The 70,905-nt window shown below is 50.8% G+C and overlaps 1 long non-coding RNA gene across 2 annotated transcripts; it reads left to right on the top strand.

Moving 5' to 3' along the window:
- Positions 1-14,431: 14,431 nt before the first annotated feature.
- LOC143828858 (uncharacterized) lies at positions 14,432-48,832 on the top strand. Of its 2 annotated transcripts, none has more exons than XR_013227940.1 (5): positions 14,432-14,498; positions 38,084-38,188; positions 41,302-41,404; positions 48,315-48,468; positions 48,701-48,832. It is a non-coding gene; the product is annotated as an uncharacterized LOC143828858 (long non-coding RNA). The 2 variants fall into 2 exon arrangements; XR_013227939.1 differs by having other exon boundaries at positions 41,302-41,521.
- Positions 48,833-70,905: the final 22,073 nt, after the last annotated feature.

The following is a 70,905-nucleotide window of genomic DNA, read 5'->3' as shown; positions in this document are numbered from 1 at the left end:
CCTTTCCTCCAGGGGAACTGATCTCTGCAGTCCGGAGAGGAGCTATCATTCCAGGGGATCCCCAGGCCCCACCTGGAGGCTGGCATCCCTGAGTCCCCCCTCCCAAGCAGCCCTTTCCTCCAGGGGAACTGATCTCTGCAGTCTGGAGAGGAGTTGTCATTCCAGGGGATCCCCAGGCCCCACCTGGAGGCTGGCATCCCTGAGTCCCCCCTCCCAAGCAGCCCTTTTCTCCAGGGGAACTGATCTCTGCAGTCCGGAGAGGAGCTATCATTCCAGGGGATCCCCAGGCCCCACCTGGAGGCTGGCATCCCTGAGTCCCCCCTCCCAAGCAGCCCTTTCCTCCAGGGGAACTGATCTCTGCAGTCTGGAGAGGAGTTGTCATTCCAGGGGATCCCCAGGCCCCACCTGGAGGCTGGCATCCCTGAGTCCCCCCTCCCAAGCAGCCCTTTTCTCCAGGGGAACTGATCTCTGCAGTCTGGAGAGGAGCTATCATTCCAGGGGATCCCCATGCCCCACCTGGAGGCTGGCATCCCTGAGTCCCCCCTCCCAAGCAGCCCTTTTCTCCAGGGGAACTGATCTCTGCAGTCTGGAGAGGAGCTATCATTCCAGGGGATCCCCAGGCCCCACCTGGAGGCTGGCATCCCTGAGTCCCCCCTCCCAAGCAGCCCTTTCCTCCAGGGGAACTGATCTCTGCAGTCTGGAGAGGAGCTGTCATTCCAGGGGATCCCCAGGCCCCACCTGGAGGCTGGCATCCCTGAGTCCCCCCTCCCAAGCAGCCCTTTCCTCCAGGGGAACTGATCTCTGCAGTCTGGAGAGGAACTGTCATTCCAGGGGATCCCCATGCCCCACCTGGAGGCTGGCATCCCTGAGTCCCCCCTCCCAAGCAGCCCTTTCCTCCAGGGGAACTGATCTCTGCAGTCCGGAGATCCCCAGGCCCCACCTGGAGGCTGGCATCCCTCAGTCCCCCCTCCCAAGCAGCCCTTTCCTCCAGGGGAACTGATCTCTGCAGTCCGGAGAGGAGCTATCATTCCAGGGGATCCCCAGGCCCCACCTGGAGGCTGGCATCCCTGAGTCCCCCCTCCCAAGCAGCCCTTTCCTCCAGGGGAACTGATCTCTGCAGTCTGGAGAGGAGTTGTCATTCCAGGGGATCCCCAGGCCCCACCTGGAGGCTGGCATCCCTGAGTCCCCCCTCCCAAGCAGCCCTTTTCTCCAGGGGAACTGATCTCTGCAGTCCGGAGAGGAGCTATCATTCCAGGGGATCCCCAGGCCCCACCTGGAGGCTGGCATCCCTGAGTCCCCCCTCCCAAGCAGCCCTTTCCTCCAGGGGAACTGATCTCTGCAGTCTGGAGAGGAGTTGTCATTCCAGGGGATCCCCAGGCCCCACCTGGAGGCTGGCATCCCTGAGTCCCCCCTCCCAAGCAGCCCTTTTCTCCAGGGGAACTGATCTCTGCAGTCTGGAGAGGAGCTATCATTCCAGGGGATCCCCAGGCCCCACCTGGAGGCTGGCATCCCTGAGTCCCCCCTCCCAAGCAGCCCTTTTCTCCAGGGGAACTGATCTCTGCAGTCTGGAGAGGAGCTATCATTCCAGGGGATCCCCAGGCCCCACCTGGAGGCTGGCATCCCTGAGTCCCCCCTCCCAAGCAGCCCTTTCCTCCAGGGGAACTGATCTCTGCAGTCTGGAGAGGAGCTGTCATTCCAGGGGATCCCCAGGCCCCACCTGGAGGCTGGCATCCCTGAGTCCCCCCTCCCAAGCAGCCCTTTCCTCCAGGGGAACTGATCTCTGAAGTCTGGAGAGGAACTGTCATTCCAGGGGATCCCCAGGCCCCACCTGGAGGTTGGCATCCCTGAGTCCCCCCTCCCAAGCAGCCCTTTCCTCCAGGGGAACTGATCTCTGCAGTCTGGAGAGGAGCTGTCATTCCAGGGGATCCCCAGGCCCCACCTGGAGGCTGGCATCCCTGAGTCCCCCCTCCCAAGCAGCCCTTTCCTCCAGGGGAACTGATCTCTGTAGCCTGAAGAGGAACTGTCATTCCAGGGGATCCCCCCACCTGGAGGCTGGCCCTATTTATATATATACTAGCCAGAAAGCCCCTTGCAGCCAGGAATGCAACGGGCACTAGAAGTGGGCCCTTCAACAAAGCTCCAGCTGGCCAAACTTTGGGCCGCGCATGCAGCGGCAGGGACGGTCGTACCGGAGGGCGGGGGGTCCGAGGGCATCTGGGATAACCCCCCTGTGCCTAGCACAGACCCCACCCCCCATCCCTGGCCTGACAGGTGTCATGAACCCCGGTCCATGCCCCTTCGCTTGCCGCTCTTGCCCTGAGGCCTTCGGGCCAGGTATTGTAAAGCCATAAATCCTTTCCCAGTTCCTAGTCTCCTCTGCATTCCACTGAAGTTCCCAGCAGGGCCCTGTTATCTGTTTGGTCCCAACGACCTTGTTGGGCTCGTGGAGACGAAACAGAAATGTAACTGTTTGGATCAAAGCAGAGCCATCTGGCTCGGCTGGGAAACTTTGCACCTTTTGGTATCAGTCGCTCTCCTGCCTAAACCTCAGCCCCCCTCCCCTATGGGGTCACCTCTATAAGAATCACCTAATGTTTATTGTGCCTTTGTATCTGCCAAGACCTTTGCTCAATGGGTCTTGGCGTGCATCTGTATTTCATACCGTTTAAGAAAGATACTCTTTGGATTTTCACCTGTCTTGGAATCCTGGATGTCTCTTTATCATGGACTTTACTAACAGGACTTGGCCTAATCCCTGACTACAGCGTGGACATGTCAGGGCGCGGGCTTGGTTGGGCCGAGCAGCAGCTAGGCCAGCACGCCGCAGGTCCACCCCCCTTGGCGGCCATGCTGCGTCTGCTGGTGAGGCTGCTAGAGCACCACGCGGCCGCCTTGTGGGGGTGGGCACTCTATGGTCCGGCCTATCAGGGACAACAGTTTTTCCCAGATGTGCTCTCAGCCTTACAAAGGCGGCCATTCCCCAGCTCAGTATAGCGGATTCATGATACTGGCTGCTCTGTTTTCAATCTCTGGCATCCCTCATAATCCCTAGCATAGAATTTGCCCTTTGCACCAATGGCGCACACTGAGCCGACATATTTATTAAGCTGCGGAGCTGAACTCCAGGATCTCTTTTATGGTCAGTCGCTGGCATTTCAGGCCCCTCGACGAATTTCCTTTTCCGCTCAGTGAAATTAATGGCTCCCTCCCCCGTTACGTGTGTCTCAAGTGGCGTCAAACCCTAGCAGGCTCATGGGAACCCAAGAAGGGGGCTTTCAGGGCAAGTTAGCAGCAGAGTTGGTTGGCAGTTGTTTACCTTTATAGAGACTTCCTTGGTGGTCCCTCAACCAATACCTATTGTGACCTCAGCAACAGGATTTTGGGGATAGTGAGAAGCAGAGGTGGTTGGCCATGGCCTTCCTCTGCAGAGCCTTCCTTGGTGGTCTCCCATCCTAGAGTTATGATGACCCTGGTAAGGCACGTGAGAGGCAAAGGTGGTTGGCCATGGCCTTCCTCTGCAGAGCCTTCCTTGGTGGTCTCCCATCCTAGACTTATGATGACCCTGGTAAGGCAAGTGAGAGGCAAAAGTCATGGCCTTCCTCTGCAGAGCCTTCCTTGGTGGTGTCCCATCTGAGACTTATGGTGACCGAGCTAGGTGCTTTAGAGGCAAGTGAAAAGCAGAGGTGGTTGACCATTGCCTACTTCTGCAGAGCCTTCTTTGGTGGTCTCCCATACAAGATTTATGGCGACCCCAGCAAGGGGCTTTCAGAGTAAGTGAGGTTGGCCATGGCCTTCCTCTGCAGAGCCTTCCTTGGTGGCCTTCTATCCAAGGCTTATGGAAACCCCAGATAGCGGCTTTCAAGGCAAGTGAGTATCAGAGGTGGTTGGCCATTTGCCTTCATCTGAAGAGCTTTCCTTGGCGGCCTTCCACCCAAGGCTTATGGCGACCCCGGCAAGGGGCTTTCAAGGAAAGTGGGAAGCAGAGGTGGTTGGCCATGGCCTTCCTCTGCAGACCCTTCCTTGGTGGCCTTCCATCCAAGACTTAGGCTGACTCCAGAAGGGGCTTTCAAGGCAAGTGAGAATCAGAGGTGGTTGGCCATTTGCCTTCATCTGCAGAGCTTTCCTTGGTGGCCTTCCATCCAAGGCTTATGGTGACCCCAACAAGGGGCTTATAAGATAGGTGAAAAGCAAAGGTAGTTTTTTTGAAGTGAGGCCTCCAGATCTGCACACAGTACTCCAGGGGCGGTCTGACCAATGTTCAACGTCCAACACCCTTAACCACTCTGCCATCCCGGCTGCGCCCCCAACCACGACACTGCCCGGCTTTCCGGTTCTTTCCGTACCCTACGACGGTGCGCCGTTCCTTTTAAATATGTGGCTGTCCTGTATTTTTTCTGCATGGCTATAATTATATTAAACTGGCATTTAAATTGTGGGCATCCCCGGGGGGGGGGGGAGACCGCCGACGGGCACGGAAGGCGGCGTGTGAATTAAACGCCTCAAATTAAACCCCGTCTCTTCCTTGCACCAGCAGCAGACTAATGCCGGGCGGAAGGAGACACAACTTTGAGTCCCCGCTGAGCTCAGCCTCGGCTTGGCAAGCGACAAAAGAATAGAATATTGGAAGGCCATCGAAGATTGGGGAGGGGGGGAATTATAATAACGTATAGGCACTGCAGAATATAACAACAGGTCCTTGACGGCGTCCCCTTCAACAGCACCTCCTCATTTTTGGGCTTTGAAACTCTCGCCTCTCGTCTTGAGCGAGATTATGCTGTCTAGCCGGGCCTGCGAAAAAGGCATAGTTTGCAAACCCCTTCTTTTTTTTTCCCCCCTCCGTGAAATAAATCTAAAACGAAAACAAGGCGAGCAGTCGGCTAAACGCCTCCTTAAAGAATTACACGCAAAGAACCTTCCCCCCCCCGCCTCCCCCTTCCCGGTGACAAATACTTCCAAGGCAAACAAACTGAACAGAAATTAAAAAATCTCTGTGGGACATAAATATGCAATTACATTCACACAGGGAACATTTTATCAGGTAAACCATCCCACTTTGTTAATTGAAATGCTGCCGAACAGGGTTTCTCCCTCTTTCTCGTTCGAGCCCCCCCCCCCCTCCCGTTTTTTGACAAAAGGCCTCGAATCCCCATGTCCGTCCCCACACAAAAAACTCACACACAGTCAGACGCACAAACCCTCCTTCGGTGTCATTTCTCCAACAATACTTTCTCTGTTTTCTTTTGAAATCGTTTCTCTCCCCCCCCCCGCCCCCCTTCTCGCGTTTCCTTCATGCTGCAATTAAAAGATTTGAATTTAATTTTTCCCCCGTAACAACCCCAAATTAGGATGACGATGTGTTTGTTTGTGTTATGATCGCCCGGTAAATAGGCTCCCCCCCCTTTTCCCCCCTCAGTCCGTGTTTTGTCCCCCAGTTTGGCCGGTTGCAACCCCCCTCCCCAGTTTTCATTCCCTTCTGCCTTTTGGGGGGCTTTGGGTCGTATGCTGTGGTTTGCTGAGCTCATTGTGGCAGCTGCCACTGGAAGAAAGATCCTTCTCCTGATGTGGAAGGCCCCAAGTGCCGGAGACAGCTGCCATTGTGGGATGGAGTGGGAGTCTACATCCTGCTCTCCTTATGCCAGGCGGGCAGGTTGTTCCACCAATCCTGTAGGGATGCCAGCTTCCCAGTGGGACCTGAGGACACCCCAGAATTGCAGCTCATCTCCAGACTACTAAGATCAGTTCTCCAGGATAAAATGGCTGTTTTAGGAGAATAACTGTTTTTTTTTTTGTATCCCACTTTTCACTACCCGAAGCAGAAACAAAGTTGCTTACAATAACCGACCCTTCCTCTTCCCAAAACAGGTACCCCATGAGGCTGAGAGAGCTCTGGAAGAACTGATGTGTAAAACAGCTCTAACAGGACCATGACGAGCTCAAGGTCACCCAGCTGGATGTATAGAGAGGAGCGGGGAATCAAACCCGGTTTCCCAGATTAGAGCCCAGATTTCCAGATTAGAGCCGGCTTGGTGTAGTGGTTAGGAGTGTGGACTTCTAATCTGGCAAGCCGGGTTGGATTCTGCACTCCCCCACATGCAGCCATCTGGGTGACTTTGGGCTTGCCACGGCACTGATAAAACTGTTCTGACCGAGCAGTGATATCAGGGCTCTCTCAGCCTCACCCACCTCACAGGGTGTCTGTTGTGGGGAGAGGAAAGGGAACATGAATGTAAGCCGCTTTGAGACTCCTTCGGGTAGAGAAAAGGGGCATATAAGAACCAACTCTTCTTCTTCTTCTTCTTCTTCTTCTTCTTCTTCTTCTTCAGTAATCTCAGGGCTCTCTCAGCCTCCCCTCCCTCACAGGGTGTCTGTTGTGGGGAGAGGAAAGGGACTTGGATTTAGCAATCCTATCCTCCCATCCCCCACCTATGGTTAAGAGGGACCTGGAGCCAATCCGAATCCAATGCCACTGAGCAAGCACTGGGAGCATATGTGCTCCAAATTCATGACCATGAATTCCTCATCCCGTCTCCCTTTGACCTAGCCACCCCACCAAGCTGCCTCTGAGGGCAGCTCTGCACCAATTGGGAAATACCTGGAGATTTGGTGGGGCGGAGCCTGTGGGGGGCGGGGTTTGGAGAGGGGAGGGGCCTCGATGGATTATCAGGCTATGGCATTCCCCCTTCCAAAGCAGCCCTTTCTTTCAGTCATCCCCTGGAGATGCTGATGCTGATGATACTTGTTACTCCCCTCTCCCTGGAGGCTCAAGCCGAGCTATAACAATAAAAACCCCAATAAAAACCCCATCCATTAAAATCACAACAACAGAACATAATAAGCACAGTAAACCAAAATGCAGCAAAACATATAAACCTAAACTAACCCACCCCCAATACCCAAGTAACGGGGAGGGAGAATGAGGGGTCTTAGCTACTGTGAGCTACTATAATTAGTATAGCTGTTATCGTGTTCAGGTGTTATGGGGGGGGGGTGACCCTGATCTCCCTTGTCACCCGGCCTCAGCCAACGACCTGGCAGAAGCTCCCGCAGAGCCCACATGTCCTCTGAGAGCTCATTCCACCAGGTTGGAGCCAGGACCGAAAAGGCCCTGGCTCTGGTCGAGACCAGGTGCACCTCCATGGGGCCAGGGATGACCATTAGGTTAGGGCCCACAGAGCGTAATGCCCTGCGGGTGGCATAGGACAACAGGCAGTCCCCCAGATACGTTGGGCCCAGACCGCACAAGGCCTTAAAGGTCAAAAGACCTTGAACTGAATCCAGAAAATAACTGGCAACCAATGTAGGTGCCTCTGCACAGGCCCTCCATGATGCACCTGTTGAGGACTTGGGCTAAGCAGGACTTCCGGCTGGCAGAGCAGATAGAAAGTCACCCGAGTTTCTGCCTGGAATATTGGAGAGAGATAACCCTGCTTTGTTTGCCTCCTGCGGCAGCCATTTTGTGGCAGGCTTTGCCTCCTGTGGCAGCCATTTTGGGATTTAGCTCAGTGCCCCGGGGCAGAATTTGAAAGTCGGACCACATAGGTTAGGGAACCAGGTTTTCTCAGTTGGGGCCCCAACTAAAAAATCATGGCTTTCCAAATTGCACTCCAGAAGCCCATTTCTAAGGTCCGTTCAGAAACTATGACAGCTGACATGCGGTAGGGTCAGATTAGGATCTGGGAGACCCAGGTTCAAGTCCTGCTTTGTGGCATGGAAGGCTGTTGGGTGATTTGGGGCCGATTACACACTGCTTTTTACATTTTTGTTTAAGATCTGGAGAGTGGTGTAGTGGTTGGGGGTGGCAGCCTCTAATATAGAGAGCCAGGTTTGATTCCTCATTCCCCCAAGTGCAGCCAGCTGGGTGACCTTAGGCTAGTCACAGTTCTCTCAGGAGTCTCTCAGCCTCACCTTTCTCACATTGTGAGATTTCTCAAAATCACAAGATGTCATAGTCCCATTGTATACGGCACTGGTCAGACCACACCTGGAGTCCTGTGTGCAGTTCTGGAGGCCTCACTACAAGAAGGACGTAGATAAAATTGAAAGGGTACAGAGGAGAGCGACGAAGATGATCTGGGGCCAAGGGACCAAGCCCTATGAAGATAGGTTGAGGGACTTGGGAATGTTCAGCCTGGAGAAAAGGAGGTTGAGAGGGGACATGATAGCCCTCTTTAAGTATTTGAAAGGTTGTCACTTGGAGGAGGGCAGGATGCTGTTTCCGTTGGCTGCAGGGGAGAGGACATGCAGTAATGGGTTTAAACTACAAGTACAACGATATAGGCTAGATATCAGGAAAAAGTTTTTCACAGTCAGAGTAGTTCAGCAGTGGAATCGGCTGCCTAAGGAGGTGGTGAGCTCCCCCTCACTGGCAGTCTTCAAGCAAAAGCTGGACACACACTTTTCTTGGATGCTTTAGGATGCTTTGGGCTGATCCTGCGTAGAGCAGGGGGTTGGACTAGATGGCCTGTATGGCCCCTTCCAACTCTATGATTCTATGATTCTATGATTCTATGATTGTATCTGTTATGGGGAGAGGAAGGGAAGGTGAGTGTAAACCGGTTTGAGATACATGAGGCCTGCTATGTGATGTTGGGACAGTCATAGTTCTCTCAGAGCTCTCACAGTTCTCTCAGAGCTCTCTATCACACAGGGTGTCTGTTGTAGGGAGAGGAAGGGAAGGCGATGATGAGCTACTTTGAGATACATTCAGGTAGAGAAAAGTGGGTTATAAAAACCAACTCTTCTAATCTGGAGAACTGGGGCTGACTCCCCACTCCTCCACATGTAACCAGCTTGGTGACCTTAGCCATCCACAGTTCTCTCAGAGCTTCACAGTTCACTCTATCTAACAGGGAGCAGAAGGGAAGGCAATTGTAGGCTGCTTTAAGACACATGTGGCCTGCATGGTGACCTTGAACCAGTCACAGTTCTTGCAGAGCTCTCCTCAGCCCTCACCTATCTCACAGGTTGTCTGTTGTAGGGAGAGGAAGGGAAGGTGATTGATTGTAAGCCGCTTTGAGTCTCCTTCGGATAGCAAAAAGTGGGGCACAAAAAAAAACAATTCCTCTAAAAATCAAATTTAACCAGCACAAAGCTAGGGGCGTTGCGAAATATCGGACAGGGGCAGTTCATGTGGTTCCCTGAATCCGGAGCCAAGCATTTCCTGATGAGGCCTATCAGAAACGAGCAGCAAAAATAGGCTCCCAGCACGCTTTCGCTGTTGTCAGCGGCGCGCCTGACATTCCTTTTCGGCAAGTTTGCCGTAACTAAGCAAAAGGAGCCCGACACCGACAGAAGCTGCCCGACAGCCATGAGCTCGTGCTTTCCAGTGTCATTCAAACCATTCCCATGTCAATTACTCGGCGCATCAAATTACAGGACGGCTGGTGCAGAAAAACCTGGTTCATTTCAAGGTTAACCTCGTCAAAAGGAGCTGTCAGCGCTTGACGTCTTGTTTAGCGATAAACGCGGCGGGGAAGCCACGACTTTTGAACACCGTCTTCGGGTGAGCAAGCTCCTCTGCCGGCGCCGCATCTGGAACGGACACCTGCCTCGGGGTTGTCGGACAAGCGTCAGCTTGCTTGTCAAAGCCGGCACTCAAGCTTGTGAGGTCAAAACAGGGAGGCTGGCGGGCAGAAAAGACATCCGGGGAGGACGCAGGCAGGGGAGGAGAAGGAGGGAAGGAAGGACAGATGATGATTGATTTAAGGGGATTCGGGTTAGACCAAAGGGATGAATCCCATGAAGACTTGCCTAAGTTTAAACCTGGTTGGTCTTAGACTGGAGTAAGTCTGCACAGAATTGCACTGTTAGTGTCCAACCGTTTTTCTGTCCTCCTCACAAACACACTATGGGTATGAGGCTGATCTATATCACAGTAATCTTGAGATTAGGCTACTGTAATACAATGCCTGTGGGGCTGCCCTTGTAGACAATCTGAATTCCTCTGAGTTTGAAAAAAGGTGGTGCATTCATGAATTAGGACCCCTCCTTTCCAATGCATCATGGTGATCCCAAAACAGTTATAGGGCTTTGCTTATTTGTTTCTGGGATTAATTCAAAGTGCTGGTGCAAGTCCATGTCTGCCTCTTCCAGTGCGGTGTAGTGGTGAAGAGTGACAGAATATAACTGGAAGAATCTTGCTGGGTGACCATGGGTCACATACAGTTCTTTCAGAACTCTCTCAGCCCCACCTACTGCACATGGTGGGGGGAGAGGAAGGGAAGGCGATCGTAAGCTGCTTTGAGACCTCTTAGGGTATAAAAAACACCTATTTTTCTAATCTGGAGATCTGGGTTTGATTCCCCACTCCTTTGTCACATCAGGCCTGCTGGGTGACCTTGGGCCAGGAGGCTGGACTGGAGGGACCCCTGGTCTGACCCAGCAGGGCTCTCCTGATGTCCTTAGGAAGGCCTCGGCCTCTCTGCCCTGTTGCTGGCCCTCCAGAGGAACTGGCTGGCCCCTGTGTGAGACAGGAGGCTGGACTGGAGGGACTCCTGGTCTGACCCAGCAGGGCTCTCCTGATGTCCTTAGGAAGGCCTCGGCCTCTCTGCCCTGTTGCTGGCCCTCCAGAGGGACTGGCTGGCCCCTGTGTGAGACAGGAGGCTGGACTGGAGGGACCCCTGGTCTGACCCAGCAGGGCTCTCCTGATGTTCTTAGGAAGGCCTCGGCCTCTCTGCCCTATTGGCTCTATAGGCTGTCCTTGAGTGTTGCCCTGAACTTGTCACCTCGGTCCTGTGAATCCCAAGAGGGGCAACGTGACACAAACAGATAAGTTCTCAAAGCCAGAAGAACGCAAGTTTCCACTTTGTAGTCTGTTGAGGCATTCGATGCTGAACTCTCTGCAATCTCTCAACTGATTTAGGCTTAATCCAAACTGGCTCCGGTTACCACGAGAGTCCGCCCCCCTCCCCAGTCCCCAAAATCAAACAGCCAGGAAAGGAACATGGAGTCGAGAACTCTCCCGTCTCACATCCATCCCTGTGGCCCCGGAGGTTGCGAGCGAGCTTAGCAAGAAAAGTCAAGATGTTGAGGCACGGCTGATTATATCGTTCATTAAACATTAGGGAGAGGCCAATTACGCCGCTCGAGAGTGAGATGTTTTACGCCAAAATGACAAAAAGATACATGTAATCATCGAAATGCCAGTTTACAATCAGATAGGATGTGAAATAATCCCTTTAGCAAGCTTAAGCGTTTACATATTAATGGAAGGGAATTGGGGGGGGGGAAGGTGTCTGTCTGGAAGGGCTGCAACTCGAGGTCCTAATCAGAAATCGGCAGCTCTTCTGATCTTCTGGACAAAGAATTAGCTCCCTTCGTCAAAAAGAAAAAAAAATCTGCAGGAAAGACAGTTGTGGGAAATGCTTTTTAATCAGCCTATTTATAGTTCGCCCTGACATGGACAGCCTGGGCAAGTCTGATCTTGTCAGATCTCAGAAGCTAACTAGGGTCAGCCTTGGTCAATTCTTGGATGGGATACCACCAAGGGAATCCAATGGCGTTATGAAGAGGCAGGCAATGGCAAACAACTTCTGTTTATGACTTGTCTTGATCTAGATGGCCCAAGCTATTCTGATGTATTCAGATCTCAGAAGCTAAGCAAGGTCAGCCCTGGTCAGTCCTTGAATGGAAGTCCAGGGGCGCTCTGAAGAGGCAGGCAATGGCAATCCACATCTGTTTGTCTCTTGTCCGGAAAAACCTGATGGGGTCACTGTCAGTCCGCTGAGTCTGAAGAGCACAAAATTATTCTGGCCAGACATTGATGGTCTAGGCCAGGATTAGTCAACCTGTGGTCCTTCAGATGTCCATGGACTACAATTCCCATGAGCCCCTGCCAGCATTTGCTGGCAGGGGCTCATGGGAATTGTAGTCCATGGGCATCTGGAGGACCACAGGTTGACTACCCCTGGTCTAGGCTAACCCAATCTCACCAGAGCAGGGAAGCTAAGCAGGGTCAACCCTGCTTAGGATTGGGATGGGAGACGGCAAGCAAAGTCCAGCGTTGTTATGTAGAGGCAGACAATGGCAAAATCACCTCTGAATCTTTTGTCTTGAAAGCCCTATGGGGATGATTCTGCACTTACTTTGTTTTTTCCCGGTGTGGATCCTGCTGAATTCAGATTGATTTGAACTCGGGTCTTCCTCTATCCTCCTCCCTTGAAACAGAAAGTATTCCACACTTGATTGGGGAAGCTAAGAGTGGGGAGGGGAGCCAAGTGCAGCAGGAGTCTCTTTCTTTTCTTGAATGGGGGCGGGGAGAGGCCTGGAGACAGCAGAGGAGGCAGAATACATCTAAGAAGCAAATCACTGATGAGAGAAGTTAGGGCTTCTGGAGCACAGTCACTTAAAGGGAAGCCTTGCAACTGGGAACCAGGAAGTCTTTGAACTGATGCCCTGGCCAATCAGGGAAGACTGCTTTTCTCCGAGACACAGAGAAGGAAGTAAATTCACAAAAAGCAAAAATCTGCACACTTACTGATGCTATTTTTTTTCAAATATCAAGGGTTATATACACTTTGGGATAATGTGGGGGGAAAGTAGGGTCACTCCAGATCAATCATGCATGTTGCAGAGGGAAAATTTAAAGTGCCCAAAATCAAAATGGTAATCAAATTCATTGTAGACGGGAGGGATACATTCAATCTGGGACTGGGTAAAAAGCCCGATGCAAAATTCACCTGGGAGTTGCCAGAAGTCACCTGTGACTTGACAGCATTTTCCAGCACCACCACCATTATAGCTTGACCACACCCACGCCCACCCACTCACACATCCTGTTGATACAGGGGAAATGTTCCCTGGGTCAGTCTGGGTATGAGTAGTGTATCAATTTTGACCTCCTTCCTCACCCCTCTGGTTAGTGGGGATTGGGTGGGCAATTTTCCGCCAAGTTGGGCTTTTAATGTCTTTTTTTTGGGGGGGGGGTTAACAGGGTTTTATGAGACTTGTAACCCGCTATGAGCTGGTAAATGATAAATTACCTCCCAAACAACAACTTGGAGGTGGAAACCAGTGTGAAAGTTTCCAGGGAAGGACAATGACTGTGAATGCTTCTCCTGAGGTAAACACTATGTGTTAATGGTTCTTGATGACTCTTTGAGTACCTGATAGGAAAGCTATCCATTGGGAGAAAGGCGTTAAATATTGAATAATGAGGGCAGATGGGTGTGGGGCAAAGTAACTGAAAGCTGCTGTGATTAGTTGCTAGTTCTTAAGAGACCCATTGTCCTCAATTATGCATCTCCCTGGGCTGGGGGAAGAGGTCATCAGTAGGTCAAAAACTCTTTCACACACATTCTCAACGTGTCCAGACTTGTATCTGGAAACCTGTATCTGGCTGGTATCCATTTCTGGGTCCTGTTGGGTCAGGTAATGAATTACATTGAGTATTTGTGCCAATATTATAATAAGGGTGTTTTTAGTTTTCTATCTATAAACGGCCTCTCAAGGGGAATAGGGTATATTCCTGCTAATGCTATGCCTTCCTTTCCTCTCCTCCACCATCAGAATTGAGGAAGAATACATAAACAATGCAAAAGATACCTGTCCAGGAGAAATAACAAACATTATGCAGAGTTCTTCAGGCCAGGAGGCCCGTGGTTTGTCTGGAAAAGTAATACAGCACAGGTAAGCTAGTCTACGGTTGGCAACCTCCAGGTGGAGCCTAAATTCCTGGCTGCCCATGATATTGCACCTAATCCTCCTTAATTCTCAGCAAGGCTAGACTTCTAGACCTGTTATTTGCACAACTGGAGGAAAAACACAGGCTGACAGCTAGTGTTTTATAGTGGTTGGACCTCACTCTCAGCCTTTTGGCTGATAGCCAGCTTGGTGTAGTCATTAGAAGCACCAACTTCTAATCTGGTGTGAGGTTTCTTGGGATACCCTGGAGTAGCCAGTCCTGGCCCACCGACCTCACTACAACAAGAAGACTCCCACAAAGGTTTGGCATCACTCTGGAGCTTTAATGGAGCTTGTGTAGATATAACAGATGGTGCAGAAAGAGCCAAGTCAAGGTTCTCTATCATGCTCCCAGTTGACCTCTCCAAAGCTATCAGAGTCACTGGATATCTTCTGGGAATCAGTCCATTCCCAACTGCTGACTCTTGGATGCTTTGGGCTGATCCTGCGTTGAGCAGGGGGTTAGACTAGATGGCCTGCATGGCCCCTTCCAACTCTATGATTCTTCTGCCCTCCACGGCGCCAGCTGGTCTGGATTGGCAGAGGCCCAGAAGACTCACAAGACTCCTCTCTCAAATCTCTGTTGCTCTGCTTCTTCACTGCTCCTGTCTTTCTCAACCTTTTCCCACCACCTCCCTCTCTCACCTGCTTCCTTTTTATACCCTTTTCCTATCCTAACTCCTCCCCCTTCCTCAATCACCTGAAGTTACTTTAACCCCGCCCCTCCTAACAGCTACTCTTCCAGGCTTGAATCCAGTCTTGTGGTTCCTGGCTCCTATTGCTTCCTCAACGGCTTCTTCCTGCAAGAGTATCACAAGGTAAGTTCACAGTAGACTGGTCTCTGGGCTTTTTACTCCCCTTCGCTGTGTCTTCCCTCCTGGCATTTATCTCTTTCCCCTTCTGGGGTTTCTCCTGCTCTTGCATGCTCAGAACCTGTCCCCGCCCACTGCGTCAGCTCTTTGCTCTCAATCTCGTATAAGCTGCCTGTGGGTCCGTCCACAGTGTTGCCCGCCCGCCCTACAGGCTGCCATGGAGTCAGGACGGACCCCATGAGTGCAGCAGGGCTGTTCTCTTTTCCTTGGCCGAGCCCCCACATTTCCAACCCACTTGGGAGAGGGATTGTCCCACCTGGGAGAAGGCTCTGCGAGGGGCTGCTTGGGGGACGTCCTGACATCTGGAGAGCCTAGTTTGATTCCCCATTCCCTCACATGCATCCAGATGGGGGACCTTGGGCTCTCCCCAGCACTGATGAAATTGTTCTGACTGAGCAGAAATATCAGGGCTCTCTCAGCCTCACCCACCTCACAGGGTGTCTGTTGTGGGGAGAGGAAAGGGAAGGCGACTGTATTACTACTACTACTACTACTACTTCTACTATTACTTCTTCTACTTCTACTTCTGTAATCTCAGGGCTCTCTCAGCCTCACCTCCCTCACAGGGTGTCTGTTGTGGGGAGAGGAAAGGGAGGGCGACTGTACTTCTTCTTCTTCTACTACTACTTCTACTACTACTTCTACTTCTGTAATCTCAGGGCCCTCTCAGCCTCAATCCCTCTCACAGGGTGTCTGTTCTGGGGAGAGGAAAGGGAGGGCGACTGTACTTGTTCTTCTGCTTTGGGATTCTTTCAGGCAGAGAAAAGCGGCATATAAGAACCTCCTCCTCTTTCTTCTTGATGGACCAGCGCTCTGACCTGATGCAAGTCTCAGCCCAGGAGGCGATTTGGATGGTCTTCCCAGGTGGCTTTGGCTCAGGAGCTTCACTGAAAGGATGAGTGTTGGAGAGGGGCTGTGGCTCAGTGGCAGAGCCTCTGCTTGGCAAGGAGGAGAAGGAGAAGGAGAAGGAGAAGTTCTTATATGCCGCTTTTCCCTACCCGAAGGAGGCTCAAAGCGGCTTCCAGTCGCCTTCCCATTCCTCTCCCCACAACACACACCCTGTGGGGTGGGTGAGGCTGAGAGGTCCCTGGTTCAATCCCCAGCATCTCCAGTTAAAAGGACCAGGCAGAAGGGGATGGGACCTGGATAGACCAATGATCTGACTTAGTAGAAGCAACTTCCTGTCTTCATTTTTATCAGGGAGGGGCTGTGGCTCAGTGGCAGAGCCTCTGCTTGGCATGCAGAAGGTCCCAGGTTCAATCCCCGGCATCTCTACTGCAAAGGACCAGGCTGGAGGGGATGGGAAGACTGACCTTGACAGACCAATGAACTGACTTAGTATAAGCGGTCCAAATAGACAATCATAGAATCATTGTTGTTGTTATGTGCGAAGTCGTGTCCGACCCATCGCGACCCCATGGACAATGATCCTCCAGGCCTTCCTGTCCTCTACCATTCCCCGGAGTCCATTTAAGTTTGCACCTACTGCTTCAGTGACTCCATCCAGCCACCTCATTCTCTGTCGTCCCCTTCTTCTTTTGCCCTCGATCTCTCCCAGCATTAGGCTCTTCTCCAGGGAGTCCTTCCTTCTCATGAGGTGGCCAAAATATTTGAGTTTCATCTTCAGGATCTGGCCTTCTAAAGAGCAGTCAGGGCTGATCTCCTCTAGGACTGACTGGTTTGTTCGCCTTGCAGTCCAAGGGACTCGCAAGAGTCTTCTCCAGCACCAGAGTTCAAAAGCCTCAATTCTTTGACGCTCGGCCTTCCTTATGGTCCAACTTTCGCAGCCATACATTGCAACTGGGAAGACCATAGCCTTGACTAAACGCACTTTTGTTGGCAGGGTGATGTCTCTGCTTTTTAGGATGCTGTCTAGATTTGCCATAGCTTTCCTCCCCAGGAGCAAGCGTCTTTTAATTTCTTTGCTGCAGTCCCCATCTGCAGTGATCTTGGAGCCCAGGAAAATAAAATCTGTCACTATCTCCATTTCTTCCCCTTCTATTTGCCAGGAATTGAGAGGGCCGGATGCCATGATCTTTGTTTTCTTGATGTTGAGTTTCAAGCCAACTTTGGCACTCTCCTCCTTCACCCGCATCAACAGGCTCTTTAGTTCCTCTTCACTTTCTGCCATTAGAGTGGTATCATCTGCATATCTGAGGTTGTTGATATTTCTCCCTGCAATCTTGATCCCAATTTGTGACTCCTCTAATCCCGCATTTCTCATGATGTGCTCTGCATACAAGTTAAATAGGCAAGGCGACAGTATACAGCCTTGCCGAACTCCTTTCTCAATTTTGAACCAGTCAGTGATTCCATGTTCAGTTCTCACTGTTGCTTCTTGACCTGCATATAAATTTCTCAAGAGACAAATAAGATGCTCTGGTATTCCCATCTCTTTAAGAACTTGCCACAATTTGTTGTGCTCCACACAATCAAAGGCTTTAGCATAGTCAATGAAGCAGAAGTAGACGTTCTTCTGGTACTCCCTAGCTTTCTCCATGATCCAGCGTATGTTGGCAATTTGATCTCTAGTTCCTCTGCCTCTTCGAAATCCTGCCTGTACTTCTGGAAGTTCTCGGTCCACATATTGCTGGAGCCTAGCTTGTAGGATTTTGAGCATAACTTTGCTAGCATGAGAAATTAGTGCGATGGTGCGGTAGTTTGAACATTCTTTGGCATTGCCCTTCTTTGGGATTGGAATGTAAACTGACCTTTTCCAATCCTGTGGCCATTGTTGAGTTTTCCAAATTTGCTGGCATATTGAGTGTAGCACTTTTACTGCATCGTCCTTTAAGATTTTGAATAGTTCAACTGGAATGCTGTCACTACCACTAGCTTTATTGTTGCTCAGACTTCCTAAGGCCCATTTGACTTCACATTCCAGGATGTCTGGCTCCAGGTCAGTAACTACCCCATTGTGGTCATCAGGGATGTTAAGCTCGCTCTTGTATAGTTCTTCTGTATAATTTTGCCACCTTTGTTTGATCTCTTCTGCTTCTGTGAGGTCCCTACCATTTTGGTCCCTTATCATACCCATCTTTGCATGAAACGTTCTCTTCATATCTCCAATTTTCTTGAAAAGATCTCTGGTCCTCCCCATTCTATTGTTTTCTTCTATTTGTTTGCACTGTTCATTTAAGAAGGCATTCTTATCTCTTCTAGCTTTTCTCTGGAATTCTGCATTCAGTTGGGTGTATCTTTCTCTTTCTCCCTTGCCTTTCACTTCCCTTCTCTCCTTAGCTATTTGTAAAGCTTCCTCAGACAGCCATTTTGATTTCTTGCATTTCTTTTTCTTTGGGATGGTTTTAGTTGCTACCTCTTGTACAATGTTGCGAACCTCCGTCCATAGTTCTTCAGGCACTCTGTCTATCAGATCTAATTCCTTAAATCTATTTGTCACCTCCACTGTGTATTCATCAGGGATATGATTTAGTTCATACCTGAGTGGCCTAGTGCTTTTCCCTACTTTCTTCAATTTAAGCCTAAATTTTGCAACAAGAAGCTCATGATCTGAACCACAATCAGCTCCTGGTCTTGTTTTTATTGACTGGATAGAACTTTTCCATCTTTGGCTGCAGAGCACATAGTCAATCTGATTTCTGTGTTGACCGTCTGGTGATGTCCATGTGTAGAGTCGTCTCTTGGGTTGCTGGAAAAGAGTGTTTGCTATGACCATTGTATTCTCTTGACAAAATTCTACCAGCCTGTGCCCTGCTTCATTTTGTACTCCAAGGCCAAACTTGCCTGTTATCCCGGTTATCTTTTGGCTTCCTACTTTAGCATTCCAATCCCCCATGATGATAAGCACATCATTTTTGGGCGTTGCTTCTAGAAGGTGTTGTAGGGCTTCATAGAACTGATCAACTTCATCCTCTTCAGCAGCAGTGGTTGGGGCGTAGACCTGGATCACTGTGATGTTGAATGGTTTGCCTTGGATTCGAACTGAGATCATTCTGTCATTTTGGGGATTGTATCCCAAGACTGCTTTTCCTACTCTCTTATTGATTATGAATGCTACTCCATTTCTTCTGCGAGATTCTTGTCCACAGTAGTATACCTGATGGTCATCTGAATTAAATTCACCCATTCCTGTCCATTTCAGTTCACTGATTCCTAAAATGTCGATGTTCAGTCTTCTCATTTCTTGTTTAACCACGTCCAGCTTGCCTTGATTCATGGATCTGACGTTCCAGGTTCCTATGGAATAAAAATCTTTACAGCATCGGACTGTCTTTTCGCCACCAGTTACTTCCACAACTGAGCGTCCTTTCGGCTTTGGCCCAGCCGCTTCATTCATTCTGGCGCTACTCGTACTAGCCGTCTGCTCATCCCCAGTAGCATATTGGACACCTTCCGACCTGAGGGGCTCATCTTCCAGCGTCATATCGTTATGCCTATTGGAACTGTCCATAGAGTTTTCATGGCAAAAATACTGGAGTGGTTTGCCATTGCCTTCTCCAGTGGATCACCTTTTGTCAGAGCTCTCAGCTATGACCTGTCCGTCTTGGGTGGCCCTGCACGGCATAGCTCATAGCTTCACTGAACTACGCAAGCCCCCTTGCCACAACAAGGCAGCGATCCTTGAAGGGGGCATAGAATCATAGAATCATAGAATCATAGAGTTGGAAGGGGCCATACAGGCCATCTAGTCCAACCCCCTGCTCAACGCAGGATTAGCCCTAAGCATCCTAAAGCATCCAAGAAAAGTGTGTATCCAACCTTTGCTTGAAGACTTCCAGTGAGGGGGCACTCACCACCTCCTTAGGCAGCCTATTCCACTGCTGAACGACTCTGACTGAGAAAAACTTTTTCCTGATATCTAGCCTATATCGTTGTACTTGAAGTTTAAACCCATTACTGCGTGTCCTTTCCTCTGCAGCCAGCAGAAACAGCATCCTGCCCTCCTCCAAGTGACAACCTTTCAAATACTTAAAGAGGGCTATCATGTCCCCTCTCAACCTCCTTTTCTCCAGGCTGAACATTCCCAAGTCCCTCAACCTATCTTCATAGGGCTTGGTCCCTTGGCCCCAGATCATCTTCGTCGCTCTCCTCTGTACCCTTTCAATTTTATCGATGTCCTTCTTGAAGTGAGGCCTCCAGAACTGCACACAGTACTCCAGGTGTGGTCTGACCAGTGCCGTATACAATGGGACTATGACATCTTGTGATTTTGATGTGATGCCTCTGTTGATACAGCCCAAAATGGCATTTGCCTTTTTTACCGCTGCATCACACTGCCTGCTCATGTTTAGTTTACAATCCACAAGTACCCCAAGGTCTCGTTCACACACAGTGCTACCTAGAAGCGTATCCCCCATCCAGTAGGCATGCTTTTCATTTTTCTGACCCAGATGCAGAACTTTACACTTATCTTTATTAAATTGCATCTTGTTCTCATTTGCCCATTTTTCCATTGTGTTCAGATCTCGTTGAACTCTGTCTCTATCTTCCGGAGTATTTGCCAGTCCTCCCAATTTGGTGTCATCTGCAAACTTGATGAGTAGTCCCTCCACCCCCTCATCTAGATCATTAATAAATATGTTAAAAAGTACCGGGCCGAGCACCGAACCCTGAGGTACCCCGCTACTCACCTCTCTCCAGTCTGATGAAACACCATTGACAACAACTCTTTGAGTGCGGTTCTCTAACCAATTCCCTATCCACCTAACGATCTGAAAATCCAGATTGCAGTCCTTCAACTTATCCATCAGAACATCATGGGGAACCTTGTCAAAAGCTTTACTAAAATCCAAGTAAATGACATCAACCGAATTTCCCCGATCCAGCAAACCTGTTACTTGGTCAAAAAAGGAAACTAGGTTGGTCTGGCAGGACCTGTTGGAGACAAATCCATGCTGACTTCCTTGGATCACCAAATTGTCCTCCAGATGTTTGCAGATCGCTCCCTTTAATATCTGCTCCATTATCTTCCCCACAACAGAGGTCAGACTCACTGGTCTGTAGTTTCCCGGGTCATCCTTCCTCCCTTTTTTGAAGATCGGAATAACGTTTGCTCTTTTCCAGTCCTCCGGGACATCTCCAGTCCTTAAAGAGGTTCCGAAGATGATGGACAAGGGCTGTGCAAGTTCTCTGGAAAGTTCTTTGAGTACTCTCGGGTGCATTTCATCTGGACCAGGGGATTTGAACTCATCCAGTGCAGCTAAATGCCTCTCGACCACCTCTCTATCCATGTTAACCTGCCACCCAGACACTATCCTTTGGCTACAGCCATCTCTAGATGTGCCTAAACACTTAGACCTGTGGGAAAAAACAGATGTAAAATAGGCACTAAGCCTTTCTGCTTTCTCTGCATCTTTCGTTAGAGTTTGTCCATCCGCACCCAACAGCGGGCCTATTGCCTCCTTTACTTTACGTTTGCTCCTCACGTAACTGAAAAATCTTTTCTTGTTACAATGGGCTTCCCTGGCCAATCTTAGCTCACTCTCAGCTTTGGCCTTTCTGATGATTGATCTACAGTGCCTAGTAACCTGTAGGTACTCTTCTTTAGAGCTCTGTCCTTCCCTCCATTTCCTGAACATTTTCCTTTTCTTTCTTAGTTCCTCTTGAAGTTCTCTGTTCATCCAAATAGGCTTCTTAGAGCTCCTGCAGTGTTTTCGTCTTTCTGGAATAGTCATTGATTGAGCATGCAATAGCTCTTGTTTGAGTAGCGCCCACCCTTCACATGCTCCCTTCCCTTCCAGCATTCTCGTCCATGGTATGACACTCATCATGTCTCTGAGTTTATTAAAGTTTGCCCTACGAAAATCCAACATCCGCGTCTGGCTACAAGCTTCCTTGGCTCCCCATCTCAAAAGGAATTCTATGAGGACATGGTCACTTCCCCCTAGGGTCCCCACCTCCTTCACCTCATCCACCAACTCTTGCCTGTTGGTCAGTATTAAGTCCAGTATGGCTGAACCTCTTGTGGGTTCATCTACCATTTGATAAATGAAATTGTCAGCCAGGCAGGTCAGAAACTTGCATGACTGAGGACGCTTCGCAGAGTTTGTTTCCCAGCACACATCTGGGAAATTGAAGTCACCCATGATGACAAGGTCCTGCCGTTTGGATATTTTCTCAAGCTGCTCACAAAGTGCAGCATCCACATCCTCTCGTTGGTCAGGCGGTCGGTAGCAGACACCAACCACCACACTGTTTGTTTTCCCCTCGCTTATTTTCACCCAGATGCTTTCCACTGTAGATATGCTCTCCTTCACTAGAATTTCCTGACAGGTAAGCCCTTTTCTCACATACAGTGCCACTCCTCCACCTCTTCGATCTATTCTGTTTTTTCTGAACAGTTCATATCCATCCACCATTACATTCCAGTCATGAGAATCATTCCACCAAGTTTCTGTGATGCCTACTAGATCATACCTTTCCATCAGCATGAGAAGTTCCAGCTCTTCCTTTTTATTGCCCATGCTTCGGGCGTTAGTATAAAGACATCTGAATCCTTTTACTTTTGGTTCCCTATGAGCTGGCCTTGCCGGTTGGGCTGCCTCTGATAGTTTTCCTTCCATACACTCCCTATGTTGATCGTCTCCTTCCCCTAGTGGCTTTAGTTTAAAGCTCTCCTGATGAATCTCCCCAGGTTCCTGCCAAACACATTCTTCCCCAGTTTTGATAAGTGCAGTCCATCAGGTGCTAGTAGGCCTTCCTCAAGAAAGCCTATCCCATGGTCCCAGAAACCAAATCTCTCCTGCCGGCACCAACTACGCAGCCAGTGATTCACCTCCATTATCTTCCTCTCCCGACGCATTCCTCTTCCCTTGACAGGCAAGATTGAAGAGAATACCACTTGTGCCCCCATTTGCTTGAGCTTCCTCCCCAGATCTTGATAGTCTTTTTTAATAGGAGCGATGGTATTCAGGGACATGTCATTCGTTCCCACATGGACCATCACAAATGGGTAACGATCCGTAGATTTGAGGAGTTTGGGCAGCCTTTCTGAAACATCTTTAATTTTTGCCCCTGGCAAGCAACACACCTCTCGGGTTAGGGGGTCGGGCCCAGCCACGTGGCGATCCATTCCTCTTAGCAGGGAGTCTCCAATTACCAGTACTCTCCTTTTTTTTTTCTTCTCAACTCCATTTCCTTCTGTCCCCGTGGCCTCTTCCCTTTGTCTTAGAGTTTGTTTTGGGACCTCTTCCCTTGTTGACCCTTGCACCTCCTCTGCAAGGGCCTGAAATCTATTCTGGAGCTCCAAAGGCCCCGAGAACTGTCTCGCCCTTCGCCGTTCAGTCTTTTTCCGAACTGCCTGCAGAGGCTCCCTATTGTGGTCAATCTCCTTGTCCTCTTCAGGACTGGTTGTATTCTCTTTATTCTCTTTATTCCATGTTGCAGAGCTCTGGACTACGAACTCCTCCCCTTTCTTGCTTTGGGTCAGAGTAATAATTTTGTTTTCTAATCCCCTAATCTTTTCCTCCAAAAGTTTTACCAGCTTACACTTGGGGCAGCTGTAGTCCATCTTGTCTTCTGGGAGGAAGGCAATCATGTCACACTCACTGCAGATGATGGGATGAGTGTCCTGGAGGTCCATTGTAATGTCTAGGCAGTGCAAGTACTAGGGAAATATAATCTACTGATATAATCTACTGATTCTAATTGCTCGGCCAAGAACCCCAGGCTAAGAGCCACAGGCCAAGAGCCCTTTGTCTCTTGCCAAAGGCTCGCGCCTCTGGTGAGGAGTAGCCCTTTTTAATCCTCCCAACAATTACCCAGCAATCACCTCACCCAGGCAGAACAATAGCCTCACCTGGTCAGCAGCAACTCTCCCCAGTAGCTCTCTCCACGTGCTCTCAGTTGTCTGAGCTCTGCCTATGGTGAGGAGTAGCCCTTTTTAATCCTCCCAACAATTACCCAGCAATCACCTCACCCAGGCAGCACAATAGCCTCACCTGGTCAGCAGCAACTCTCCCCAGTAGCTCTCTCCACGTGCTCTCAGTTGTCTGAGCTCAATCCTGATTTGGATCTTTGATTTGGTATAAGTCATCTTGGTGTGTTTGCATGACCATCCTGTTTTATTCATTATTTATCATACAACATGTGTCATGTGGTCAGGAGCTCTGCAGATTCTCTGGCAGCCATGCAAGGGACGTTTGAAGGTGGTTTGCCATTGCCTGCCTCAGTGTCATGACTCCTGGTGCCCTTTGGAGGAACTCCCACTCAAATCCTTGGGGGTCTCCCATCCAAACACTGGCCGGGGTCAGCCCTGCTTAGCCCCCAAGATCTGACTGGGCTGGGCTATCCGGGCCAGGCCTACAAAACAACCCTCTCATTCTGACAAGGAAACACAAACTGACATTGGCGCTTGCCATCCGAGGTGACTTTCCGAACAGACCCCGTGACGACCCCTTCCTTTCTCCAATTGGCTGCTGGAAAGGTACCACCCCAGTAGGCATGCTTACTCCGTGCCGATGCCGGGCAACAGACCCATGCGGCGTTGTGTATGTGGGGGGGGGGAGTGTATTCCAGAGATAATATTGAGCGGAAGAAGCTGGCATCTGTTCTTGCGTCTGTGGAAACACCTGTTGAATGGAGGCTGGTTTGGGAAGAGCCGGGCGAAGAAAGACAGCTGTCTCGGAGCCAGCGGCAGCGGGAGACGCTACCAGGATGGTCTGGTGCCAGTCAGAGCCGTGCCAGCCTATTTGGCGCCGTGTCAAGTATCTGGGTTTCCACTCGGCGTGCCAGCTTGCAGTCGCCGGGAATTCTTGAGCGTTAGCCGTGCCGTCGACCCCCTTGCGACGGGTCCGTAATCCTTTCTGGGTCCACGCCGGCCTCCCGCCCTCTAACTCGCCCACACCCCAAAATAAAAGGTAAACGCCGTCGCGGCAAGCTGAATACCTTCGCTGCAAACTGTGTGAAGACTAAGCAACAGACGAAGGTTTTTGGCCGGGCCTTGTGAATCTGCTGGGCCCGTCTCCCTTCTGGAACGTTCTCCCTCCCTGCAAAGCAAACAACGGTTTTATCTCCGGCAAACACTGTGCTAACCTGCCTGTGTCTTCAGCCTGGGCCTCTCAAAAAGTTGGAAGCGGCAGAGCATTGGCTTGGAGAAGTCCTTTTTTGGGGGGGTGGGGGAATGGCACAGAGGTTGTTGGGAGGAGAAATGTTGAGTAAGTAGCAGGTTTCGGGAAGTTGGTGGTGCCCATGAACCAAAGAAAACTCCAGGAGATTGGGAGCACTTCCCTTGGTCTCCTGAGCGCTTCCGGGTCAAAGCTCAGACACGGAATATTCTGAAATCTTAAACATCTGTTTGGTTAGTGAGTTTTTTTTCTTTTCTTTTCTCGTCTTTTCTTTTTCTTTTTTTAGCCATCCTTTGAAACTCTGTGGCAGCGGTGGCCAAACGGCTCTCCAGATGTCAACCGACTACAATTCCCATAAGGCCTTGCCAGAACATGCTGGCAGGGGCTCATGGGAGGTGTAGTCCAGATATCCTCAACCTGTGGTCCTCCAGATGTTCATGGACTACAATTCCCATGAGCCCCTGCCAGCATCTGGAGGACCACAGGTTGAGGATCCCTGGTGTAGTCCATAAACATCTGAAGAGCCACAGTTTGGCTTTCCCTTGTTGTTGTTTTTGTTGTTGTTGTTAGGTACGAAGTCGTGTCCGACCCATCGCGACCCCATGGCCAATGATCCTCCAGGCCTTCCTGTCCTCCACCATTCCCCGGAGTCCATTTAAATTTGCACCGACTGCTTCAGTGACTCCATCCAGCCGCCTCGTTCTCTGTCGTCCCCTTCTTCTTTTGCCCTCGATCGCTCCCAGCATTAGGCTCTTCTCCAGGGAGTCCTTCCTTCTCATGAGGTGGCCAAAGTATTTGAGTTTCATCTTCAGGATCTGGCCTTCTATGGAGCAGGCAGGGCTGATCTCCTCTAGGACTGACCGGTTTGTTCGCCTTGCAGTCCAAGGGACTCGCAAGAGTCTTCTCCAGCACCAGAGTTCAAAAGCCTCAATTCTTTGACGCTCGGCCTTCCTTATGGTCCATTTTCCTAGAGATGCAAGAAAGGCCCTCGAGCCAGGCTCACACACAACCTCCTACACCCACCCACTCACAATCCGCCATTTCTGTCAGATGGCCATCTAGCCTCTGCTTAAAAACTTCCAAAGAAGGAGTCCATCCGAGAGCCAGTCTGGTGTAGTGGTTAGGAGTGTGGACTCCTAATCTGGCATGCCGGGTTCGATTCTGCACTCCTCCACATGCAACCAGCTGGGTGACCTTGGGCTCAACACAGCACTGATAAAACTGTTCTGACCGAGCAGGAATCTCAGGGCTCTCTCAGCCTCACCCACCCCACAGGGTGTCTGTTGTGGGGAGAGGAAAGGGAAGGTGACTGTAAGCCGCTTTGAGCCTCCTTCGGGTAGGGAAAAGCGGCATATAAGAACCAACTCTTCTTCTTCTTCAGTAATATCAGGGCTCTCTCAGCCACTCCTCCCTCACAGGGTGTCTGTCGTGGGGAGAGGAATGGGAAGGCGACTGTAAGCTACTTTGAGCCTCCTTCGGGTAGAGAAAAGCGGCATATAAGAACCAACTCTTCTTCTTCTTCTTGCCAACTGCCCAGATCCTGCTCTTCTCTCTCCCCCACGCTGGGCAGCAGAGGACAAAAGGAACGGTTCCCTATGTGAAGTTCAGAGAACAAGAAAGTTCGACTCTCCCCAGCTGGCTGGCTGTTGTGGCCCTTTGATTCCTGCATTGAGTTTTTCTCTTTAAAAGAAACAGGGGAAATGATTTCCATCGCTGCCCCCCCTCCCCCTGTACTCCACCGCCTTTGTAGCCGCATTTATAAGCTTTGCCGTCCACCCTTCCTTAGAAAGCGTTATGAGGATCAATATTTAGACAGAATAAGCCTTAATCACAACAGAGTTCTGCCTCATTAAAGAGGGATTCCCTTTGCTACCTTCCAAGGGGAAGGTGCGGGGCGGAGGGAGCAAACACTAGCCACCGGTTGCCGATTTGTGAGTCATCCCTGCTTCTTGGGGGTAAACAAGGAAAGATCCCCACCGCCCCCATCTTCTTCCAGAACAGGCTTTTCTTCAAGTTCACCCATGACTGCTTGCTAAAACGTGAAAGGGGGAAACAACAATACCCGGCTGAGATTAAGCAAAAACAGTAACCTCCGGGAAGAGATGGGCTTCAACTTCAGAGAGAAGGCAGATGCAGAGATCGTAGAAAGGTTTGGGGAGGACAGGCAAAATGACTACATGGGCCCACCCGTATTCAGAAGCACAGTGCCTTGGAATACCGGTTACTGGAGGAGGAAAACGTGGGTTTCCATCTCCCACTTGTAGGCTTTCCGGAGTAGGGCTACCAGACACCCACTGCTGGACTCCTGTCCCCTGCTAGCTGGTAGAAGGGGAAACTACCCCGAGAAAAGAGGGAAATGCAGCGAGGTGTCTACATCACTGCCCTATTTGACCAGGAAGTGACATCACTTTAAGGCTATGCGTGTCTTGGGGCCTACTTACCTGCGGGACTGCCTGCTTCCCTATGCCCCCCTGCAGGGCTCTTCGCTCTGCAGGAAGGAATCTGGTGGTCCTGGGGCCCTGGGAAGCGCACCTGGCCTTGACCGGAGCCAGGGCCTTTTTAGTCATGGCTTCTACCTGGTGGAATGAGCTCCCAGACGGGCCCTGAAGGAGCTCTCTGGGTTCCGCTGGGCCTGCAAGATGGAGCTCTTCCGCCAGGGGTGGGGTTGAGTCCGGGTGCGATGAGTACCGGCAGGGTTAGTCAACCTGTGGTCCTCCAGATGTCCATGGATTACAATTCCCATGAGCCCCTGCCAGGGCCTGGTGGCGGTGGGAAGGGGAGGAGCCCCAACCATATTCTGCAGGATGGCGCCCTTTCTGGGGTTTCTCAAAGCCTGAAGGATGTTTCAGGGGTTTCTCAATGGGGATAAAGGCTGACAAAGCCTGAGCTAGATCTGGGTTAGTCAACCTGTGGTCCTCCAGGTGTCAATGGATTGCAATTCCCATGAGCCCCTGCAGCGTTTGCTGGCAGGGGCTCATGGGAATTGTAGTCCATGGACATCTGGAGGACCACAGGTTGACTACCTTGATATTTCAGACCCCTTTCCCTCTGGTTTCTTAGGTTCGGTACAAGACCGACCTAGAACCATTTTTGGACCACTATTCCATCTCTGGTGGTCCCGGTCCATTTATGCAACTGCTTCTGAGGATGAGGGAATGTTTTTTTTTTCCCCCTGCTAGGCTGTAGAACATACTGCTGTCTTGTGTGAAATTGGAGTTTGGGGATTTTAAGGATCTTTTTATGTATTATTGTGTATTGGTGCTTTTACGCTTGCGGTTTTTATTATGATCTGTTTTTATTGCATGTATGGGTTGTGAACTGCCATGAGCCAGTGATGGGAGCAGTATACAAATCAAATAATAAATCAATGAATGGAGGATGCCATGTAGAGCAGTGGTAGTCAACCTGTGGTCTTCCAGGTGTCCATGGACTACAATCCCCAGGAACCCCTGCCAGCGTTTGCTGGCAGGGGCTCATGGGAATTGTAGTTCATGAACATCTGGAGGACCACAGGTTGACTACCCCTGATGTAGAGGGTGGAGCAGATTTCTTCTCTCTTGCTCCAGAGGGATGGACCAGAACCAATGGGATGAAATTAATGCCAAAGAAATTCCGTCTAAACCACCGGTCAGTTCCTCTGGAGGGCCAGCAACAGGGCAGAGAGGCCGAGGCCTTCCTAAGGACATCAGGAGAGCCCTGCTGGGTCAGACCAGGGGTCCCTCCAGTCCAGCCTCCTGTCTCACACAGGGGCCAGCCAGTTCCTCTGGAGGGCCAGCAACATGGCAGGGCGGCTGAGTCCTTCCTCTGATAAAAAAGTAGGTGGGGCAAGGTGGGGCTTTTGCCCAGCAAGGCTTCTGATTGGCCACTTGAGATCTGATTGGCTGTGCAGGTTTTAGAAATAGAACGTTGTTCGCTGTCACCAAAGCTCAAGGCTCTTCATTGTGTGACTAAACATAAGCTACAGCAGCCTTTGTATAGTTTGCGGTTGCCAACTTGGGAAAGAAAATTTCTGGGCATTCTGGGGGTGGAGCCTGGGAAGGGTGGGGTTTGTGGAGGAAGGAGGCCCCGGCAGTGTATAATGCTATAGAGAACTGACCCTCCAAAGCGGCGATACAATATGCCTGCTCTTGTGCTCTTAAACAACCATACAAAAAGAGGCGGAATTGTTGGGAGACGCAGTTGCCCATCTGCAGAAGGTCATCCCATTTGGGCCCCTGAATTTGGACTGTCTGAAATTTTTAATGTTCACGTCACATAACGCTCGATTGTCCCGTTTCCGTCCGGGGACCAAACCGACCGTTCCGCTTGCAGAGAATAAACTTGGGGTCCCCTGAGAAGGGAAAATGGATCTATGGGAATAAAGTTCCCTCATTTGGCTAATTACACTGATTTTATGAATATTGGGCCTTTTTAGCCGCTCTGAAACAGATGGAGTGGAAGGAATGGGGGAAGGGAGGGAGGGGGAGTCAACACACTCCCAGGAAAATCAAAAGGAGGAAATGCAAACTCACCGCGCGTGCAGATGAATACCTGCGACGATATGCCTTCTCCGGCATCCGACACGGCAGATTTCCCCTGGGAAATCTCTGTCAAGGGACTACAGGTTGTTCTGGCAGAACAGATCAGAACATCTCTTGTGTTGCACCCGATCCCCGTCCTAAAACAGAGCTCAGTCTGGTCCCAAACTGGAATCCATGAAATGAAAAATGGTGGGGGAAGTATTGACACAGAGGCCGAGATCGCCACGATAACCTTTATTAACGCAGCCAAGTTCTACTACAACCAGCAAGTACACTCCAAATAGGTCTTATGTAGCTTGTGCTCCCACCTAACGTTCCTTCATCCTCTCCTGTGCCTAATACATGACACTCCTCCCTCCTAGTCAACATACCTGGGCCATGTTTTTTCTCTAATTGTGGGGTGGACGGCGGAACTCGGATTCAGGCAATGATTTGAGCATAGAATCATAGAGTTGGAAGGGGCCATACAGGCCATCTAGTCCAACCCCCTGCTCTACGAGTTCCCGACCTGGCTGTCTGGCCTCTAGTCTGGAGGGGGACCACATTGCTTTCACTGGGCACTGCCTACCTGCCTTCCCCATCTGGCTGAGAGGGCCACAGGTCTGGGGCCACAGGGAGCGAGCTGGCAGGCACTATAACAACAGAGTCCAAGGCCTGCAGATTGATAGTCATTGGGTTCACGTCGCAGTGGAATTCTCTGCCATCTTGGGTGATGGCCCTGTAAGAGGAAGGACCTTGGTAATATGTCCTGGAAGCCAGCAAGGACTCAAAGCATAGTTCCGTAGAAACACGAGGTAGTTGGGGAGAAGACTCACTGATGGCCACCCCCGTGTCCTTACTAATAAGCCGCTTGTCCAAAAAGTCAGGTGCAACTGGTCAAGCAAATTCGTTAACCAGTAGCGCATGAGCAGTTTGGTAGTCAAGCGGCCTGTCGTGGTGCAAGGGGTGACGTGTTGCACCTGGAGGAAGCTTGTGAGGCGCTGATGCCCTTCGGCCCATATAATGCATGACCGTGATCTTTCGTAGTCCTAACCATTTGCTCTGCCTGCCCGTTAGAGGACAGGTGGAATGGGACAGATGTAATGTGTTGGATGAGCATGGAACTTCATGGATGTCAATTATGCCCCATTTCGCCTGGAGGAGCATTGTCCATGGAGTCGCAATGGGTCGGACACGACTTCGCAACTAACAAGAACAATATTGCACAGTATTTTACAGTATATTGCACCCACATTTGGCTGGCTGTTGAATTGATGGTATATTGCATAGTATAGAATGGTAGACTAATGTTGTCGGACAAGCGGAGAATTGGTTCCTTGGAACTCTGGTGCTAGAGACACTTTCTGCAAATTACATGGACAGCAAACGTCACAAAAAAGGAAATGCTAGTGCATAAAGCTTGATACGTCGCTGGGAGGTAAAACCATGGAATTCCGGCTAACTGTATCAACAGGGGCAGCACATCAAAATCACAAGATGTCCTAGTCCCATTGTATACGGCACTGGTCAGACCACACCTGGAGTACTGTGTGCAGTTCTGGAGGCCTCACTTCAAGAAGGACGTAGATAAAATGGAAAGGGTACAGAGGAGAGCGACGAGGATGATCTGGGGCCAAGGGACCAAGCCCTATGAAGAGAGGTTGAGGGACTTGGGAATGTTCAGCCTGGAGAAAAGGAGGTTGAGAGGGGACATGATAGCCCTCTTTAAGTATTTGAAAGGTTGTCACTTGGAGGAGGGCAGGATGCTGTTTCTGTTGGCTGCAGAGGAAAGGACACGCAGTAATGGGTTTAAACTACAAGTACAACGATATAGGCTAGATATCAGGAAAAAAATTTTCACTATCAGAGTAGTTCAGCAGTGGAATAGGCTGCCTAAGGAGATGGTGAGCTCCCCCTCATTGGCAGTCTTCAAGCAAAGGTTGGAGACACACTTTTCTTGGATGCTTTAGGATGCTTAGGGCTGATCCTGCGTTGAGTAGGGGGTTGGACTAGATGGCCTGTGTGGCCCCTTCCATGATTCTATGAATAAACATGGTGGCATTTGAGCCACAGGATCGCCAAGAGTTGGGCATGACCCAATGTCTAATGTCATCATCACCCTACAATGACCACACATGTCCAAGGCGACCAAAGAAACTCTGAAAGAAAACTGATGCAGAACTGTGCTGGATTCAGCCAAAAAAGATTAATATTCAGCTCACTCGAAAACTTCCCGTTGCCAGCAAACAAACTCGAGAGCGATCTTAACGTAATGCAAATCTGCTCCTCTGTTTGTAGGGGAACCGAAATTAAAATTGCTCTGTTCCAAAGATAGGTGAAGTACAGATATATGGAAATCAGTTGATTTCCAAAGGAAAAGAAAGTTATTCATGAATCTTAATGTTTCTGGGAAATAAGAAGGGTGTTTTTTTTAATTAGGATTAACAATATTATCTACTAAAAATGTGCCCAAGCATATAGTTCCACAGAAGGCCTGTAGCTACACCTAGAATGTCAAAATAAAACCTCTCTTTCCCCCTCCCCCAAGAAAGCAAGAAGCTTGGGTGATAACTAATTTAGATAATGCTAATTATTTTGCTTAGGACTTGTGGGGGATGGCTTTTGCGAAGAAGTTGATCAGGGACAAGTTTTCTGTTGAAAAGATCCCGTTTATTCTAAAGGTGTCCGGAGAACTTTCTTGTCTGTTCAACCTGTGGTCACAGCTGTATAAGGAAATTATATTTCCCGGAGAAAAGGAGCATCAAAGAGAGGGGATAAACATTAAAAAATAAAAACAGATTTATTACTGTCACTATGGAAGTTCTCTCTCTGTTGGTTTTCCAGGCTGATTTGGAGCTCCTAGTCCAGGATTCTCCAACGTAGTTCCCTTGAGTGCCCAAACTGCTTACTGGTGCTCACCAAGTTTTGTTCGAAAGTGGGTGAAGCAAACTGGACTCTTGTCCAATTAAATTTGGGATTACACATTTCATTCACTGCGCAGATATTTAAAAACATGGCATGGGCAACCCCTCCCATGGCACAACGATCTTCACTGTGTGATTGACGTTATGCCGAGGCAGCCATTTTGAACCTGGCTCCGCCTCCTGCAGCAGCCATTTTGTGGTTGCACCCATCACACACGATCGGAGGTCGATACTGAGGGTGCGTCCTGAAGTCAGGAAGGCAGGCAGGGAGAGGGGTGCCAGAGCTGGAGAATCGGGTCTGGGAAAGTGCTGGGATGGACTGCAGGATGAAAAAAGTGGACGATTCCAAAATTGTAACAAAGGAGAGACAGAATCTATCCAGTGGCTTAATCAAGTATATGAAGATAAAAAGTATCTTATGTCATTTATTTAGACTTTGACTCTGCCAAAACGGTCTCTAGATTCATTTGTTTTCCATTTTCAGTCTGGCTTTCGTCAGTGGCAATGAGTCCGTCCTTGTTAATGTTTGAATATAATGAGGCAAATGCTCTGGTATAATGGAGAGTCAAGGCTGTGAGCTCTTGGGATGGGCTACACTCAAGGGCCAGTTGCCCTTTAAATACAACTTTTGCAATGAGATGTCAGCAGAAACATGGGCCCTTATAGAACTCTCTATTAAGTTCTCAGAACCTCCACCTGAGCTCAGCCATCATCAGACCAGGGGTCCTTAGCTGAGCCCCTTCTAGCCTGACAGCGATCAGCCAGCCATGTAGTCTGCCAACACCTGTCCAACCAGTTCGCCTGCTACCCTGAAGAGCCCCCAGGGCTGGAGGTTGATGGTACCGCATGATCTGGCACCACCGGAGCACTGGTCATAGTGGGGGCATGACTGGGCTCCAGAAGCCCTGGTCCCAGAGGGTCCTGATCCCCCACTGGCTCCTTGAGTTCCAAGTCTGTTTCGTGCCCCGTTGATCCGGGAAGTGGGGTGGCCAGCTCTGGCTCCTCCCCTGAGTCCAATCGGGACAGCTGCACACTCTCAGGTGACAGAGTCACAGGCTGGGGCATGACACTCTGCACCCCAGTTGAAGAGGGATGTAGACAAGCTGGAGTGTGTCCAGAGGAGGGCCACAAAGATGATTCTATGGATCTAGTTCAGCAGTGGAAGGGGCTGCCTCAGGAGGTGGTGAGCTCCCCCTCACTGGCGGTCTTTAAGCAGGGGCTGGACAGATCCTTCTCCTAGATGCTTGAGGCTGACCCTGCACTGAGCAGGGGGTGGACTAGATGGCCTCCATGGACCCTTCCCACTCTAGGATTCTGGGAGTCTAGTTCAGCAGGGGAAGGGGCTGCCTAAGGAGGTGGGGAGCTCCCCCTCACTGGTGGTCTTCAAGCAGCGGCTGGACAGATCCTTCTCCTGGATGCTTGAGGCTGATCCTGCACTGAGCAGGAGGTGGGACTAGATGGCCTCTATGGTCCCTTCCAACTCTAGAATACTACAATTCTATCGATGGGCCTGTGGGGGGGATGCCTTCCCACTCTAGGATTCTACGATTCCATAACTGGGGCATCTCCAAGTGCCACCAGCAGGTTAGCATCTTTACAATTCACAAGGGATGCAAAATTTTGGGTGTCGATGCATGCCTTTTCATGTGAATAATCTGTTGTGTGAGCCGGTTACAAAAAATCAATAATTAAGTTTGTTTATTGCGAAGTAGAAAACGCAGTCAAAACCTCCAGCTTTCAGAATAAGTCCCCGTCCCCGTATGAATACAGCCCCCTTCATGAACGTGACTGAGACCCACAGAAAGGAAGGATTTTCCTGTCCAAAACAGCATCCTTTTCACCACCACGGAAGGTGAGCAAACACCAGAGCGGGTAGGAAGCTCGCCGCTTGGGCTAAAACCATTAGGCACCTTGAGAAAGACCGAGGGGACGGCTGTCCCCCGGAGGAGACACCTCCCGGCCACTAATCGGGTCGCGGCAGTGACTGATACAGGGGACAAATCAGGACCTTAAACTTTGGATCACACGAGTCACGTTCCGGGGAAAGGAATGCAAATCCTGTTAGGCCCCTTCTTTTTCATCTGGGGGGGGGGGATGTGGTGACGGCTGCAGGACGAGGCCTCGGGGAACCTCACATCGCGGTCCTTGACTGCGCGCAAAGCGGCGTCTGTGTTAATGTCAAGCAATGACCAAAGGAAACGCACTAAGCCACCTTGGCGATTAAAACAAAGGCCAGCTTTATCAAAGGGAGCCCGGTGTCGCTTCCAAGCGAGGAGGTAGGCCGAGCTGACGGCGCTCGCTACGCCGCGTCCCTTAAGCCGGCCTCTTTTGATGCGTCAAAGCGAACCGGAGAGGATTGAGATGTGAAGCGAATCAATTATCCTAAACTTCAAAGGTCACCAAGCAATACTTGGTATTTCAGGACCGGTTCAGTGTTTTTTTTTTCTTCTTTCTTCCTCTTCTTCTCCCCCCTTCCCTCTTTAATCCCGCTCTTGAATAGCATTTTTCGTTTCGTTTTATTTACGGTGTCCATAGGCTGCCTGGCTCGCTGGGACTGAAGGTGCATTGTACGGTGTTGGTCAGGGATCCCCGACGTGGTGCCCGTGGGGGCCAGGGCAATCTCCTGCACTTTTTTGGGTGCCTGCCGAGTGGAAGGGGTAGGCGGGGCTTTGGCTGTGCAGATTCATAGAATCATAGAGTTGGAAGGGACCTCCTGGGCCATCTAGTCCAACCCCCTGCACTATGCGGGACACTCCCAACCCTCTCGCTCATCCACTGTCACCTGCCACCCCTTTGAATCTTCACAGAATCAGCCTCTCCGTCAGATGGCTCTCCAGCCTCTGCTTAAAAATCTCCAAAGATGGAGAACCCACCACCTCCCGAGGAAGCCTGTTCCACTGAGAAACCGCTCTAACTGTCAGGAACGTCTTCCGGATGTTTAGATGGAATTTCTTTTGAATTAATTTCATCCCATTCATTCTGGTCTGCCCCTTTGGGGCAAGAGAGAACAACTCTGCTCCATCCTCAATATGGCAGCCTTTTAAATACTTGAAGATGGTTATCAGATCCCCTCTCAGTCGTCTCCTCTCCAGGCTAAACAGACCAAGCTCCCCCAACCTTTCTTCATACATCTTGGTCTCCAAACCCCTCACCATCATTGTTGCCCTCCTCTGGACACGCTCCAGTTTGTTTACATCCCTCTTCAACTGGGGTGCCCAAAACTGAACACAGGACTCCAAGTGAGGTCTAATCAGAGCAGAGTAAAGTGGTACCATCACCTCTCATGACCTGGACACTATCTTTTAATACAGCCCAAAATCCCACTTGCCTTTTTAGCCATGGAGTCCTACTAAAACCTCAGATCCTTTTCACAGGTATCACTGACAAGACAGATCTTACCTATCCTATAGTGGTGCGATTGGTTTTTCCTACCTATATCAAGAATTTTATATTTATCACTATTGAAATTCATTTTAGCCCAACTTTCTAACCTGAAAAGATCATCCTATATACTGATTCTGTCTTCTGGTGTGTTTGCTACCCCTCCCAAATTTAGTGTCATCTGCAAATTTAATAAGTACCCCCTCTAATCCTTCATCCAAATCATTTATAAATATGTTGAACAACACAGGCCCCAGGACAGATCCTTGATGTAGTCCACTTCCACCCCATCCTGTCTGGTCCTTTTAATTGGAGATGCTGGGGATTGAACCGGGGACCTTCTGCATGCCAAGCAGAAGCTCTTCCACTGAGCCACGGCCCCTCCCTAATAAGTATAAAGACAGGAAGCTGCCTCTACTAAGTCAACTCATTAGTCTATCAAGGGCCTAGTCTGCACACAATAGATAATGCACTTTCAATGCACTTTAGAAGTAGATTTTCCTAATCTGCACAGGAAAATCCTGCTGCCAAAGCACATTGAATGTGCATTATCTACTGTGTGCAGACTAGGCCAAGATCACTCTTTCCCATCCCCTTCTGCCTGGTCCTTCTAACTGGAGATGCCGGGGATTGAACCTGGGACCTTCTGCCTGCCAAACAGAGGCTCTGACACCGAGCCACGCCCCCCCCTATAATAACAGTAATTTAATTCTGCACCGTCCATTCTGTGGGAACTGAATTCCTTTTGTGAGATGAATGAATGACAAGAATCTTACCTCTTTATGAACTGGGAGAGAAAATGAGCTCATCTGTCCTGGATTTTTTTTTCCGCCAGCAGGAAACCCTCCTTTCACGGAACACAGAAAGAGCCCGAGTTTCTGTTTACTGTTAAGCGTGTGTTTCGTTTATGTCTCGTCCTTGCATTGTTCCGTGTGGCGGAGGTTTTTGTGTTCAAGAAACCCTGCTTAAATTAATTTTGTCCTGCATGGTTTTTTCCTGATGCCGCCTGAGAGATCCCCCGCAGACAGAGGCTATATGAACAAATTCCACAGGTTTATTATCCGTTCTTATGAAACACGGATAAATGCTCCATGTGTCTCCTGGAGGAAGGTTTTCTGCACGTGTTACTTATCAATTTACTTCATTAATACCCTCCTTTCTTCCCACTGGAGGTCCAAAGCCTTTGATGTTATTTTCAGTTCCTCGGGTTTTTCCCCACACAACAACAACCCTGTGAGGTATAAACTCCTAGAATCATAGAATCATAGAGTTGGAAGGGACCTCCAGGGTCATCTAGTCCAACCCCCTGCAGAATGCAGGAAATTCACACCCACCTGCCCGCCCACAGGGATCCCAATTCCATGCCCAGATGATGGTCCCCCTCCCTGTTGACTTTGTAATCAATTCAAGGTCACCCAACAAGGTTCCACGGCAGAGCGGGGATTGGAACCCAGGACAGCCAGATCCTAATCTGACACTCTACCCACTTGCACTCCATTGGCTGTCACAAAGTATCACAACACCCAGGCAGTGGATCCAATGTGCTCTGGATTGCCTGGAGAGCCAGTTTGGTGTAGTGGTTAGGAGTGCGGACTTCTAATCTGGCACACCGGGTTCGATTCTGCGCTCCCCCACATGCAGCCAGCTGGGTGACCTTGGGCTAGTCACAGCACTGATAAAGCTGTTCTGACTGAGCAGGAATCTCAGGGCTCTCTCAGCCTCACCCACCCCACAGGGTGTCTGTTGTGGGGAGAGGAAAGGGAAGGCGAATGTAAGCCGCTTTGAGCCTCCTTCGGGTAGAGAAAAGCGGCATCTAAGAACCAATTCTTCTTCTTCTTCTTCAGTAATATCAGGGCTCTCTCAGCCTCACCTCCATCACAGGGTGTCTGTGGTGGGGAGAGGAAAGGGAAGGCGACTGGAAGCTGCTTTGAGCCTCCTTCGGGTAGAGAAAAGTGGCATATAAGAACCAACTCTTCTTCTTCTTCTTCTTCTTCTTCTCAATTGCAAATTGTCTTTAAGGGACTCCTGGACCCTGAAGAAGTGAGCAGTGACTCACACCACCTCCTCCCTTCCCACAAATTCCATGAGTCTTTAAATTAGGACTGTTTCTCTTGTCCACTGTGACAGATAGACTAACATGGCTCCAGAACAGCAGTTAGACAGTTAGGACTATCTCTTGATCTCGTGCCATTACTTTGCACCCTTTTAGAAGGCTCAGGGCAGCAAGCCAAATGGGGACCATAATACAGTTGATCATGTTTAAAACATGTTGATTGTACAAAAATCTTAAAATCCAGATGTCTAGATCCAGATGTCTAGATCCAGAAAAAAAAAAAAAAAACAAAAAAAAAAACAAAAGAAGCTGTGTACATGGTTGAAAGAGTTATAAGGAAACGGCAGGTAGGGTGGAGGGTGGGGGTGGAGTGAGGGAGGGAGAAAATGAGAAATGTAATTATAACATGAACAACTATTGTCAATAATCAAAGATTGAATAAAAAAATCAATAATAAAAGAAAGTGTTTGAAAAAGAAAAAAAAAAAAAAAAATAGATCCAGGATCCTAGGACCTTGGGTAGGGGACAATGTAATGATGATAATGATGATAACGATAACGATAACAACGATTATGATTATTGTTGTTGTTGTTGTTATTATTATTATTATCATTATTATTTGAAAATCATCAGTAACTTTCTATTCCAGGCTTTCTCAACCGGTGTCTCTTGATGGCTCTGGAAGGGTTGCCCGAATTGTTTGAAGTTAATTAAAGTCAAACTCTATTGTGCTAGGCCATCACACGGACACACCGTAAGTGGAAGTTTACTTATTTTATTTCTTAAGCACTTAGTGGGTGATACGACCAAATATGGTCATTTGGACCCATCCGCCCCTCCCCAAATGACCAATGAGAGGCCTGGAGGGGATGGGAAGGGGAGGGGCCACAGGTGGGCGTGTCCACAGCTCCGCTTCCCAACCACATTCTACACAATTGCGCCCCTTCTGGTGTTCCCAAAGCCTGCGGGATGCTAAACACCCATCTCCTCCGATGCCCCCTGCAGGGAACTCCTTATATTCTGCTCAGTTACACAGAATATGCAAACAACATGCCTGTTTTCCTCTCCATCTTTCCCCACACCTGTAACTATAATCATCAGCATAAATTGAAGGAGGGCGTCTCTCGAGAGCCAGCCAGGTCAATAAAGCAAGCTAGGCTCTCAATGAGTTAAGCAAGCCGACACAGAGTCTCTGTGTGGCCCCAGGATCATATTGGCCTCTTTTCACCTTGCTGTGGGGTGCATAAATTTTTCCGGGGGGGGGGGCGGGATCAGCATGGGACTCGGTAACCCCTCGGCCGCCCGCCCGCATCGCCCCTCTCCGCGCGGCGGCCGCCAAAGTGCGTGAAAGGTATTTCTAATCTCATGACGGCCACCGAGAGAGGGGACTGAAGGACGCCTATTAAGCCTCACCCCTCTCCAGGCACCCGAGGACGGAAGGTCAGGAGTGTGACTCTTCCCAGAAGCCCTTGAACAATGCAATTATTCAGGGAAGGAAATTTCAAATCGCTTTCATTAGACTTCTGTTTTTCCAATCTAACCAAAGTGATTAATTAGGGATTAAAATATTTACACTGCACAGGATGCCCCGGCACGGCGCTAGAATGTTTAAAGCGTTCTGCAAAAAGGGGGTCAGCTCTTTTCCACTCCGGTCTGGGCCGGGGAGGGGCAGGGGGAGTGTGGAGCCAGCAACACAGCTGATAATTTCGATAGAGAAAGGGAGGCGCGTATATAAACCCCCAATGACATCGAAACCCTTTTTGGGAAGAGACGTCATCAAACTTTAAAGACTTGTTGCTTTGCTTGCATAGCTAGGTTGGGAGGGAGACATTGGAAAGATCTTTCTGAGGGGGCATAAGGGAGATAGCGGAGATTTTAAGGAAGGGCCTGCGGACCGATAGTAAGACGCTCGTTTTGAATGCAAACCTCCCCAGATACAATTAGGGATTTCAGGTTTCCCAGTGGCCACTGGAAGGGGATGGGGTGTAGGGTTGACAGATCCGGGTTGGGAAGCACCTGACTGTTTGGGGAGCGAGCCTGGGGAGGACAGAGACCTCAGTGGGGTAAAGTACCAGAGAGCCCACCCTCCAAAGCAGCCCTTTTCTCGAGAGGAACGGATCCCCCGGTCTCACCTGGAGGCTGGCATCCCCCAAAACCACCCTTCAAAGCAGCCCTTTCCCCCAGGGGATCTAGGAGGAGGAGGAGGAGGAGAAGAAGGAGGAGGAGAAGAAGAAGAAGAATGGGAAGGAGGAGAAGAAGAAGAACGAGAAGAAGAAGAAGAATGGGAAGGAGGAGGAGGAGGAGAAGGGGGAGAGGGAGAGGGAGAGGGAGGAGGAGGAGAGGAAGGAGAAGGAGGAGGAGAAGAAGAAGTTCTTATATGCTGCTTTTCTCTACCTGAAGGAGTCTCAAAGAGTCATCTTAGTACAGCACTGAAGTTTGCTGGGGGTGGGGGAGCCCGTGGGATTGCAACCATTTTGTGGTGGAACCACAAAATGTCAGTCATAGGGGGCAGAGCCAACCCGAGAGCAGAAGTGCTAGGCCTGCCAATGAGTGGGGCATCAGCTGCTTAAAGAATAAATAGCTTTATTGAGAATAGAAAAACAACGTTGTAAAGGAAAAGGGGAGAGGGATAGTCCTGTCTAACTGTATTTAGCGGGCCCCAAGAACATTTCCTGTGGGCACCACGTTGGGGACCCCTCATGTGTATGGTGCCGTTGAACTACGCAGGGGAGTTTCCGGAGCACCAAAAGAACACGAGCTCCCTACCCTGAGGCATTTTCGATCCGGGGAGTTTTCAAAATAAACAGAAGGATGGATGAAAAAGAAGGTGGGGTTTTTTTGGAGGGGTTCTGGTGGCAAAGCCAAACTGGAGAGCCAGCTTGGTGTAGTGGTTAGGAGTGCGGACTCCTAATCTGGTATGCCGGGTTCGATTCTGCACTCCTCCACATGCAGCCAGCTGGGTGACCTTGGGCTCAACACAGCACTGATAAAACTGTTCTGACCGAGCAGGAATATCAGGGCTCTCTCAGCCTCACCCACCCCACAGGGTGTCTGTTGTGGGGAGAGGAAAGGGAAGGCGACTGTAAGCCGCTTCGAGCCTCCTTCGGGTAGGGAAAAGCGGCATATAAGAACCAACTCTTCTTCTTCTTCCGTAATATCAGGGCTCTCTCAGCCTCACCTACCTCACAGGGTGTCTGTTGTGGGGAGAGGAAAGGGAAGGCGATTGGAAGCCGCTTTGAGACTCCTTCGGGTAGAGAAAAGTGGCTTATAAGAACCAACTTCTTCTTCTTCTTCTTCAAAGACCATCCCAGTTTCCCTTTCGGGGTTCCTGAGCCTGATTCCACCCTGCCCCCCCTCCCTTTGCATGTGCGCTCCCCAAGCAGTCTGTCAGATCTCAATCTAGATCTGGGAACCGTGGTCGTTGCCAAAACAGGGACGGATTTTTCATTATGTTGTCAAAAATAGCAAAACCGGCGTCCCACGGTGCGGGTCACAGTTCTCGAAGGCGTCCCCCCCCTTCCCCGTCCTTCGTTATCTGCCCGTTAAGTGGTTTTGCTGTATTAATTATCGTTATCACTCTCCCTCCCCCCCCCCCCCCCCTCCCCGTGCTGGATGTTTAATGAAAAACCTCGAAGTGGGTTCTTGAATTCGAGGGCCCCCTCTGTGCCGTTTGCAGGGAAATTTCGGAGACACGCGGTTTTCTCTGAACCGAGAGACACGTTTGGTTTGAACTTGATAGCCCGCTCGGTGGCTCTCCTCCCTCCCCTACTAATAATTTACTCCTTTGGTACACAGTAGGTTTTGCTAGCACTCAAGGAATGGAATCAGAGGCCTCCCGTGGCTAATTTAATATCTGAATATCCCCAGGAATGAGGAGAGGGACTGCGGGGGCTGCGGACAGGAAAGCAAACGCCGAACCCTCGAATGGTATCCGGAGCCACTGGCGGAATGGGCCGGCCACGGAAGAACTGTGAGCACACATGCATGGGTTGCCAATCTCCAGCTGAGGCCTGGAGTTCTCCGGGAAAGACAACCATACATATCAGTTGGGCGTGTCAAGGGGAGTATCGTGTCCAGATCGCAGGAGGTGATGGTACCGCTTTATTCTTCTCTGCTTCAGACTCACGTGGGGCATTGGGTTCAGTCTTGGGCACCCCAGTTGAAGAGGGATGTAGACAAACTGGAGCGTGTCCAGAGGAGGGCAACAAAGATGGTGAGGGGTTTGGAGACCAAGACGTGTGAGGAAAGGTTGGGGGAGCTTGGTCTGTTTAGCCTGGAGAGGAGATGACTTAGAGGGGATCTGATAAGCATCTTAAAGTAGTTATAAGGCTGCCATGTAGAGGCTGGAGCAGAGTTGTTCTCTCTTGCCCCGGAGGGACGGACCAGATCCAATGGGATGAAACATCCGGAAGAAGTTCCTGACAGTCAGAGCGGTTCCTCAGTGGAACAGGCTTCCTCGGGAGGTGGTGGGTTCTCCATCTTTGGAGATTTTTAAGCAGAGGCTGGAGAGCCATCTGACGGAGAGGCTGATTCTGTGAAGGTTCAAGGGGGGTGGCAGGTGACAGTGGATGAGAGGGTTGGGAGTGTCCTGCATAGTGCAGGGGGTTGGACTAGATGACCCAGGAGATTCCTTCTAACTCTATGATTCTAAGATTCTAAATTCTGTCTAAACATCCGGAAGAAGCTCCTGACAGTCAGAGCGGTTTCTCAGTGGAACAGGCTTCCTCGGGAGGTGGTGGGTTCTCCTTCTTTGGATATTTTTAAGCAGAGGCTAGATAGCCATCTGACGGAGAGGCTGATTTCATGAACTTTAGGGAGATGGTGAACAGGTGGGCAGGAAGTGATGTGCCAATTCTGGTCTCTTGTGGCCCTTCCTTGCACACCCAGGGAATTGTTGATTGCCACTGTGGGATGGTAGGTGAATTTCCTCTAGGCCAGGCTGGATTCTGGAGATTTTTGGTGGGGAGAATCACTTAGGCATGGAATTCAGGTCACCGTGGTTGAGCAGGGAGTGTCCTGGATAGTGCAGGGGGTTGGACTAGATGACCCAGGAGGTCCCTTCCAACTCTATGATTCTATGAACCGTATTCCCACTATATGCCGCCCACGAGACCCTGACTCATTATACCTCCGAGCCTAGCCAGACCCGCAGCTGAAGAAAAGAGGCACGCTCTCCTCCCGAAACGTCCTGCATATCACATGTTGAGCTTGATATGCGCTCAAATTAAGGCGGATTAAGGCAGCTGAGCTGTGACAGCTCTGGACCGGCCGGATCATGTGGCCGGGAGAGAGAATGCCTCAGAGTCATTCGCGGAGGCCTAAACCAGTGCTTTGACCTCCTCTCCTAATTCGTGACTTGGGCAATTGTTCGGCCGCATCGTACTCCTGTGTGGTCCTGAGAGAGACGGAACAGAGAATGTGTCCAGTTAGACCCACCAGGGAGAGGCAGTCGTAAGGTGAAGGCCTCACCTGGGCCCAAAACAGAACAGAACTTCATTAGGACACAAGCTGAGCCTGGTCCAGGCCCTCTAGGGCCATTAGGGTTGCCAGCCTCCAGGCGGTAGCTGGAGAGCTCTATTAAATTCATGGGTTCCGCAAACAGAGAAGAAAAGAAGGGCTGGTTCTTATATGCCGCTTTTCTCTACCCGAAGGAGTCTCAAAGTGGCTTACATTCCTCTCCCCACAACAGACACCCAGTGAGGGAGGGGAGGCTGAGAGAGCCCTGAGATTACTGAAGAAGAAGAAGAGTTGGTTCTTATAGGCCGCTTTTCTCTACCCGAAGGAGTCTCAAAGCGGCTTCCAGTCACCTTCCCTTTCCTCTCCCCACAACAGACACCCTGTGAGGGAGGGGAGGGTGAGAGAGCCCTGAGATAACTGAAGAAGAAGAAGAGTTGGTTCTTATATGCCACTTTTCCCTACCTGAAGGAGTCTCAAAGTAGCTTACATTCACCTTCCCTTCCTCTCCCCACAACAGACACCCTGTGAGGGAGGGAAAGCTGAGAGAGCCCTGAGATTACTGAAGACGAAGAAGAGTTGGTTCTTATATGCCACTTTTCCCTACCTGAAGGAGTCTCAAAGTAGCTTACATTCACCTTCCCTTCCTCTCCCCACAACAGACACCCTGTGAGGGAGGGAAAGCTGAGAGAGCCCTGAGATTACTGAAGACGAAGAAGAGTTGGTTCTTATATGCCACTTTTCCCTACCTGAAGGAGTCTCAAAGTGGCTTACATTCACCTTCCCTTCCTCTCCCCACAACAGACACCCTGTGAGGGAGGGAAAGCTGAGAGAGCCCTGAGATTACTGAAGACGAAGAAGAGTTGGTTCTTATATGCCACTTTTCCCTACCTGAAGGAGTCTCAAAGTGGCTTACATTCACCTTCCCTTCCTCTCCCCACAACAGACACCCTGTGAGGGAGGGAAAGCTGAGAGAGCCCTGAGATTACTGAAGAAGAAGAAGAGTTGGTTCTTATATGCCACTTTTCCCTACCTGAAGGAGTCTCAAAGTGGCTTACATTCACCTTCCCTTCCTCTCCCCACAACAGACACCCTGTGAGGGAGGGAAAGCTGAGAGAGCCCTGAGATTTCCCTAAAGACGAAGAAGAGTTGGTTCTTATATGCTGCTTTCCTCTACCCGAGGGAGTCTCAAAGTGGCTTACAGTCGCCTTCCCTTTCCTCTCCCCACAACGGACACCCTCTGAGGTGGGTGGGGCTGAGAGAGCCCTGATATTTCTGCTCAGTCAGAATAGCTCTATTAGTGCCCTGGCAAGCCCAAGGCTTAACAAATTTTTAAAATGTTTTAATAGGGTAGCTCCAAGAGATATATCTGAACACAATTTATAAGTGCGGGAGCCTCTTCTTTCATATTTTTTACCACCTCGTAGACTTCATTTTTACATCACGAGTGTATTTAAATACACTCTCTGAACCCCAGTCTCCCAGGCCCGCCCCCTGAAAAAAATCTCCAGGAATTTCACAACTGAATGATGGCAACCGAGTTGCAGCCAAAAGACAATTGAGAAATAGAACTAAAACAAAGAAGAAGAGTTGTTTTTTTTAATACCTTGCTTTTTACTGTCCGAAGGAGTCTCAGAACAGCTTATAACTGCCTTCCCTTGCTTTCCCCGCAACAGACATCCTGTGAAGCAGGTCCGGCTGAGAGAGCTCTGACAGAACTGCTTTGTGAGAATAGCTCTAACGGGACTCTGACAAACCCAAAATCACCCAGCTGGCTGCATGTGGAATCAAGCTCAGCTCACCAGATAAGAAACTGCCGTTCTTAACCCCGTCATCAAGCTGGCTCTTTATTTTTACAGCCTCCTATCTAATATAGGAGCCTCTTGTGGCCCAGGGTGGTAAGGCAGCAGAAATGCAGTCTGAAAGCTCTTCCCATGAGGCTGGGAGTTCAATCCCAGCAGCCGGCTCAAGGTTGACTTCCATCCTTCCGAGGTCGGTAAAATGAGTACCCAGCTTGCTTGCTGGGGGGTAAACGGTAATGACTGGGGAAGGCACTGGCAAACCACCCCATATTGCGTCTGCCATGAAAACGCTAGAGGGCGTCACCCCAAGGGTCAGACATGACCCGGTGCTTGCATAGGGGATACCTTTACCTATCTAATATAGGAAGAATCTCCCAGTCCAGAACTGGCATTATTCATTTGTCATGTGGCACGTGTGTAATGTAGCCAGGAGATTCTAAGATTGTCTGGCAGCCGGGCAAGTGAGACTTGCAAGTGGTTTGCCATGGCCAGCTATGGAAGAGGATAAGGTGAGAACCTATTTCTCGAGGGGAGCCCCCAGCAATTAACAGACCCCGTGGTGTCCAGAACAGTGGTGGCATCAAGATACCCAGAGAAAGAAAGCTTGCCAAGACCCTCCAGGAGTTGGCAGACCATAGGGGTGGGCCGGATGGAATAGGACAGAGGTGGCAAACTGTGAATCTCCAGCCCGGCACGATGCTGTAGACCAGCGGTTCTCAACTTGGTTGGGGGGGTCAGGACCCCTTTGCAAGTTGAACGACACATTCACAGGGGTCATGGCAGGGCAAGCACCTTGGCCGGGCGGGACCCATCCACACAACAGCCTTGCGGGGTAGATCGAGATAGAACGTTTGTCTGTCTGGAGCAGCGGAAAAGAGCAAGATGGGCATTGTGGGACAAGAGGCAGAACTGAATGGAGAAACCCTAGGGGGAAAAAAAAACAATTTATATACAATTATGAACAATGGATCTTCACGCCATGGGTCAGTTTTGGTGTAATTTCTGTGCATAATTTTATCGTTGGGGGTCTCCACAACATGAGGAACTGTGTTAAAAGGGTCGCGGCATTAGGAAGGTTGAGAACCACTAGGGTAGACTGAAGACATCTCACACATCCCCTCCCCGAAAGTCCCTAACTAACCTACAAAATGTTCTGCTCAAACTTTCCGGGCTGTGTGCTCACACACTTCAGGAGAGGACCTTGAATTCCAGCGGGGCTTCAGAAGGGCTGATGCGCTGCGATAGAATTCTTATCGGCTCTCCCTTCACTTGAGACGCCTGGAGTTTACTCAAGGAATTTGCTTTCCTCCCCAGGCGCCTCCCTAATTAATATTCCTTGTCGCTAATTAAGAGAGGTAAATGGGGCTCATTACGGAAGAGAAGGGGCTGGCTGGAAATAAACTTTCGAGAGGATTGAGAGCTGGGGTTTGGCACCCTGCTTTGGACCACCCGAAGGAGTCTCAAAGCGGCTTGCTCTATTGCCTTCCTCTCCCCACAAGAGGCACCCTGCAGGGCAGGTGGGGTGGAGAGAGCTCTGGGAGAACTGTGACTGGCCTAAGGTCATCCAGCAGGCCTCATGTGTCTCAAAGCAGTTTACCGTCACCTTGCTTTCCTCTCCCCACAACGAACACCCTGAGAGGTAGGTGGGGCCCAGAGAGCTCTAAGAGAACTGGGACTGGCCCCAAATCACCCAGCTGGCTGCACGTGTCTCAAAGCAGTTTACCATCACCTTCCCTTCCTCTCCCCACAACGAACGCCCTGAGAGGTAGGTGGGGCCCAGAGAGCTCTAAGAGAACTGGGACTGGCCCCAAATCACCCAGCTGGCCGCATGCGTCTCAAAGCAGTTTACCATCACCTTCCCTTCCTCTCCCCACAATGAACTCCCTGTGAGGTAGGTGTGGCCAAGGGAGCTCTGAGAGAACTGGGACTGGCTCAAAATCACCCAGCTGGCTGCATGTGAGGGAGGAACAGGGAATCGAACCCAGTTCTCCAGATTAGAGCCTGCCGCTCTTTAACCACTACACCCAGCTGGCTCTCAAGCACTTGTCTGTGGGTGAGATTTGGGATGGAGAAGGGCCTCAGTGGGATATAGTGCTAGGGAGCCCCCCCCCCCCCCAAAAGCAGCCATTTTCTGCAGGGGCTCCTTAGGCTGGAGAGGAGCTATAACTCCAGAGGATCCCACCTGGGGGTTGGCACCCCAAAACATCTGTGCTTCGATCCCAATGTGCCTGCTTTCTACAGGCTTTGGAAAGAACAGGAGTTAGGCGCTGCCAAGGTTTGCTCCAGCCGTTCCCACCCACTCGGCTCAGACCTCCCTCCCGGCAGCAAGTGGGAAGGCCACGTTCTGGCCAGGCAGAGCCTCCAAGCTGCTTTCTTCTGGGGCTGGCTGGGAAGGCTTCCCGCTTCCCTTCCGTAGTTAATCCACTGCTTCTTGCTCCATCTTCAGCAGGGAAATCTCAGCAGCTGTTCTGCCCCTTCTTTCGGACGGCTTTTGAAAACGGGGTCTTGGATCTGCGTTGGCCTGAACTGGAGCCGGCTTCTGGGCGTTTCGGCTTTTCTCTCTTTCATTCTGCCCGAGCAAATTTCTGGGAGAAGCAATCTGATGAAAGGGAATCAAGAAGACGTGTGAACACAAGAGACGGCGTTCTAGGGAATCAGACCCTTGGTCCATCAAGTCAGTCTCCTTTACTCAGACTAGCAGGGGCTGATCCAGCAGGGCTCTTCTGAGGTTCTTAGGAAGGCCTCGGCCTCTCTGCCCTGTTATTGGCCCTCCAGAGGAACTGGCTGGCCCCTGTGTGAGACAGGAGGCTGGACTGGATGGACCCCTGGTCTGACCCAGCAGGGCTCTTCTGAGGTTCTTAGGAAGGCCTCGGCCTCTCTGCCCTGTTATTGGCCCTCCAGAGGAACTGGATGGCCCCTGTGTGAGACCGGAGGCTGGACTAGATGGACCCCTGATCTGATCTACTAGCAACATGGCTTGAATCAGAGTTGACATCATCATACTGTGAAATCACAGAGATGCTCCGGTATTTGGGCAAAACCTCTACTGTAAAAACGGCTTCTACCATAGAGTTTTTGCCCAAATACCAGAGCGTCACCCTGGACGTGATGACGCCTGTTCCTGTGCTCCCCGGAAGTGACATCACCACCCTGGCAGCAACACAGCTTAGGCCTCCCTCCCTCCCCTGTTAACTCCCTGGGCAGGGGGTCAGGGCCTGGCAGAAGGAGACCCCATCTTTCCCGTAGGAGGGCTGGCGTCCCTCTCCAGCCAGGCTCTCCTTGTGGTCTTATGTCATTGCCTGCCCCCCTCCATGGAACAATACGCCCGGGGGGGGGGGTGCGGGACGCGTCCTGCAATTTGCTTTCTGCCAGCTGTGCAAAGCCGCCTTGTTTGAGTGCGAATTCCTTGGCCGCCTCCCAAGTGAAATACACAGACGTTTTGTATGGGCTTGTTTGCGGCGGCAAGAATTCATTACGGATCGCTCAGATTAGGTGTAATTGTTTTAACTAGGTGTTATTGGTTTTCTCCCTAAGATGTGTTTTTTGTTTTGTTTCGTTTTGTTTGCGTGGGGCTTCAAAAGCTTAGAGAACCGGGGTAATTTTTTAATTTTTTTTTTTTTGCAGGGGGGAGAAAAACCAATGATGTTAAAATGATCCTGAAATGAAAAGAAAGGGAGCCTCGTTTTGCTGACGCCGTCTTTTTTCATCCGTACCCGGACTTTCTTCCCAGCGGGGACCCGAAAGGGGGTGATGTTTGCTTCTTCTGAACACCCTCCAGGTGGGACAGCAAAAAAAAACGGGAGTGGGGGTGGTGGTAGGGGAGGTTTGCTCTGTGCATGGAGAATCATAGACTCATAGAGTTGGAAGGGACCTCCTAGGTCATCTAGTCCAGCCCCCTGCACTATGCAGGACACCCACAACCCTCTCGCTCCTCCACCATCACCTGCATCCAACCTTTGCTTGAAGACTGCCTTCAGACATTGTTCCTATTTGTTTTTTTGTGTCCGCAGAAGTCTGGTGAAATGAAGTGTTCCGGGTTGTCGTGTGGCCTACAGGGTGATCCTTAAGACGAGACCTCATTTATAATCCTTTAAAAACCTTTTTGAATATTATATTTTAGTTAAAAGTTTTTGTTGAATGTGTATGGGCTGATGACACACGGCTCTCTGGAAGGAGGAGGAGGAGACAATGAAGAAGACAAAAAAAAGAAGATGAAAAGAAGAAGGTGAAGAAGACAAAGGATATGAAAAAGAAGAATCATAGAATCCTAGAGTTGGAAGGGGCCTCCAAGGTCATCTAGTCCAACCCCCTGCAGAATGCAGAGAATTCACAATGACCCACAGTGACCCGAATTCCATGCCCAATTGATGCCCTTCTCCCCAAAAACTCAGAATCCCTGACTCCTCCATATGCAGTCAGATGGGTGACCTCAGGCTTGTAACAGCCCTGCAGTCCTGTCAGGGCTCCCTGAGGCTTACCTACTTCACAGGCTGTCTGTTGTGGGGAGAGGAAAGGAAGGTTATTGTAAGCTGCTGCTGCTGCTTCTTCTTCTTCTTCTTCTTCTTCTTCTTCTTCTTCGTCGTCGTCTCCTTCTCCTCCTCCTCCTCCTCCTCCTCCTCCTCCTCCTTCTTCTCCTTCTCCTCCTCCTTCTTCTCCTCCTCCCCTCCTCCTCCTCCTCCTCCTCCTCCTCCTCCTCCTCCCCCTTCTCCTTCCAAGCATCATCAAGCCCCACCCAACTAATGGTGACCCTCTAGGGCAGGGGTAGTCAACCTGTGGTCCTCCAGATGTCCATGGACTACAATTCCCATGAGACCCTGCCAGCGTTTGCTGGCAGGGGCTCATGGGAATTGTAGTCCATGGACACCTGGAGGACCACAGGTTGACTACCCCTGCTCTAGGGTTTTGACAGACTGTGGTGGTTAGCCATCACCTGCTTCCGGGTAGTGACCTTGGACTTCTCTGGTGAACTCCCCTCCAAGAGAGTCCCTGCTCTTCCTTTAGCACTTGGCTTTTATTAATTCTTTGGGGACCTGAGTCTGGCACTTTTTAACATTCTTCAGTGATCTGGATGAGGGGGGTGGAGGGGAGACTCCTCATTAAATTCACAGACGACACCCAATGGGAGGAGTAGCAAACACCCCAATAGAGAGAGATTGAGCACAACGAGACTGGACAGTATTGGAAAAGTGGGCAATGCAGTCTTGGGCTGTATCAACAGAGGCATCAGATTGAAATTGCAAGATGTCCTAGTCTCATTGTATACCAGACCCCGCCTGGAGTCCCATGGGCAGTTCTGGAGGCCTCACTTCAAAAAGGATGTCGACAAAATGGAGAGGCTGCAGAGGATTGCGATGAGGATGATCCGGGGCCTGGGAACCAAGCTCTATGAAGATAGGTTGAGGGACTTGGGAATGTTCAGCCTGGAGAAGAGGAGGCTGAGAGACAGGATGCTTCTCTTGAAGTATATGAAAGGTTGTCACTTGGAGGGCAAGGAGCAGTTCTTGTTGGCAGCAGAGGACAAAACTGGAAAGAATGGGTTTAAGCTACTTGTAGAATGGTACCGACTAGATAGAAAAATGTGTTTTACAGCCCAAGTAGTTCAGCCGTGGAATGGGCTTCCTCAGGACTAGATGGCCTGCATGGCCCCTTCCCACTCTAGGAGTCTAGGAGTCTAGTTCAGCCGTGGAAGGGGCTGCCTAAGGAGGTGGAGAGCTCCCCCTCACTGGCCTCACTTCAAGCAGCGGCTGGACAGATCCTTCTCCTGGATGCTGGAGGCTGATCCTGCACTGAGCAGGTGGTGGGACTAGATGGCCTGCATGGCCCCTTCCCACTCTAGGATTCTAGGAGTCTAGTTCAGCAGTGGAAGGGGCTGCCTCAGGAGGTGGGGAGCTCCCCCTCACTGGGGGTCTTCAAGCAACGGCTGGACAGATCCTTCTCCTGGATGCTTGAGGCTGATCCTGCACTGAGCAGGGGGTGGGACTAGATGGCCTGCATGGCCCCTTCCCACTCTAGGATTCAAGGAGTCTAGTTCAGCCGTGGAAGGGGCTGCCTAAGGAGGTGGGGAGCTTCCCCCCACTGGCCATCTTCAAGCAGCGGCTGGACAGATCTTTCTCCTGGATGCTTGAGGCTGATCCTGCACTGAGCAGGGGGTGGGACTAGATGGCCTCCATGGCCCCTTCCCACTCTAGGATTCTAGGAGTCTAGTTCAGCCGTGGAAGGGGCTGCCTAAGGAGGTGGGGAGCTCCCCCCCACTGGCCATCTTCAAGCAGCGGCTGGACAGATCCCTTCTCCTGGATGCTTGAGGCTGATCCTGCTCTGAGCAGGGGTGGGACTAGATGGCCTGCATGGCCCCTTCCCACTCTAGGATTCTAGGAGTCTAGTTCATCCATGGAATGGGCTGCCTAAGGAGGTGGGGGGCTCCCCCTCACTGGCCGTCTTCAAGCAGCGGCTGGCCAGATCCTTCTCCTGGATGCTTGAGGCTGATCCTGCACTGAGCGGGAGGTGGGACTAGATGGCCTGCATGGCCCCTTCCCACTAGGATTCTAGGAGTCTAGTTCAGCAGTGGAAGGGGCTGCCTAAGGAGGTGGGGCGCTCCCCCTCACTGGGGGTCTTCAAGCAGCGGCTGGACAGATCCTTCTCCTGGATGCCCGAGGCTGATCCTGCACTGAGCAGGGGGTGGGACTAGATGGCCTCTATGGTCCCTTCCAACTCTAGAATACTACAATTCTATCGATGGGCCTGTGGGGGGGGATGCCAGCATTGGGGGAGCCACCCCTTCCTGCCTCCTGCCTTCCCATCCCCTCGTCCTCCTGAATGGCTCAGCGCAAACAACTGTTCGTCAGACGCAAGCGGCAACTCAGAAGAAACGGACGGGCGCCTTGGCACAGAAGAAACAACTGTGAATTTCCTTTCTTGTTGGCTGCTTTCTTGCGTTGGAGCAGAGCAGATGGCTGTCTGGTAATGATGGACTCAAATTAATTACTGGGTAGGGTTCTTTTTTCTTGTTGTTGTTGTTGCTGTTGTTAAACAGCGAGCCACGATTGTAACTCTGGATAGGAATTTAAATATTCAGTTGCCAGGACTACCGGAGGAAAAAGCACACACCAACAAACAAAAACAGAGAAAGAGAAACAAACCAACTGTTTAAAAATATATATATGGATGCTTTCATGTTGCGAAGAGTTGCATGTTTTTGGACAATAGGGACCTGGGTTGGTGAGAAAGGGTGTTTTCGTTGCTTTCCTGTGATCCCCAAAGACCTTTCAAAGGCAGGTGACCTCTAAGGATCAGGGAGTGAGGACAAAGAACAAGGGAGTGGTCGTGGCTCATTGGTGGAGCCTCTGCCTGGCACGCAGAAGGTCCCTGGTTCAATCCCCGGCAACTCCAGTGAAAAGGACCAGGCCGGAGGTGATGAGAAAGACTCACCAGATAGACCAATGATCTGACTTAGTGTAGGCAGCTTCCTGTGTTCATATTGATTAGGGAGGGGCCCCAGCTCACTTGGCACGCAGAAGGTCCCCAGTTCAGTCCTTGGACTCTTCACTTAAAAGGACCGAGCAGGAGGGGATGGGAAAGACTGACCTGGATAGACCAGTGAGCTGACTTAGTGGGTCATGGGTTCAATCCCCGGCATCTCCCGTTAAAAAGATCAGGTAGGAGGGGATGGGAAAGTCTGTCTGAGACCCTGGGGAGCCACTGATGGCCATAGACAATCCTGACCATTATTATTATTGTTGTTGTTGTTGTTGTTGTTGTTATTATTATTATTTCGATTTATAGCCTGCCATTCCCCTAAGGCTCGTGGTGGCTAACAACATATAAAAGGTAAAGGTATCCCCTGTGCAAGCACCGGGTCATGTCTGACCCTTGGGGTGACGCCCTCCAGCGTTTTCATGACAGACTCAATACGGGGTGGTTTGCCAGTGACTTCCCCAGTCATTACCGTTTACCTCCCAGCAAGCAAGCTGGGTACTCATTTTACCGACCTCGGAAGGCTGGAAGGCTGAGTCAACCTTGAGCCGGCTGCTGGGATCGAACTCCCAGCCTCATGGGCAGAGCTTTCAGACTGCATGTCTGCTGCCTTATAAAAACCCATAAAACCCCTAATACATAAAACATCCTACAAGACAGATACATCGTCCGACCCAACCAACCCGGCAACGGCGGCATTTCCAGGGAGGAGACTAGGGATCACTGCATATAGAAGAAGATGAAGAAGAGTTGGTTCTTATATACTGCTTTTCCTTACCCGAAGGAGGCTCAAAGCGGCTTACAATCGCCTTCCCATTCCTCTCCCTACAACAGACACCCTGTGGGGTGGGTGAGGCTGAGAGAGCCCTGAGATTCCTGCTCGGTCAGAACAGTTTTATCAGTGCCGTGGTGAGCCCAAGGTCACCCAGCTGGCTGCATGTGGGGGAGCGGGGAATCGAACCCGGCATGCCAGATTAGAAGTCCGCACTCCTAACCATTACACCAAACTGGCTCTATAAAGCCCTGAGAAGGGTCTTGACAAAGTGGAAGGCAACTCCATGTCTTCCTATTCTCTTTGCAAAGTATTCCAGGTGAACTTGGTTGGATGTTACTAGAAACCAAAAGCGGAACTGCTAGACTCCTTGTAGAATTGGGATCCCCAAACCGATAGAGTTTGGATTTTGAAAAAGGGTAATTAGGGGGCCCTGCAAAATGGGAGGGCCAATCAAAAAATGTTGGGAGGTTCCAAGCGAAACATCCTCCTCTAACTATTTCTGAATTTGTGTCTCCTGCAAAACCAAAGGTTCTGCCCTGGATAGACTTTCTGGATTCTTCTGAGACATCTTGAGCCCCGAGAACACAGAGGAAATCAGGACGGGCTCTTTGAAGAGACGCTTTGGGGAACATGCAAGTAGGCACCAGGAAATGCACCAGGAGTCACCAGGACACCCGTGGGCACGACATTGGGAGATCAGTATATAAGAACCAACTCTTCTTCTTCTTCTTCTTCTTCTTCTTCTGCTTCTTCTTCTTCTTCTTCTGCTTCTTCTTCTGCCTCTGCCTCTTCTTCTTCTTCTTCTGCTTCTGCTTCTTCTTCTTCATTAATCCCTCGCTGTCCAGGTGCATGCTCCCACGGTCACAAATTCCAGGGCTTGGAGGAGGAGGGGCGATAATATTTGAAGTCTTTAAATGAGCAAGTCTAGCATGCCCGTGTTGTCCACGTTAGGGACCCCCCTCCCCCGTCTTCTCATACACCTGATACCTGAAAATCCTTTAACTGGAGATGCCGGGGATTGAACTTGGGACCTCCTGCTCACAAAGCGTGAGCCTGCCCTCCGAGCCACAGTCCCCCTGTCCTCTTCTGTCGCAGTCTTCCTTCGACACCGGGCGGCGATGGGTTGTCCTCCCTCCCTCGCCGCATCCGGTCCGGCGCTGATAAATCCTGCAAAGTGACAATGCATGTAGTTGTTGCCGAAAAAATAAATTTCCTCTCTTGCGGTGGGCGGCGGGTAAGAATTACTAATCCCGTCTCCTTGAGGTTAACTCCAAACGGGGATTAGGGTAAGGTTCCCGGCCACGTTAATCTTGCATTTAGAAGAGTGAGGTTTTGGGGCTTCTATCGTACCTCTTTGCTTTCTCACTCGGGAAGGGGTGGGTGGGGGAACAATGGGGCAATTTAACTTTGGGGGAGGAAGGGGCAGGGAGGATCTTTTGCTTCCCCGGCTTCTCTTCTGATGCTTTCAGCGCTTGGCTTGCTGAATGATTCCCCTTCATGGAGGGAGGAAATTAATCCGCAGGGACTAACCTTTTGGGGGAGGGATTTTCCGACCAGGTGCCTAATTAAGCCAGGTGCTAAATCGGGTTTGATCAGGAGGAATTGGATGGCGATTACTTCTGAGTAAAAATGCAGGAGGTCGGAGTTCTGGCGTCTAGAGCGCTAGAGTAAATGCGGGCAGGTGGCTCAAGTGAAGGAGGGGAACCAGAAAAGAGGTATCCTCTCGGCTAGGGGCAAGGTAGCCAAACTGTGGCTCTCCAGATGACCATGGACTACAATTCCCATGAGCCCCTGCAGCAAGACCCCTAGCTCATGGGGTCTTGATTCTGCATGGCGCGGATCCCACCCATCCATGAGAGTAGATTCGGATGGATGCCTCTGAAAATATTAGAATCATGGAATAATAGAGTTGGAAGGGACCACCGGGGTCATCTAGTCCAACCCCCTGCAATATGCAGGATACTTACATCCCTATCACTCATCCACTGTCACCTGCCACCCCCTTGGACCTTCACAGAATCAGCCTCTCCGTCAGATGGCTCTCCAGCCTCTGTTTAAAGATTCCCAAAGATAGAGAACCCACCACCTCCCGAGGAAGCCTGTTCCACTGAGAAACTGCTCTGACTGTCAGGAGCTTCTTCCGGAGGTTTAGACGGAATTTAGAATCATAGAATCACAGAGTTGGAAATGATCTCCTGGGTCATCTAGTCCAACCCCCTGCACTATGCAGGACACTCACAACCCTCTCGCTCACCCACTGTTACTTGCTACCAACTTGAACCTTCACAGAATCAGCCTCTCCATCAAATGGCTCCCCAGCTTCTGTTTAAAAATCTCCAGAGATGGAGAACCCACCACTTCCTGAGGAAGCCTGTTCCACTGAGAAACCACTCCAACTGTCAGGAATTTCTTCCGGATGTTGAGATGGAATTTCTTTTTGCATTTCATCCCACGGGTTCTGGTCCATCTCTCTGGGGCAAGAGAGAACAACTCTGCTCCATCCTCTATATGGCACTTTTTAAATACTTAGTTATCAGATCCCCTCTCAGTCGCCTCCTCTCCAGGCTAAACTGACCAAGCTCCCCCAACCTTTCCTCATACATCTTGGTCTCCTCACCATCTTTGTTGCCCTCCTCTGGACACGCTCCAGTTTGTCCACATCCCTCTTCAACTGGGGTGCCCAAAACTGAACAAGTGAGGCCAACCCAGAGCATAATAAAGTGGTACCATCACCTCCCGTGATCTGGACACGATACTCCATTTGATACAGCCCAAAATCCCATTTGCCTTTTCAGCCACCGAGTCCCACTGCTGACTCATGTTCAATGTATGGTCTACTAAGATTCCTAGATCCTTTTCCCACAGGCTACTGCCAAGACAAGTCTCCCCCATCTTATATTGGTGTGTTTGGTTTTTCCTAGCTAAATGCAGAACTTTACATTTGTTCCTATTGCATGAGATGGCCCAAGCTAGTCTGATTTCACCAGCTAACAGACACTAAGTCCTGGAGAGTACTTGAATGGGAGTTAGGGATGCCAACCTCCAGGTGGGGCCTGGGGATCCCCTGGAATTACAGCTCATCTCCAGCCTTTAAGGATAAGCACTTTTGAATGCATGAAACTTCCTTATACTGAATCAAAGCCTTGACCTATCCACATCAGTGTTGTCTGACTGTCAGGGGCTCTCTGAGGTCTCAGACAAAGAACTCACATCACCCACTGCCTGGTTCTCTTAGCTGGGATTGAACCCGGGACCTTCTGCACACCAGAAGGCAGAAATCCTTCATACCATCTATTTCCTGGTCCTGGACATGCCAGGGATTGAACCTGGGACGTTTCTTAGGCAGAGGTGTTCCCCATCTCCTCCTGCCTTGTCCTTTTAATTGGATATACCAGGGATTGAACCTGGGACCTTCTGCATGCCAAGTAGATACTTTACCTCTGAGCCACAGGCTCCTCCCTAATAAATATGAACAGAAGAAGCGGCTTGTAATAAGTCAGATCATTGGTCTGTCAATGTCAGTCTCTCCCATCCTCTCCTGCCTCATCTTTTTAACTGGAGGTGCCAGAGATTGAACTTGGGACCCTCTGCATTCCAAGCAGTGGCTCTGCCAATGAGCCACAGGCCCCTCCCAAATAAATATGAACACAGGAAGCTGCTAATACCAAGTCAGATCATTGGTCTATCAAGGTCAGTCTTTCCCATCACCCCCTGCTTGGTCCTTTGTAGTTGGAGATGCCGGGGATTGAACCTGGGACCTCTTGCATACCAAGCAGTCTTCCCCATCACCTCCTGCCTGCTCCTTCTAACAGAAGTTGCCGGGGATTGAACCTGGGACCTTCAGATCTTTCACACAACTTTCAGACATATGTCACCTGGTCCTTTCCACAGGGAGCTGCTTCTACTAAGTCAGATCATTGGTCTATCCAGGTCAGACTTTCCCATCCCCTCCTGCCTGGTCCTTTTAACTGGAGATGCCGGGGATTGAACTGGGGACCTTCTGCATGCCAAGCAGAGGCTCTTCCACTGAGCCACGGCCCCTCCCCACCCAAACCCACTTCCTTAGATACTGTCTTCCAGCTTGGGGGGGGGGAGGAGGAGGGAGAAAAAGCAACTGAGATAATTGAACGAGGAATATACTTTAAAAAAATACTCCATTTCTGAAGAATTTCGGAGCGAATCAGCGGCCCCGCTCTTGAACAAGAGCCTCCTTTAATTGTTTTGTTCTAATTTCTCAAAGTTTTCACGCTTAGCCCAAATAAAATTACTCGCAGTAATTGTCTTGTCACGATTAAGGAGTTCCGCTCTCTTCTTCTTCTCCCCCCCCCCACACCCCACCCTCCCCCCACGCCCCCCTCTTTTTCCCATTCACTGTCGTTTTCACGCGGAAGCCCCGGGAAAAGAATTCTTAAAAAATTAAATTTCATGCTTGCATGTGTTTCTGTGATCTGTCATGTGTATGATCTCCGAGCTGGGGGGGGGGGGAGAAACTTCTCTAAAAATAAACGGATTACCCTTTTTCAACCGCGACGTCTGAAGTTGTTGGAGTCGATATCGCAGCCAGCCTGTGATCTCTAACCCGCTGCAATCGGGATGACAGGCGTTGGAGACGAACCTCTGGGTGGCGCAATCTCTCTTTGTGGCCCCCTTGGTCGCGCCCGGCGCCTTCTGCCTTTTTGCCCGTGAGAGCATCGTCCTTCCGTGGCAAAGGGCGCATCTCAGGCAGCACTGTGCGTGCCATTCTTGATTGGTTCGTTGAAAAGGTACGGGTTTCCCTCTCCTACAAAAAACGACAGCGTTTTCGGGCCTGGAAGGGAGCGCTGTGGGTTTTTAAGCCTAATTCTGTCCTTGAGCCAGTTTAGTGTAGTGGTTAGGAGTGCGGACTTCTAATCTGAGGGTTTGATTCCTTGCTCCCCCACATGCAGCCAGCTGGGTGACCTTGGGCTCGCCACGGCACTGATGAAACTGTTCTGAATATCAGTAATCTCAGCCTCACCACCTTCACAGGGCGTCTGTTGTGGGGAGAGGAGGGGAAGGTGATTATAAGCTGCTTTGAGACTCTTTCGGGGAGAAAAGTGGCATATAAGAACCAACTCTTCTTCTTCTTCAGTAATTTCAGGGCTCTCTCAGCCTCACCCACCTCACAGGGTGTCTGTTGTGGGGAGAGGAAAGGGAAGGCGAATGTAATTGGAATGTGACTGGAAGCCTCTTTGAGATTCCTTCTGGTAGAGAAAAGCAGCATATAAAAACCTTCTTCTTCTTCTTCTTCTTCTTCTTCTTCTTCTTCTTCTTCTTCTTCTTCTTCTTCTTCTTCTTCTTCTTCTTCTTCTTCTTCTTCTTCTTCTTCTTCTTCTTCTTCTTCTTCTTCTTCTTCTTCTTCTTCTTCTTCTTCTTCTTCTTCTTCTTCTTCTTGATGTTAGGATGCCCAAGGGTCTCGCCGGACAAATGGCTTGCTCTTATTAAGCGAGTAACAACAGGCATTGATCAGTCAGTAGATTCAGATGAGACACTGTGTTGGCTGCAGGACTACGAGTGAGTCCAGGGATACCTTTAAGCGCAACAACTTTCTATTCAAGATATAAGTTTTCAGGGGTATGTACACTTCTTCGAACAGATTCACGTTCAGTGTATGGTCGACTACGTCCCCCAGATCATTTTCAGACGTCCTACAGCCAAGACAAGTCCCACCCATCCTACAGTGATGTATACCATTTTTCCTTCCTAAAAGGAAGGAAAGCGTCTGGACTTCAATTGATCATTATTGAAATTCATTTTATTTCTTTTAGCCCAATTCTCTAGCCTGTTGAGGTTTTCTTTGAACTTTCCACCAGAACCCTGAGATCTCTTTCAGTGGTGGTCTTGGCCAGTTCAGCATCTATCAGCATATTTTGCTAACGGCTTAAGAAGATAAGAGAAGCCATGTTGGATCAGGTCCGTGACCCATCCAGTCCAACACTCTATGCACACAAGGGCCAAAACCCAGGGGCCCTCAGGAGGTCCACCAGTGGGGCCAGAACGAGAGAAGCCCTCCCACTGTGGCCCCCCAAGCACCAAGAAGACAGAGCATCACTGCTCCAGACTTAAGAACACAAGAGAAGTCATGTTGGATCAGGCACATGGCCCATTTGTGTCACACAGTGGTCAAAACCCGGGGGCCATCAGCAGGGCCAGAACTCCCACTGTTGCTCCCCGCAAGGACCAAAAACACAGAGCATCACTACCACAGACAGAGTGTTCCATCTAGACCTTGGGGCTAAGAGCCATCTATGGGTGTTCTCTCAGTGCTCTCTCAGGCTTATCTGCCTCACAGAGTGTCTGTTGTGCAGAGAGGAAGAGGAGGCAATTGTAAACAGCTTTGGGACTCCTTCGGGGAGTAAAAAGCAGGGTACAAAAAACAGTTCTTCTTTGTCGTCTTCTCTTGATCCTCCTCCTGGGGAACCAAGAGTTGTGCACTGAAGAGAAGAATCAGGTAGAATCATTTATTCTTCCTTCTTCCGTCAGTACAGAGCTTGAAAAAGGTTGCAGCTTTGATTCAAACCTCTCCGTGTCCTGGTGTATTTTGATTCAGAGGGTCACCTCATCCTCATCATAGATTTTTTTCTGTTGGAGGAGTGCTGGTTATAGACTGTTGGCAGAGTTTAAATAGCTGCTGAAATCTACACAGGAATAAGAAGAGTTGGTTATTATATCCTGCTTTTTGATGTGGAAACACATCTACTGGTGTGGTCAGGTCACTCTCGCCCGCCTGATAGGAGGCCAGAAAGCAAATGCCATAGAACAGGGATCCTCAACCTGTGGTCCTCCAGATGTTCATGGACTACAATTCCCATGAGCCCCTGCCAGCAAATGCTGGCAGGGGCTCATGGGAATTGTAGTCCATGAACATCTGGAGGACCACAGGTTGAGGATCCCTGCCATAGAAGACAGGCAGCAGTGGCCGGCCAGGCCCAGCGTTGAGCCCCACTCACTCCTCCACTGCCCGTCTTCTGCAGCTGGTCCCGCTGTCAGGAGTGGAGGAGGAATGGGCATGGAAGACGGGTGGTGCAGTCACTCATAGAGCATGGCTTACTGCCAGGCCTGGCCATCCACCTCTGCACCCATTCCACCTACACCCATGCCAGGCTTCACCTGAAGCCTATGGCCTTGAAGGAGGTAGCCATGGGGCAGGCGGATGAGGTGGCAGCAATGTAGGGCTGCTCTACTCTAAAAAGACAAACAAAAACAGAGAGTTCCAACCACTGCACGCCTCTTTCAGAATTAGGACTTCTTCATGACGCTGAATGTGCTCTGGCCGAATGCTTCGAAATCCGTGTCTCGGTGGGTGAGAGAGAACGGGTGACCGAGAAGGACAGAAGATGCAGGAACGAATTTTAAGATGCGCTTAGAACTGAAGGGGCATCTTGCGGTAAGCCTGGCAGAGACTTCGGAGCCTGAGTAAGCTGACCTACTTTTATGAAGAACAAGCAGCAGCATTTAAATCTCCGCCACCCCCCCAAGATTTTTAGCATTTTTGACTTCCTCATTCCTTTGGGGAAGAAGGCACCGCATCCAGTCCAAGTAGTTCAGCAGTTGGATAGGCTGCATGAGGAGGTGGGGAGCTCCCCCTCACTGGTGGTCTTCAAGCAGCGGCTGGACAGATCCTTCTCCTGGATGCCGGAGGCTGATCCTGCACTGAGCAGGGGGTGGACTAGATGGCCTGGATGGCCCCTTCCCACTCTAGGATTCTAGGAGTCTAGTTCAGCAGTGGAAGGGGCTGCCTAAGGAGGTGGGGAGCTCCCCTCACTGGCAGTCTTCAAGCAGCGGCTGGACAGATCCTTCTCCTGGATGCTTGAGGCTGATCCTGCCTTGAGCAGGGGGTGGGACTAGATGGCCTGCATGGCCCCTTCCCACTCTAGGATTCTAGGAGTCTAGTTCAGCCGTGGAAGGGGCTGCCTAAGGAGGTGGGGAGCTCCCCCTCACTGGCCGTCTTCAAGCAGCGGCTGGACAGATCCTTCTCCTGGATGCTTGAGGCTCATCCTGCACTGAGCAGGGGGTGGGACTAGATGGCCTGCATGGCCCCTTCCCACTCTAGGATTCTAGGAGTCTAGTTCAGCCGTGGAAGGGGCTGCCTAAGGAGGTGGGGAGCTCCCCCTCACTGGCCGTCTTCAAGCAGCGGCTGGACAGATCCTTCTCTTGGATGCTTGAGGCTGATCCTGCACTGAGCAGGGGGTGGGACTGGATGGCCTTCATGGCCCCTTCCCACTCTAGGATTCTAGGAGTCTAGTTCAGCAGTGGAAGGGGCTGCCTCAGGAGGTGGGGAGCTCCCCCTCACTGGCCGTCTTCAAGCAGCGGCTGGACAGATCCTTCTCCTGGATGCTTGAGGCTGATCCTGCACTGATCAGGGGGTGGGACTAGATGGCCTGGGTGGCCCCTTCCCCCTCTAGGATTCTAGGAGTCTAGTTCAGCCGTGGAAGGGGCTGCCTAAGGAGGTGGGGAGCTTCCTCTCACTGGTGGTCTTCAAGCAGTAGCTGAACAGATCCTTCTCCTGGGTGTAGTCTAAACTGGGCTTTTTACCCACTGTCAGATCAACTAAATCCCTGCCATCTACATTAATTCGATTTCCATTTTGATTTTGAGTGCTTTAAATTGTCCCTCTGCAACATGCATGATTGATTTGTGGTGACCCTCCCTTTCCCCCGCAATATCCTGGAGTGGCCATAAGCCTCGAGATATACCCTGTTTTTTGCCACCCGAAGGAGTCTCAGACTTGCAAACACCTTTCCCTTCCATTCCCCACAACAGGCACCCTGTGAGGTAGGTGAGGCTGAGAGAGCTCTGTGAGAAACTGCTGTGTGAAAACAACTCTAACTGTTACTAGCCCAAGGCCAACCAGTTGGCTGCATGTGGAGGAGGGATGGGCAATCAAACCTAGCGATCCAGAGTAGTAGACAAAGAAGAGCTGATAGCTAACTTTTCTCTAATATAGGAAGGCTCCAAGTGCCTTACAATTGCTTGCCCTTCATCTCCCCACAACAGGCCCCTTGTGAGGCAGCTGAGGTTGAGAGAGTCCTGAGAGACCTGTGGCTGGTCCAAGGTCACCCAGCAGGCTTCATGTGGAGGAGTGAGGAAACAGTGTAGTGGATAAGAGCAGCAGTCTCTAATCTGAATACCTGAATTTCTCTCTCTTCCACATGCTGCCAGCTCGGTTACGTTGGGCTAGTTGCAGTCCTGTTAGAGATGTTTGGAAGAGCAGTTCTCCCTGAACCCTCTCAGCCGCATCCACCGCACTATGGGTCTGTTGTGGGGAAAGGAAGGGAAAGGTGTTTGCAGGTCTGAGACTCCTTCGGGTGGTGAAAAGCAGAGTACAAATCCACAGCTGCTTCTTGTTCAAATCTGCTGCTCCTAAGCATTACACCACCCTGGGTCACTTGTTCTCACTAGTCAGCAGCAGAAGGAGAAGAGTTGGTTCTTATATGCTGCTCTTTTTATCAGGAGGAGTCTGAAAGCAGCTTACAGTCACCTTCCCTTTCCTCTCCCCACAACAGACACCCTGTGAGGGAGGGGAGGCTGAGAGAGCCCTGATATTCCTGAAGAAGAAGAAGAGTTGGTTCTTATATGCTGCTTTTCTCTCCCCGAAGGAGTCTCAAAGCGGCTTCCAGTCGCCTTCCCTTTCCTCTCCCCACAACAGAAACCCTGTGAGGGTGTAAGCCCTTATATTCCTGCTCAGTCATAACACCTTCATCAGTGTTGCAGCGAGCCCAAGGTCACCCAGCTGGCTGCATGTGGTCAGGAATGCTTTAGAAGAGCCAGTTTGGTGCAGTGGTTAGGAATGCGGACTTCTAATCTGGCAAGCCGGGTTCGATTCTGGGCTCCCCCACATGCAGCCAGCTGGGTGACCTTGGGCTTGCCATGGCACTGGTAAAGCTGTTCTGACTGAGCAGTAATATCGGGGCTCTCTCAGCCTCCCCTCCCTCACAGGGTGTCTGTTGTGGGGAGAGGAAACAGAAGGCAACTGGAAGCCGCTTTGAGCCTCCTTCGGGTAGAGAAAAGCGGCATATAAGAACTAACTCTCCTTCTTCTTCTTCTTCTAGATCAGTGGTCCCCAACCTTTTTATCACTCAGGACTGGTCAACGCTTGACAATCTTACTGAGGCCCGGGGGGGGGGAAGTCTTTTACCGAGGGACGTCGCTCCCACCGCCTGAGCCCCTGCTCCACTTACTTTCCTGCCAGTGCCCCTGACTTCCCGCCGCCCTCTGGGGGGCTCTGCCAGCAGCAGCTGTGCAGTGCCAGGCCAAGGGGGAGCCCCAGCCATGGCGGCCACTGGAAAGCACCAAGGGTGAGCTGGTGCCAGAGTGGCAGGGCAGCCCCCAAGGCAGCAGCCGGGGAGGAGTACAAGGAGGAGCCGCGGCCTGGTACCGACTGATCCACGGACCGGTCCCGGTCCCAGTCCCAGGACCGGGGGTTGGGGACAACTGCTTTAGATCATGGGGCTGAATTGGATGGTCTCTAGGCCCCTTCCAACTTGTTAATGCTATGCTTTTAAGTCCCATTGAAACCGGTAATGCTCGCGTTCCAGCGAAGGTGCCCGGGATCGAGACCATCCTGCCCGTCATCTCCTTGATATTTGACAGCCTGTCGGCGTGGGTCCCAGCCCGCCCCTCGCTATCGAGGTGCGTGTTCGGAACGCGAGGCCCGGCTGGGGTTTTACAACATCATTACCGAGAGTTATTTACCAAATGTCTTACCTGCTATATTATCTGTTTTTACAGATGTGTAGCGCGTTTGATTTTTTAATTGGCCCTATTTACCAAATGCCTTACTCATTAGACTATCTAGTTTTTCAGATGTGTCCTCTTTGATTTCGCCGGGAAGGGAACCGGCATAGCAAATCAACATCGTGATTAATGCCGGGAGAGTTTTCTGCCAGTCTGTTCATTTCTCCCTGCAACCGAGAACGTTGAATATCACAGGGGCCCCGGAACACACGGCCCCTTCTGTGCACCGCTCCCGTCCGTTCGACGGCCGACGCATAATCGCCCCCATCGGATTAAAGGTTTGAGGGCTGGTGCAGTGCATCTACGGACGAGAGGAGGAATTTCGGCTGAAGCGCCACCACGCATTGAAATTCTGTGACCAGAATATTGAAAGTCATCGGTGGAAATTGACAAGGTTTATTAGAAGCAGAGAGGAACAGGGCATGGCTTATTTTCATAATAATTTCATATTTTTTCATAATTTTCATAATTGCTTTCGGATGCTTAGGGCTGATCCTGCGTAGAGCAGGGGGTTGGACTAGATGGCCTGTGTGGTCCCTTCCAACTCTATGATTCTATAAGTTCCGCTTGTTTTAGAGGTTGCCAGCTTTTGCTGGGAAAACAAGAATGTGCTGGGAAAACAAGAATGTTATGGAGGGGTGAAGGCATCAGGAAAAGAAGAAGAAGGAGGAGGAGGAGAGGAGAGGGAGAGGGAGAGGGAGAGGGAGAGGGAGAGGGAGAGGGAGAGGGAGAGGGAGAGGGAGAGGGAGAAGGAGAAGGAGAAGGAGAAGGAGAAGGAGAAGGAGAAGGAGAAGGAGAAGGAGAAGGAGAAGGAGAAGGAGAAGGAGAAGGAGAAGAAGCAGCAGCAGCCCTGATATCACTGCTCGGTCAGAACAGCTTTCTCAGTGCCGTGGCGAGCCCAAGGTCACCCAACTGGCGGCATGTGGGGGAGCAGGGAATCATACCTGGCTCGCCAGATTAGAAGTCCGCGCTCCTAACCACGACACCAAACTGGCTCTCAAGAAGAAGTTGGTTTTTATACCCTCCCCATAAACCCTTTGAGCCCCCCTTCTCTCATATTTCCAGCCTGTGGCCCCCTTCAAATGTGCAAGGCACCCTCCCCAGGGGTTCCCTATGGCAACTAGTGAGAAAGGCTGGTATAGACCACAGACCCTAATAACTCTAATAAGTAACACTGTGAATTCCTTAATTCCCTCCACTGTAACTCCGTTGCCTGTGCAGAAAAGCCCTTTTGAACCTTTCAGTTTTGTACCGTCTGCAGAAAGCCAGGAGAGCAGGAACTGACCTAACCTCTCCAGGGAGGCGGATCTACCACCAAGAGAGGCACGTGGATGGGCAGCTGTCGATTTGGCTCATTGATGGGTTGGCCCCTGCAGAAGAACTTAGGTGAGAGAAGCTGTCATGGCGGAGTGCAGAGGGAGCGATTAGGCTGCCTTGCAAAGGAGGATAGAATCTAGAGCAGCCTTTCTCAACTTTTTTACCACTGAGAAATTCCTGAAACCTTCTTCAGGCATTCGAGCAACCCCATAAGTGACCTGATCATGCAGAATAGGGTTGGGGAGCAGAGCTGTGGACACGCCCACCTGGGGCCCCTCCCCTTCCCACCCTCTTCAAGCTCATCATTGGCCATCTTGGGGGTAGGTGGGTCAACATGACCATATAAGGCAGCCTTTCTCACCCTGAAACATTCTTCTGGCTTCAAGAAACCCCAGAAGTGATGTGATTGTACAGAATATGGTTGGGAAGCAGAACCAGTTTGGGGGCCCTCCCCTTCCCATCCCCTCCAGGCCCATCCGAGGAGAGGCTGAGAGAGTTGGGCATGTGTTGCTTGGTTTTTATACCACGCTTTTCATGCCTGAAGGGGACTCAAAGGGGCTTACAATTGCCTTCCCTTCCGCTCCCCACAACAGGCACCCCGGGAGGTAGGTGGGGCTGAGAGAGCTCTGAGAGAACTACTCTACGAGAAGAGCTCTAACCAGACTGTGACTGGCCCAAGATCGCCCAGCTGGCTGCATGTTTGGAGAATCAAACCCAGCTCATCAGATTAGGAGATGCCGCTCTTAACCGCCACACCAAGCTGGTTCTTAGACACAAGGTTGGACTCCTTAGCAACAAGGACCTGGCGGCCATGGGTTCAAATGATGGGGAAGGAGTTTCCACTTAAATATTTGAAAGCATCTGATGGTGAGGGATGTTTGTAGGTGGAATGTGTTGCCTCGGAGGGTGGTGGAGTCTCCGTTTGACATTTTTTGGAGGAGTCTGGATGAACAGGAGTGTGTAATTTCCAAGTCCCTGAGAATATGGGGGCTGGAGTAGATTACCCTTTGGGGTTTCTTCCAGCTCTGTGTGATTCTGAGATGGTCTCACAGATCCAAGACCATGAAGGACTTGGTTTGTAGAATCAGAGGGATATGCATGCAGCATCTGGCCCCCAATAACAGCTGAGCCGTGATATTCTATAGCAGGAGTGGCCAAACTGTGGCTCTCCAGATGTCCATGGACTACAATTCCCATGAGCCCCTGCCAGCATGCAGGGGAGGCACAATTGGGCCACCCCTGTTCTGGAGGGACCTGCAGCAACAGAGATATGTGCTAGATCTATTATCAGGAGAGCCCTGCTGGGTCAGACCAGGGGTCCATCCAGTCCAGCCTCCTCTCACACAGGGGCCAGCCAGTCCCTCTGGAGGGCCAGCAATAGGGCAGAGAGGCCGAGGCCTTCCTAAGGACATCAGGAGAGCCCTGCTGGGTCAGACCAGGGGTCCCTCCAGTCCAGCCTCCTGTCTCACACAGGGGCCAGCCAGTTCCTCTGGAGGGCCAGCAACAGGGCAGAGGGGCCAAGGCCTTCCTAAGGACATCAGGAGAGCCCTGCTGGGTCAGACCAGGGGTCCATCCAGTCCAGCCTCCTGTCTCACACAGGGGCCAGCCAGTTCCTCTGGAGGGCCAGCAACAGGGCAGAGGGGCCAAGGCCTTCCTAAGGACATCAGGAGAGCCCTGCTGGGTCAGACCAGGGGTCCCTCCAGTCCAGCCTCCTATCTCACACAGGGGCCAGCCAGTTCCTCTGGAGGGCCAGCAACAGGGCAGAGAGGCCGAGGCCTTCCTAAGGACATCAGGAGAGCCCTGGTGGGTCTGACCAGGAGTCCCTCCAGTCCAGCCTCCTGTCTCACACAGGGGCCAGCCAGTTCCTCTGGAGGGCCAGCAACAGGGCAGAGAGGCCAAGGCCTTCCTAAGAACATCATCCCTGCTGGATCACACCAGTGGTTCATCTAGACCAGCATCCTTTCTCACACAGAGGCCAACGGGTACCAAGAGGTTGTGTGTGTGTGTGGGGGGGAACTATAATGCTGTGAATTCATTAAGAATATGCGCAGACTTTTTAACCTGGGTAGTAGATTAGCCTGTCAGCAGTAAAATCACCCCCCTCCCCGGCCTTTAAATTCTTCATGAAACGAGTTCTGACAATCTTTAATAAAGCGTTCGCATTCCAGAGAGAAGCCAGCGTCGTCGGTCCAACGAAGAAAAGATCATGGGTTGGAATAATGCAGAATTCCTTGGCGCGGCCAAGTTGGTGAAAGGTGCGAAGCGGCGAAGGCGGAAAAAGTCAGGAATGAAAAATGCTTAAAAGGAGAGGCTCAAAGCTCCAAAATTAAATTCCTGTTAAGCACTTTAATTAACACACACATGAACAAATTGCTCTCCCCGCCGACTTCCTCCCCTCCCTCGACCGCTTCTCTAGAGTTGTAATTTAGAACGTACAACTCCTTAAAACAGAGAGCTGGATGTTTTTATGGTTGTTTTAAGTAAAGTAACACACACTTTAGTGTGTTATTGATGTGCTTTGGGTAGGGGTACCGCATTGGTCAGAAGGCACCTGGAGTCCTGTGGGCAGTTCTGGAGGACTCACTGCATAAAGGATGTGGATGAAATGCAGAGGAGAGCAACGAGGAGAGCCATCCGACGGAGGGGCTGATTCTGTGAAGGCTCAAAGGGGTGGCAGGTGACAGTGGATGAGCGAGAGGGTTGGGAGTGTCCTGCATAGTGCAGGGGGTTGGACTAGATGACCCAGGAGGTCCCTTCCAACTCTAGGATTCTAAATTCCGTCTAAACCTCCAGAAGAAGTTCCTGACAGTCAGAGCGGTTTCTCAGTGGAACAGGCTTCCCTGGGAGGTGGTGGGTTCTCCATCTTTGGAGATTTTAAAACAGAGGCTGGAGAGCCATCTGATGGAGAGGCTGATTCTGTGAAGGCTCAAAGGGGTGGCAGGTGACAGTGGATGAGCGAGAGGGTTGTGAGTGTCCTGCATAGTGCAGTGGGTTGGACTAGATGACCCAGAAGGTCCCTTCCAGCTCAGTGATTCTATGATTCTAATTGAGTTCTGGGATGTCTGATTCTTAGCCCTGGGTGGAGGCCTGGGCAAGGTAGATCTACTAGTTCCCTCCTAGCAGCCCCTTGAAACTTTGGGCCAGGGGGGTCTATTGAGTCTGCTGGGGTTGGAGGAGGAGGCGGAGGAGCAGGAGAATGGTTGGGGATTAGGGGTTTTATGAGTACTGTGCGCTTATTGTATTTTAATCTGTCGTAAACCACCATGAGTCAGCTGGACCAAGCGCGGCCATCAGCAAATATCATAATAAACAAAATCATGGAATCATAGAATCACAGAGTTGGAAGGGACGCCCTGGGTCATCTAGTCCAACCCCCAGCACTGTGCAGGACACTCCCAACCCTCTCGCTCATCCACTGTCACCTGCCACCCCCTTGAACCTTCACAGAATCAGCCTCTCCGTCAGATGGCTCTCCAGTCTCTGTTTAAAAACCTCCAAAAATGGAGAACCCACCACCTCTCGAGGAAGCCCGTTCCACTGAGAAACCGCTGTGACTGTCAGGAACTTCTTCCGGAGGTTTAGATGGAATTTCTTTTGAATTAATTTCATCCCATTGGATCTGGTCAGTCCCTCTGGGGCAAGAGAGAACAACTCTGCTCCATCCTCTACATCAGAGGTAGTCAACCTGTGGTCCTCCAGATGTCCATGGACTACAATTCCCATGAGCCCCTGCCAGCAAACGCTCATGGGAATTGTAGTCCATGCACATCTGGAGGACCACAGGTTGACTACCCCTGCTCTACATAGCACCTTTTTAAGTACTTGAAGATGGTTATCAGATCCCCTCCCAATCATCTCCTCTCCAGGCTAAACAGACCAAGCTCCCCCAACCTTTCCTCCTACGTCTTGGTCTCCAAGCCCCTCACCATCTTTGTTGCCCTCCTCTGGACACGCTCCAGTGTGTCTACATCCCTCTTCAACTGGGGTGCCCAAAACCGGACCGCAAGTGAGGCTGAACCAGAGCAGAGTAAATAAAACAAATTCACCTGTCTGGCAGTTCTGCGCGGACAGCCTTTCCTCTCTGCTCTTTTAACGAACTGCCCTGGCAGACGTGTTTGCGCCTGTGCGGAATTATTGCGCCAAACTTTTGCTGCCACACTTCAAAGGGAATTACGTGTCCCCTTTTGATCAAGCGGGCTGCTGTTCCTTCAGCATATGGGCGCTAACAAGCGTCTTCCACCCTGGCTGAGCCGTGCAACGCTCTCCCCCCCCCTTCCCCACGCGCACCGCACATTGTTTTTTTTTTTACAAGTTAATTACTGTTGACGTTTAATGGATGATCAAAACAAAGTGGTACGCTAATTTGCTTATGCATAGGGAGTTAATTACTACCTTGGAAAGCCCATGGCTGCTGTTCAGAATATTTGTAGGTATAAACGCAAAATAGGCAGATCGGGTTACGGGCTCGGGGAACACTTCATGCCCATGTCAGCTGAATCCGAATCGCGCCGAGCTGGAAGAGACCGCCAAAGGTCATACAGTCCAGCCACCCACCTTCACGGGCACTTCAAAATTATATGCTGCTGACTGGTGCTCCTCCTGTCTCATAAAGTTCGCGTGGCCTCAACTAGTGGCCTCAACTAGGGTCAGGGCCCTTTCAGTCCTGGTCCCAAACTGGTGGAATGAGCTCCCAAGGTGAGGGACCTGATGGAGCTGTCACAGAGTGGGAAGGGACCATGGAGGCCATCTAGTCCCACCCCTGCTCAGTGCAGAATCAGCCTCAAGCATCCAGGAGAAGGATCTGTCCAGCCGCTGCTTCAAGACGGCCAGTGAGGGGGAGCTCCCCACCTCCTTAGGCAGCCCCTTCCACTGCTGAACTAGACTCATAGAATCCTAGAGTGGGAAGGGGCCATCCAGGCCATCTAGTCCACCCCCTGTTCAGTGCAGGATCAGCCTCCAGCATCCAGGAGAAGGATCTGTCCAGCCACTGGTTGAAGATGGCCAGTGAGGGGGAGCTCCCCATCTACTTAGGCAGCCCCTTCCACTGCTGAACTAGACTCCTAGAATCCTAGAGGGGGAAGGGGTCATGAAGGCCATCTAGTCCCACCCCCTGCTCAGTGCAGGATCAGCCTCCAGCATCCAGGAGAAGGATCTGTCCAGCCGCTGCTTGAAGACGGCCAGTGAGGGGGAGCTCCCCACCTCCTCAGGCAGCCCCTTCCCCTGCTGAACTAGACTCCTAGAATCCTAGAGTGGGAAGGGGCCATGCAGGCCATCTAGTCCCACCCCCTGATCAAGGCAGGATCAGCCTGAAGCATCCAGGAGAAGGATCTGTCCAGCCGCTGCTTGAAGACGGCCAGTGAGGGGGAGCTCCCCATCTACTTAGGCAGCCCATTCCACCGTGGAACTACTCTGGCTGTGACAAAAAATGACCCTTTAATCTAGTGCGTTTAAAGTTTTTACTGCGGGTCCTCTCCTCTGCTGCCCACAGGAACCTTTCCCTGCCCTCCTCCAAGGGACCTCCTTTCAAATCCTTCAAGAGAGCCACCCTGTCCCCTCTCAGCCTCCTCTTCTCCAGGCTGAACATTCCCAAGTCCCTCAGCCTTTCCACCTAGGGCTTGGTCCCCAGGCCCCAGATCATCCTGGTCACTCTCCTCTGCCCCCTCTCCATTTCATCTACGTCCTTTTTGAATTGAGGCCTTCAGAACCACGCTCAGTACTCCAGGTGCAGTCTTACCAATGTGGCATACAGTGGGGCTCTCACATAAATAAGACTGCAAAATTAAGATCTCGTTAATTCAAATTAAGATTTCCAACGTCATTTGTCTAACATATAGGAGTGAAAAGGAGTGTGTGTCATACTTGCATAACCCTCACAGGATGTGTGTGTGTGTGTGTTGG

This window comes from Paroedura picta, chromosome 2 (genome assembly GCF_049243985.1).
Source record: "Paroedura picta isolate Pp20150507F chromosome 2, Ppicta_v3.0, whole genome shotgun sequence".
NCBI lineage: Eukaryota > Metazoa > Chordata > Lepidosauria > Squamata > Gekkonidae > Paroedura > Paroedura picta.
Note: the sequence above shows the minus strand (reverse complement) of the source record. Positions and strands in the feature narration are given on the sequence as shown.